Source organism: Carassius gibelio, chromosome A23 (genome assembly GCF_023724105.1).
Source record: "Carassius gibelio isolate Cgi1373 ecotype wild population from Czech Republic chromosome A23, carGib1.2-hapl.c, whole genome shotgun sequence".
In the NCBI taxonomy this organism is placed as follows: Eukaryota; Metazoa; Chordata; class Actinopteri; order Cypriniformes; family Cyprinidae; genus Carassius; species Carassius gibelio.
The window spans coordinates 18,189,422-18,250,369 of NC_068393.1; the positions used below are offsets into that span (position 1 = coordinate 18,189,422).

At 35.8% G+C, this 60,948-nt stretch overlaps 3 protein-coding genes across 6 annotated transcripts; 1 reads left to right on the forward strand and 2 right to left on the reverse strand.

The window, feature by feature from the left end:
- Positions 1 to 13,991: 13,991 nt before the first annotated feature.
- LOC127944168 (interleukin-1 receptor-associated kinase 1-binding protein 1 homolog) lies at positions 13,992 to 15,237 on the forward strand. The gene is made up of 4 exons (XM_052539981.1): positions 13,992 to 14,331; positions 14,411 to 14,476; positions 14,567 to 14,697; positions 14,832 to 15,237. Exons 1-4 carry the CDS (start codon positions 14,038 to 14,040, stop codon positions 15,088 to 15,090), a joined length of 750 nt encoding a protein of 249 aa, XP_052395941.1. The 5' UTR covers positions 13,992 to 14,037; the 3' UTR covers positions 15,091 to 15,237.
- A 736-nt stretch (positions 15,238 to 15,973) lies between these two features.
- Positions 15,974 to 19,053, reverse strand: LOC127944169 (uncharacterized). Of its 2 annotated transcripts, none has more exons than XM_052539982.1 (7): positions 18,900 to 19,053; positions 18,540 to 18,670; positions 17,722 to 17,811; positions 17,548 to 17,642; positions 17,283 to 17,437; positions 16,819 to 16,935; positions 15,974 to 16,701 (listed from the first exon to the last, which is right to left on the reverse strand). In XM_052539982.1, exons 2-7 carry the CDS (start codon positions 18,662 to 18,664, stop codon positions 16,606 to 16,608), a joined length of 678 nt encoding a protein of 225 aa, XP_052395942.1. In that variant the 5' UTR covers positions 18,665 to 18,670; positions 18,900 to 19,053; the 3' UTR covers positions 15,974 to 16,605. The 2 variants fall into 2 exon arrangements, with proteins under 2 accessions (XP_052395942.1, XP_052395943.1); XM_052539983.1 differs by having other exon boundaries at positions 18,816 to 18,964.
- Positions 19,054 to 22,526: 3,473 nt separating this feature from the next.
- On the reverse strand, positions 22,527 to 59,151 carry LOC127944546 (PH-interacting protein). Of its 3 annotated transcripts, none has more exons than XM_052540562.1 (39): positions 58,731 to 59,151; positions 58,561 to 58,619; positions 58,447 to 58,476; positions 58,236 to 58,295; positions 55,806 to 55,956; positions 55,131 to 55,229; positions 54,653 to 54,813; positions 48,718 to 48,939; positions 47,513 to 47,613; positions 47,129 to 47,199; positions 45,937 to 46,037; positions 44,884 to 44,924; positions 43,146 to 43,244; positions 42,296 to 42,452; positions 42,076 to 42,210; positions 41,828 to 41,956; positions 40,779 to 41,004; positions 40,509 to 40,628; positions 39,455 to 39,638; positions 38,635 to 38,740; positions 38,267 to 38,398; positions 37,273 to 37,364; positions 36,966 to 37,179; positions 36,013 to 36,126; positions 35,791 to 35,898; positions 35,586 to 35,710; positions 35,423 to 35,505; positions 34,800 to 34,911; positions 34,257 to 34,318; positions 30,406 to 30,558; positions 30,185 to 30,305; positions 29,927 to 30,052; positions 29,302 to 29,374; positions 29,060 to 29,116; positions 28,787 to 28,942; positions 27,829 to 27,981; positions 27,523 to 27,710; positions 27,027 to 27,421; positions 22,527 to 26,372 (listed from the first exon to the last, which is right to left on the reverse strand). In XM_052540562.1, the coding sequence occupies exons 1-39, from the start codon at positions 58,768 to 58,770 to the stop codon at positions 25,696 to 25,698; spliced, it is 5,433 nt and encodes a 1,810-aa protein (XP_052396522.1). In that variant the 5' UTR covers positions 58,771 to 59,151; the 3' UTR covers positions 22,527 to 25,695. The 3 variants fall into 3 exon arrangements, with proteins under 3 accessions (XP_052396522.1, XP_052396521.1, XP_052396523.1); XM_052540561.1 differs by having other exon boundaries at positions 30,406 to 30,561; XM_052540563.1 differs by lacking the exons at positions 58,236 to 58,295; positions 58,447 to 58,476; positions 58,561 to 58,619; positions 58,731 to 59,151 and adding an exon at positions 57,658 to 57,914 and having other exon boundaries at positions 30,406 to 30,561.
- Between the last annotated feature and the right edge of the window lie 1,797 nt (positions 59,152 to 60,948).

Consider the following 60,948-nt stretch of genomic DNA (forward strand, 5'->3'; position numbering starts at 1 on the left):
GACTGCATGAAACATAATTTATCTATTTGATCATCTGAAACTCATTGGACTTAATGTTCAGATATATTTAAAAAAAATATTAATTCAAATCAGGGTTTAAAAAAAAATAAGATGTGCTCCTTCCTTCAGATAGAACTGAATTAAAAAATAATGTGGTTTACAAGAATGCAATGAGTTTGTCCCTAGAATTTACAATCAGTAATATTTATACCAGTGTAACTCAACAGTTGTGGGAAACAGGAAGCGGCCGCAAATGTGGATGAAACACTGGTAGAAATAATCTGACAGTGTTTCCTGTAATACTTATTCAGAGGTGTTGCAACCTGCTGCTGAATCTACAGTACGGCCGATGCAGTCTGGTGACTCAGATTCCAAAAGATTCTTGAGAGCCAGTTTGTTTTAATGAATCAAAAACAAAGTGTTATCAATTAAGCCTGATTCCAGAATGTTTGACTCTGTTTGAACTGAGATACTTCATAATAAAAAATATTAATGAATGAAATACATTAGCAGTTGAGGCATGAATGAGATTGCACTTATGTCATCTGTAAAAAGCCTGTGGAAAGACATACATTTTTTTACAATAATTATTTTAAGTTAATCTATTACTGAAATTATAATTCAAATATCTATTCCTTGAAAGTATTTTAAAAAGAACTGTTAATGGAAATAAAGGTTGAAATCATTCCTAAACAAAAACTTTTTGGGAAAATTTGCCCATATAATAATAATAATACACATGAATTGATAGCCTGAATGCACTGTAAGTCGCTTTGTATAAAAGCGTCTGCTAAATGCATAAATCTAATTTTTTTTATTTAATTTTCATAATTGTAATTTGAATTATTTTACATTTTAATTTTAATAAAAATTCATCAATTTCACGTCATTGTTTATTCAATCGCAGTTCATTTCAAAACCCCTCTTTGAAAAATAAATAATTTATATATAGAGAGATCTATAATGGAAGGAAGATTTCAAATCAACTTGGCAAATAACCTAAATTTTGATCTTTTCCTAACACAAAGCTATTATGATCCCAGAAATCTTGAAATAAAGTTTTATGGTACATTTCTGTTTGGAGTTTTATAACCCTTGATGAATGTCAATCTTTGTTGCATAGACAAGAGCAGCAAGGACATTCTACTAAACATCTCTATTCAGTTCAAGAAAGAACATCATTCAGGTTTGGAATGGCATTAATGTTGGCTGAGCAATTGCTTTAAATTGACATGCTCCTTTTCAGCCTTTATTTTCCCGTAGCCTCCCTCCTCTGTGTACTTTGCTTCATTTGGTCTGCCGTTCCCTCACTCTGTAGTGAAACTGTCAGTAAGTCTCTTTCTCATAAACTTTTTGGGTGAGGGTGAGTATGTGTGGATTTTGTGTGTTCAGTGGACCTGCACCAGCCAGGGGTGAGCCCTACAGTTCTCCTGGCCTTTCTCTCTCTCTCTCTCTCTCTCTTACTCGCTCACTCACTCTCCCTCTCCAGGTGTCTTAATGGGATTTGATTTTATATCTGTAGCAGCAAAAGAGCCATATAACGGGACCCATTCTGTATCCATGGCGATCACACGGACACACTGAGGCCATATGTGAATTTGAAAGAGTGTGAGAGCATGCACATGTGTGTGCACGTATGTGCGTGTGCCCCGCTGTTCTCCGTCTCCATGAAGATACAGTGAGGCCCTCTTCTGGCGGCGTGTCAAAGCCGGCTATCACCACAGGAGCCGTGGGCATGTTTACAAGGAAGTGAGTGTAAGCTCTAAAAACATCCAACAGAATCAGATCAGAGCTGGAGTGCGAGTATGTGTGTGTGTGTGTGTGTGTGTGTGTGTGTGTGTGTGTGTGTGTGAACACTACGCTTGACTTTACCTCCCTCCGATTTCCCTGGTTTAATATATCAAAGCTACTCTTTATGTGTGTGTCTGTATGTTCATCTTTCTCTTCGGATCACCATTCACTCTTACACACCTGCCGCCGCACACACCAAAACACAACCACACAAGCTCAGACCCTCATCAGAGTCTGAACGCATAGTGGACGCACAAAAACACACGTGAACACACATTATCAGATATCGACACACACTTGATCAACTCAGCTGTAAATAAAAAAAGAATTTTCTTTGAAATAATGATTCTCCAATAAAAGCTAATTGAAAAGTAAACTGAGATTCATGTTTACTTGAGTCTTTAGTTTGTTAAAAAAGTGATCTCTGTATGAGCTCAAATATTTCTCAACTAATTCTTTCAAGACTAAACTATTTGAAGAGTTGGCCACATTTATATAATATTTCTATAATATTAATTTACATAGAGGCTGTATGATTAATGAAATAAATTAAATTAAATTAAAATCATGATAAGACAGTACAATTATTTAAAGACGATGTGTGTTTTAATGTAAAAGTTTGGTTTAACATTTGAAAATAAAGAAATGAAGACAGCCACAAATATTAGTAATGTAAATTTACACTATATACATTATAATTATATACATTTTCTTAAATACTAATTTTATTTCATAAGTAAATATTAAAATATTTATTATTTTGTTAAATCTTTTTATTGAGTAGTAATACAAAAGAAATATTTCTACTTCTAATAATAATTATTATTATTTGTTATTATTATTATTTAATATATGCCTACTTTTGCAACCCTACAAAACAAACACAGCAAACCTGGTGCTTTTTAACAACATTTTCAAATTCGATTTATTTATTTTTTTACTTGTGCTGTACCTAAACAATCACTTAATTTGTGTCTATTTTAAGAAAAACAAACTCTGATTAAACATAACTAATAATTCCCATCAAGACTCCTGAGCTATGAAATGACAATTTCCAGGAAAATACAATTGTGATTATCAATGTCTCTTGTCAAAAATATTATATTTATATGGATACATCTGTAAAATATTTTTCAAGAGACAGCCTGTGTGTGTCCAAGCATTGAGACCTCCAGTACACCAGCACCAAATGGTGTGGAGAGCTGAGGTCATAGGTCATCCAGGAGAACCTAAAGGGCACAAAGAAACAAATGGCAGCACTATTGGCAGAGTAAGAACTTGCTTAATGAAACCTGCTTTCTCAGATGCTGGATGCGTGTTAAATCAGATGTCTTAAGTTGTTCAGCATAGTTTCTTTTGAAGTATCTGAAGCAGATAACTCTAATGCTCGATAAATGTTAAAACATAATGCAAGAAACTAACAGTGACACATAAGATTCAATCGTCTACCTCCCAGAACAACAGACTATATTATAAAAAAGTCTTATGTATTTTGTTAGTTTTTCTAATATCATAATTTTATATGCAATTATTCAAATCAAATCAATTCTCCCTCCTTCAAAAGATTATTTGCATGTTTTTTTGGCCTGATGAAAAACTACATAGTCTGGTTTCAATAAAAAGAAGTCTGTGCTTAATATTAAAATAAGTAGGGTTTGAAGTCTAAAAAAAGTGTTGTGTATGAACTAACACTAAACATAAAATATAAATCAATAAAACAATACAAATTATTCAGTATGTTTCTACATTTACATTTATCACATAGACCTACCTTCATTACAATTTTATTGCAAATCCATTAAATTACACATTTTATTATGATAAGCTTCTAATATGCCAAAGATGTCTGAAGAGATTTTACAGAGCTGCACACACACACACACACACACACATCTTTATAAATAAATGAGCAAAAACCAAATCATCTCTGTTCTCCTATGTGTGATCCTGCATTAAATCTCTCACTCTTTCAGTTGTCCATAAAATAATATTATTTTTGCCGTAAGCTGATCTTCACCAGATACCTCACCGACGTGTGTCTGAGTTCATTTTTAAAGAGGTGTAGTGTGGTCAAAATCGAGAATGATAGGACAAGAGGAAACGGGGCGAGGCAACTTTACACAGAATGACAGAACCAGTCACTATCTCAGACCACACACACTCACACATGCACACACATCGATTTATCAGTTCACACACTCCTAAAATAGATGGGAATTTCCTTATTAAAAAAAGAGAGGGAAAACCACGATTAACTTAGTTTGACTTGATGTTTATAAACAAAACCTGTTATAAATTAGCCATTCATTCATTCTACCGTTCTCCATCATTTATTAAATACAGTTGGAGTCTCAATGTCCTCATTTCTTTCATTTGACCAGTCTCACCAGAGAAGCTGAGGGAAACAGATGATTTGAAGCTCAATGTTGAAAACTTGAGTGAGGTGGACCTTAACAAGAAACAGATGCTCGGGTTGCTCTCGTTCCTCCCTGTTTCTCTCTCTTTCTTTCACCACTCCCTGTCTCTGGCTGCACTACAGATTCAATTTGACTTATCTCAAAGTGTCTCATTTAACATTATTAGGTAAAAAGCTAATGTCTGAACATGTGCTACAAACCCCAGAATTAAATAAGAGAATAATGACAGTCAAAATCTGTTATGAGGATTACATATTGCAGCAAATGACTTTCGTACTGTCAGTAGTTATGCTAGCTAGTAGTTATGTTATATATATATATATATATATATAAAATGTGATTTAATTTTATATAGCCAAATGATTCTCAGATTAAACCAAATTAGCAAGAACTAAGTGACAAAATACACACGTCCGTCTGAGGGGGTTGTGTGCTGTCAGCAAGGAGTCATGAGGAATATTGCATTAAAAGAACCAGAGAGGAAAGTGAAAATTGACACATTTTATTGTTGTGAAAGAGGAGGAAGGTGCAAAAGAAACAGAGAAAGACTCCAGATCTAATCGATTCCATGCTCGCTTGTTAAGATACGCTGCTTCTCTTCTGCTGACACATAAAATAAAGAGAGCTGGTAATGCTATGTCTGAAAAATCCACTCCACCATGATCTCACTAAAACAGGCACAGCTGTTTAATGGATTTTCTCTTAATGTTAAGCCAAAGTAAGGCATCACTGTGAAAAGAGAGAGATGGAGGCAGATGATATCATCCATCTTTCAGCCCTCTCTCCTCCTCCTCCATCCCTCGTTCAGCTAATTTAATTGTCACGGTGAAAACGGGAAGTTCTTTGGTTTTGCTTCATAACCAGTGACCAGTCATCAGCTAGTGTGTCTTAGCATGGGCTTATCTCCGGCCTGTTGCGGATGATGATGAATGCATGTCTCCCTGAGGTCCCATAGAGAAAATGTGTGAGCGAGAGAGCGTGTGTGTTTTTTGTGTTTGACGGATGGTGTAACGAGTGTTTATGGTGCATGTCGTGCGGTCTTCAGTATTATGAAAAGCATTTTCAGGAGGTAGGGTCTTCTCCAGAGGCCAATCACTGCAAACCGTGCCTGTTCCGGCCAACTCATGTTAGAAGGTTCACTGGAAAACCAGAGGAGTCTAGAATATGACCTCACTTTTTTAGAAGAGAGACAAATCATTTCAAAGTAACGCATATGTAATTAGAAACAACTGAGGGCCAGAGCAGATGACGCCAAAAGCATGAACATGTAGTTAAGTAATTCATTCTCACAGTGTTTTATGAATGCAAGGGCCAATTAGAGCATTGTAAAGATGGGAGGTCTTTAATGTGCTGACCGCAGGTGTATTTGCTCAAAGTTAAACTGTTCAGATAAAGCACGCAGGGCTTTTGCACTCACTTTGCTAAAAGGGAACACATGGAGTGTGTCGGTGCACAGCTTCAAGCTTTATGATAGTTTGCATGGATCAGAGGCATCTGCTTCATTAAGTTGCATAGCAATGCTTGAAAGAATATTCTGGGTTGGTTACAAAAATAATGCAAAATTAGCTTAACTCATATTGAATCTGGAATATTCCTTTTCAGATTAAATGTGTATATTTATTTTTATTTGTCTTCTTAAAGGGGGGGTGAAATGCTCGTTTTCACTCAATATCCTGTTAATCTTGAGTACCTATAGAGTAGTACTGCATCCTTCATAACTCCAAAAAGTCTTTAGTTTTATTATATTCATAAGAGAAAGATAGTCTGTACCGATTTTTCCCGGAAAAACACGACCGGCTGGAGGCGAGACGTGTGGGCGGAGCTAAAGAATCACGAGCGCCAGTAGGCTTTTATGTTGAGAGCATGTGGAAACTGTGACATTACCGTGAGGGAAAAACCATCATCCAAAACAAACCATGGCTAACAGTCAGATTCGGCATATATTTATAATCCAGAATCAGATCCAGAGGCTGAAACTTAACAAGAGCAGCATCAGCAATGACATCTCTATGTGGTATGTACTGAAACTGTATATATTTGCTTAGCGGTTTTGGAAAGTGACTAAGTTCCACTTTGTCGTCTTTTTTTTTTTTTTTTTAAGCTGTACATGTGGAAAGTGCAGTTTGATGACAACATCGCATGTTGTTTACTTGATGTGCTTACGTGCTGATAGCTAAGTTAACAACACAGAGATATTTGAAGCAGTTTTACTCACCGCCTGCGGTTCCAACACACGATCATGACCCTTTTTCATTGGGACTGCATTATCCTTAAGAAATAAACGATGTGCAAATCCGTCGTCAAACTGGGCCTTGTTTGTAAAACAAGCATCTTCGAAATGCAAGGAACAAACAAAAACACTTGCACAACTCCGTTGATGCTCTGTAAAAATAAACTCCATCCACTGGTCCCTTAATGCGGTTTTTCTTTTGGTAATCTGTGCAGGGTTGTCTTGCACTGGCAACCAAAAACACACTCCTTTTGTGACATTTCGCGACGCTCTCGCTCTGATCAGTGAAGTCTGTTGTGCTCTCAGTGCTCTGCTATACAGGAGCGTGCGCTCTTCCGGGAGAAGTGCCCTTAGGACCCATATAAGGAAATTCCGCTCCATCTAACGTCACACAGAGCCATACTCGAAAAAAACTTTCCGAAACTTGTGACCAACCGGAAGGAGTATTTTTGGAACATAAATACTCCTCCAAAAGTACAACTTAATTTTTGAAACTTTGTCCATGGCACGGTTTGTCCCTCCTTTTGGACTACTTCTTCTCAAAACATAGATCAAGAGACATGTGTTTGTACCTTTCATCTGGATTGTTCCTTTACCATCAATAATGAGGTCTTAAAGCATTTGGTCTGTGGTGAAAACAAAACAAAGAGCCAGAGTTTCCTCTCTTTTGTCCTTTTATGCTCGCATTTTCCGACTGCATTCGGTGTTTTATCCCCCCTCTTATTGTTGCTGTAAATCCGAAAGACCTTTTTGCAGTTTTACTGGAACAGAGAGCCATTAAATGGTTGATTTCCGATGGCAGAGTGTGAATGTTTTAAATTAACTTTATTGATCTGCTAGTCTGCGAGTCAGCCAAGGAAAAACTGACACCCGCTTGGCGCATGGGCAATAGATTTGCACCTCGACCATTTAAAACTCCTGCTAAGCAAAGTTGGCCATGCTCCACGTGCTCGCACACGGTGTGCTTTGGTGAAAACATCCACACTGAGTTCAGGACATTTGAAGACCTGAGAGAACGGCATCAAATAAAAAGGGAATTGGTATAGATGTTGTTCCTTTGGGAAACAGCAGGTTAAAGGATTGTTCTCGGTTCAAAATGGATGCTTTGATAGCAACACACAGCCACAATGTTTAAAATGTATAGTAAACTCACGCTACAAATGGCTTGCTAAGAGTTGTCTTTCCATATTAAGATGGGATCGACATTTTTTTTATTTTAATCCCAAAAATATATTATACACACTTCATCTTTAAATGACTGTTACAGTAACCATCATATATCATATTTAACATATTGTTTTTCAACTTCTGTGGCCCCAATTGTTTTTAATTCAGCCCCAGCATCTAACTGTCAATCATTCTTTTGAGGGGCTGCTTCCAGGGGTCAGCGGACACTTAATGGTTCAAAGACCAGATGAAGGAGAACTCATGGTTTGGATGGGTACACTACTAGATGTGTATTGGGGGAGAAGGCATTTCTGTCAACACCTGACTAGTCTACTCACAGGAGAATATTCTTACCACACACGTGCTTCACTCTTTCATTCAGAACCAGTTACATTTTTTTGAATAACATGATGTTTGGTTTCATTAACAGTTTTCGCACTTGCATTCTTCTGCTGCTGCAGACAGTAACCTACACTAAAATACAACAAAAAATGCAGTATTTATTCAATAGAACCACAACACTGCTACTCAATCTACAATGTAAAACAGAGGGCGCAAATGTAGTCCAATTACAAGTGACTTATGAGCCAGTCCTTATTAGTGAATCCAAAACATACTGTGAAACCCGTGTAGTCCGACTCCTGAATCCCGAACACGCATATTTAACAAATCAGACTGATTGTTGATAGGGCTTAGTTTTGTTTGATAGTGATGCTTACTCTGGCTTGGGCTGGCTGCAACGTATTAACACCAAATACTGCACTAAATAACTGGAAATGTTCCACACCAAAAAAGACGTTTGTCACTTTACCAGAAGACTGAGTTATGAAAAGGAAAATTTGATTAAGAATTACTAAGTCAAAAAAAGAAACATATGCACAGATGAATTGTTCACAAGAAGACAAATAACTTGCATTTAAAAACTAGATAACATGAATTTTCATTTAATGTCAACTTTCAGTAATAAAAGAACCATTAAACTGAAGCATTAAAATTCTGGAATTGTTAAGAGGAACCTGAATCATTAAATTTTCTACAATTCCCATTATTAAACACCCAATATAATATCACCACTAACTCTCTCTTTCACATTTACAAACACACATGTAAACAGATACATTTATTCAGCATTTCTTAGGTATATTTTTACCATCCAGAAACCAACCCAAATATCTCTGCCAACCCGTCTAAAATATGCCACTTATTCCCTGCAACCTCCCCAGTCACAAAGTACAAACACACACAGGCCATTTTTCTGTCTACTTGGTCTCCAGTGTGTCCTGGATGTGAATAGGTACTTCATTAATTTCATCTGTTCGAAAGCTGAAACCCAGAGAGCGCGACTCAATCATTACACCAATAACTCTACACATTAATCTCCCTCCTAGACTCTGTTATTATACACACATTCCCATTCCACTCCCTTCAATCTGTGGGCAGAAATATCACGGCTCATCCTCTATGTTTCGCCCAGATCCATTACAAAACACTGGACCTGTTTAAATGAGACCCCAGTAGAGGCTCAGTTCTACTGCAGGGTCACCATCTTGACTCAGGGAGTCTGGGTTAAAGCCTCGCCATGTCCCAGAGCAGCACTGTGTTGGCTCGACTCAGCTGTTGAAGTTTCCTGTTGCTCACGCAGGTCTGGGTTTAAGAACAGGCATGTGCTGCCCTGTAGAGCCAGCTCAGTTAGGCTAAACCCAAAGTGTTTAAATGTGGGCGAGATAGGAGGAACTAAATGTTTTTGACTGTGCCAAGGCAAGGGGAGGAAATGCAGTGAAACTTACATTAGCTTGTGAATGAGCACAGAGGGCATCACTTTGGAGGGTTTGGCAATGAATGATCTTTAAAATGTACATTTATAGAGTTTGGAAACACTACCAGTGTTACTCTTTGAAGACACCACATAAAACTCTTACAATAACTTTATTATAATTGTAGATGGTTTAGTTTGGATGGCAAGTTACACGGCTGAAAAAAGAATCCTGCAATCTGCCAAAAATGCTGGGGGGAGGGGGTTAAATATTATAAATTAATATTTACAAACAAGATTCTTATTTCTGAATTAAATACTACTACTACTACAAATAAAACATTTAAAGAGTAACAAAAAAAGAAATGCAAGTAATAATGCAAAATGTCAAATAATGCAAAAAAACTTTTTAATTACCACAGATAGGAGATATGTATATATATATAAACAAACAAATTAGTAGGAAAAACATTTATCTATAATAACAATTAATGTAAAAATAATGATAAAAATTGTGGGGGAAAAAAAACTCTTTAAAATAAAGGGGGAAAAATCTGTAATGACCGAACCAAATCAACAAAGAACAGAGTGATCAAGACCTTGTATCATCCTAAAAGCGTTATTCTGCCATAATGACCGGCTGATTGCTTATTGTCCTCTGTATCACCTGACTGACTTCCAAAAAATAACAAAACATTAAACAAAATATTAAATATTGATTTTAATTTAAATTATTTTCCTTGTTCATTCATATCATTCAGATATTGTTTGTCAGGGACAGCAGTCACTATACAAAAACATCTGCACATAGTGCAATGAATCACCAATCCAAGATCAAGTATTTGAGTGACCAGAATGATGTGTGTGCAGTAAATCAATATAACTCCTACTGAATAGTGAAAGTGCAAATGTACCTCTCTCCTTAGTTGGTAAAATAGATTTTGACATTAAAATGGCACAGTCCATAAGAGAAGTCTAGAAGACCATTCCTCTGAGCCCAGATGACCTCACATGTGTATTTTCCCCTCTAACATGTTATTTTTATATTTAATAATAACATAAAAAAGCTTTACAGGGCCGGAGAATCTCAAAAACATCTTCTTTAATTCCATTCCTCACTGAATTGTGGCCAGCCAGTTCATATGCTTCTCATCTTATCATCCTCCAGGACCATTGCCAAATAATCACAAGGACCCTTTAAAAGTGTTAACTTGTTTGTTTGTATCATTCTTGAGTTCAGAAGAGCAATAATTCAATCTTGTTATAGATAGGTCCTGGAATAATATACTGTTAAACTATTGGTGAAACTCCTACCACAACACACACAGGATTCTGAACAGCTTCAGATTAGGGACTATAGGGGAAGAGAGAGAAGTCCTGCAAAGATTTTCCATTATCAAAAAGAACTTCAGTCTATCAGTAGGTCAGAAGAGAGACAGAGTCAGATGGAGGACATGGTGAAAGATCTATTTAAAGATTGACGGAAATAAAAAAAAATGATTAAGATCTATAAAACGGTTCCTTAATCCGCACAATAATGCACATTCAAATATAAGAGCCACAGGCCACAGGGTGGGAGGTGGTGGGTGCAGCTGGCTCTCTCTCATTAGCCGAGTGTTTGGATCAGAGTAACTCTTGTTACAGCAGTAAACTGCAGCTTTGAACTTTTAATAGAGCTCTGAAATCCAAGCAGCCTTTAAAATACACATTTCTGCATAACAGAGCGAGACTGTAAGAATAACTGAAAGATCGAGGCTGAGAGAGACAGTGAACGCACAACTAAATGTACAAGAGACAGAAAGCTGAGAGCTTACTAAAAGTGATTTCATAGATCTTAAACCACTTTAATTCTCAATATTCAGACATCCCAACAACACTTAATTTCACATCAGTGGTCTGTGTCAGCAGTGGCCCTCGATAGCAAGCCCTGTGGGTCAGAACCACAGGTGACGCTTTAACAAACCAGTTCTAATGACTGACAGTTTGACATTATTGACGTGATACTGCAAAGATGTGTCTTTCATGTTGCATAATGGCTAGCAAAACAAGTGGGGAAATAAATATAATAAAGAAATAATATTTAAGATATTATTCAAAAAAAAAAAAAAAGATAATTTCCCAGCTTTACTATGAATTATGTCACTCAAGTTGCTTCACTGTATATTCTACAAGGTGAAAACCTATAAATGAAACTTTTTTTTTTTAATGGGGGGACTCCTTTTTATAATGTGGTGTACAAACTGACAATGTTTTAATAAATTCATGTACCCTTTATGGACCTTTTGCTACAAAATGAACAAATGTTAAAAAGAATCAAATAATTTACGTCTTTGATCTGAATTTGATATCCTTAAGTTATAAGTCTATCACAAAGTTTTAATGTAAAGTGTCATTCACATTCCTGAAGATGTAAACAAGAAATGGAGTAACTGAGTGAAAACTGAGATAAAACTCAACTAAATGACAGGCTGCACTGAACAGTGCATGAGTTTGTTTATTTGAGCTAATATGTATTCACAGAAAAAAAAAACATGAGCTCCAAATGTTGCAAACTGCAGTATTTTTATTAAATTACATTTTTTTTAACTTACACGCTGTAAAAAATAAAAATAATAATCAAAGTGTATGAGTATGACTTACTAGAAAATTTCCAATTCATGAAACTTGAATTTTAAATGCAATTAATAATTGATTTTACTAGCAAATTTCTGATATAACACCAGAAATCTTGAAAATTATTGCACCAAATATTATTCACTGTAAAGTCTAAATTAAAATATCAATTTTGTTTTTGTTTTATTGGTTGAAACTTATCTGCCTAACAAAATGTGCAGAACCTACACAAAATGAGCATCTTACAGCTAACTTTAGTTTAATTTGAAACGGTCCAAACAAGTAGAATTCTAGAGCCTCCCAATGTCACTGACATATCCGATTTAAACTGGAGCACCACAGGGCACACATATGGGAAAAGACACATAAATACATATACATTCATGCCCTCAGGCAGACTCAGCGCCCCCTCTCCCCTGCTGAAGTCTCTAATCATGTCCAGGAACACGAAAGACGAGTCAAAGCACATTTTCCCAAGGTTCACAGCAAGCAGGAACTTTTGAGACCAACCACTTCAAGCCAACGGGACAGAGGTCAGGTGGATAGAGGTGTCACATGACATCACAGACAGGTGGACTACTCAGGTGATCTCTGATGTAAATTAAATTATTGAAACTATTTGTTGGTGAATTTATGTAGCTTTGTAGTATTAAAAATGAGTGAAATAAAGACCAGCAATGCAGTAAAATAAAGTTAAATAAAATCCAAATGTTAATATGGTAAATTAATTTAATTTATCAAAATATTAAAGCCCTTGAATAGAACAGATTCACTGCGACTGACACAGTCTGGGCCACAGAGACAGAGGGATAAAGAGTTAATGTTATTTTTCATTTCCTGGGAATGGGGCTTGTTTCTTTGTTTCCACAGCTCGACTGCTGCGCTTCCGTACGCAACTTATCGGATCACTTATCAACCCTTTTGAAGTGCTCAGTGTCTCCAAACCCCACTCCTGCACCCACAATCCCAGCTTGAACATTAAATATTCCTTCCTTCAACAGAATGGCAGTGGTCCAGAGTCAGGGCCCACACGGCTAAACAAATAAAAGAAGCCATTGCATGGATCTTGGCAAACACACATCATCAGATAAACAGTTTCAAAAAGCTAACACAGAACTATGCACAACCCGAGACAATATCAACAAATACGTCCTGTGCTTTTTCAGAGCTATATTAGACAGAGGGCTTTACGGTTTAATACAAACAGACTGCTTTCAGTGGCCATGCATGAACCTTGTTCTGCCTTTAATTATTTCTAATACATACAATAATAATCAGAGGAGCATAACAATAATAATATTCTATTATTTTTGATGTAACATCTTTTTGTGCTCAATAATACAAACATTTATTAAATATCGTAAGTTATCAATTGACAAACTATTAAAGGTCTGATTTGGAAATCAGTAAATAAGTTTGGTTATAAAACAAACAAGATTTATAAGCAATTACAATGTTTTAAAATAACATGACACACATGTGTGTATGTATATATATATATATATATATATAACTATAATATATATACTTGATCCTTAAAAAAAAAGGATAATGAAATAAATATGCATTAAGAGATACACTGCCATTTCTGCTATTAATCACTGTTGTTTTTAATACTGATATTTTTCATACAATTACTACAATTGTATAGTTTTTTTATAGCGGAATAATAATAGTAATAATGTTTCTGATTTAGGAATTTAGTAATAGGTAAGTTTTTTTTATGTTTTTTTGTTTTGTTTTTGTTTTTGTTTTGTTTTCCAGGCTTTCGGTCTTCAGCTCTTTCAATCACTTTGTAGATCTCTGCTGCCCTCTCCTGGTCAGTTCTCAAAAATAATTTGCCTTCAAAGTCTATGAGAATAAAATAAAGCACATCTTTGAACGATTCTAACTATTTGAAGCGTACAGGCTTAAACACGTTCGACTACACAAGAGCTCGTCGCATTTCAGATCACTGATCTCTGTTACAGTGTATATTGTGACGTAACGTACAACAACAAAGGAGACGACTTTCCCGCCATGCGCTGGACACGTTGCCATAGCGCCACGTTGGTTTACCAACAAGCATGGCGCACAGTCCGTCTCGTGTCTTTGCTGCAGTTTCACCGAGTGCTGGAGATGTTTACCAAGACGAAAACGAAACGGTGTTTAACAGGGGTCGCAAGCAAACACCTTTACACACTCTAAACAACACAAGAGTGGTTCAGATGACTGGCTGTGCGGAGTTATCGTATCCTCCGGACCGAGCCACCGTCACCATCAGCGTCAAAAACAGTAAAGAACATGTAAACGACGTGACCAATAGCGTTACCCGAAGACTGGAATACATACTACAGACCGCGAGACAGCATGACGTCAAGGTGCTAAATAATTAAAATCTGTGTAACGTTATTTATAAAGAAAGAGTACAAAAAGTTATAATAGTTTATTTCCAAACAGGAAGAAAGTATCTCTGTGACAAAGCACTTACAAAGAGAGGAAGAGCTCTTCCACATGCGAGCTGAGGTAAAATGGAAAACGTTAGTTGTTGCATGTGTCCTATTTGACCTATTTTATAATATATTTGCTCTTTAATTATCCCTTTTGTCTGTGCAGGTGCTTGTGGTGTTTTCAGACTTTGAGAAGATGCAACAAGCACGCTCAGTTTTGATTGAAAAACTTGACAAAAGCGTGTGCGTGGGTGACCCCTACTACAGTCACAGCGCTGAAAGTCTCAGTTTGTTGAGGTAAACAAAGCTTGAACAATCTCAGTCCTCATATAAACCGCCACTGTTTGCCTGAACACAGCTTTGTAACATGAAATTAATTTAATAAGCCTGTTTGAAAGCATGTCAAAACATTTTTATGGTCTTCTCTGCAGACGCAGAGTATGTTTGGAAGCTGTGGACAATGCCCGGCTAAAAGCCAGTGAGGCATGTTGCATTCTGGGACAAGCTCTGGGACGGCCGCTGCTTGTACGTGAGGAAGAATCACGAGAGTGGACCAGCGGCCAGCATGAAGTGACTGACTCTCCTCTAACACTACATCAGAAGACTGGGGTTACATTAGTCACTGCCTCTTCGCGTGTATTTGTGGCCTTTGAATTGCGACCAAAGGACAGCAACAGGAGGAAATTTTGAAGTTTCTGTTTAGCAATAATAATAGTACATGTTATTTCATTTATTTGCTGTTATAACCTGTAAACACATAGTCTTGTGAAGTGAGCACAATAGATGACCTCAGATACTCACAAAAGGAGCTAGAAATAAAGATACCACTTGTTTCTACTGGTGTCACTTAATTAAGTCTCCAAATTCCAGAATATATTGAATAGCACTGTGTGCAACTCAAAATATACTTGTAAAATATGTTCTAAACATTGACAGAAAACAATGTTAAAGTTTAACAAATGAGTTAGATGTGACTGTGTTTGAATAGGGATTACATGTACTATATATTGTTGCATGACTGTGTCTTGACTTGCACACATAAAGAAACTCTGCAAGCTTGTTATACGTACTGACACCCAAAAATCCAATCAAATTCCCCAATCTTGTAAAACCACTGGCAGTGTTTACAGGTGTTTTACTGTGTTTACTTCTTGTTGACAATGTGTGTTTTGGTAAGGTTTCGAAATTTGCTTGCACAGTTGCACTTGCTATGAACATTTTAATAAGAGTTTGATAACAAAACATGACCATAACGACTACCATACTATTTTCATGATGGATGTGGTCCATCACTCCAAAAAACCTCATGCTTGAAGGAAAAAAAACGCCACATACCTGCATCTGCCAAACACATGATGATGGCGTGCAACAGATCTCATCTTCCTGCGACATGTTCATTCACTTTATAGTTCCCAAACTAATTTAATGTGACTAAACATGTCAGGTTTTTTTTTTTTTTATTAAGATGTGTTTTTGGAGGACCAACGTGTACTCACCGGCCCCCAATGCATTATGGGAATGGCACATAGACTGATGGCTTTTAAGAAGTAAAGACACAACTTTTCTAGTAGGCCTATTTTAAATAAATTAAACTTTAATAAGAAATCATGTTTGTATCAATGGCTTACTTTGAACACTGTTTACCACATTCTCAATATTGTTTTAAACAACAAATCCTTCCATTTTTCTCATGTGAATAAATATACTATATGGTATTAACAGAAAGTAATTAATTTTCTGGAACCCATCTGAGTCCAATTAACGTGTATATTGACTTAAGGGCATTTAAAAACATTTCATTTCATCTTTAATTGACCTTTATCACAGTAGTTTCCTTCATAACTTTACCTATACTATGCAAAGTCTGCAAGTAATTAATCATTTTAAGAATATAAAAAAGCAATACTAAAAATTGCTTTTTGTGGAATATATATATATATATATATATATATATATATATATTGCCCTGAGAAAGCCACTTAACATATATTTATATATATTCCACAAGTATAAGTTTAATAACTGAAATTACTCAGTCTATGGGGTAACTAAACAAGATATATCTCGCACATTTTCTTACTTCATTTTGTCTTTGTTTTTCAATTGCTTTAAAAGAATCAATACTGTCAATGAAGGGTAGCAGACATAATGTCTGTGTTCTCAACATTTCAAAGTGTTTTTAAAACCTCACAGGTTTTCACTCCTTCAGTCGTGAGGGTAGATTTCTTGCAACCATTCCTCCAAAACAAACTTTTCGCCATCAAAGTGTGAAAAATAGTGCTGTAGAGTAGGAATGTCTGGCTGTAGCACAAGACAGACACAAACACTGATTAATACGGAATCTAAACAACCTTAAGAAACTACCAAGAAAACACAAACGTTTTAAGAAGTAAATAAAGGTAAAAGATTTCTCTGCACCTGAAAGCCTTGAAATAGCTTGATGTTATTCTGGGGAATGTATCCAATCAGTATTGATGAGGAATCGGGTCCACTGAACATTATTCTGTAATGAGGAGTATCCTTGACTCTCTCCAGCTATACACAAATACATCTTTTAATGGACTACTGTTATATTTCTGTGGTTTCAGGTTATTATACAGGTTATTACAGGTTATTCAGGTTATTATATATACGACATTAATAAATGTGTTTCATTCAAACTCAATTGGTTAAAGACAAGGACTCAGACCAAAGGTGGACTCAGATCACACACTGGCACAAAAGGTTCTTTATAGTGGTTACTGAAAGGTTTTTTGGGGAACCCAAAACTGGTTCTTCTATGGCTTCCTATAACTTTGAAAATCCACGTTTGGAACCTTTATTTGTAAGAGTGTGTGATTTATTTAATTTAAATGAAAATAGTGTTTATGTACTTAACAAACCTCTGAGTATTTCTTTCTCTTGATCCACTCTGGTGGGGCTCTGAGTCCTGCGTCCCATCCTATGATCACCCCCACCATATTATTCTGTGTCATCACAACTTGACCTACACGGTGTAGCACGTATGCCGGCCTGGGGCTTCGCACCTCCTTTGACACTGAACAACAATAATCTGTCATGTTCTGTTGCTTTTAAGGTAATTAAATACAGTAAATATATACAGTATCTAAATGACCACTTTCATTTGAGATCATTCAGACGAATTACCTGCAAAGTACCCGTGCTCATTATCATGCATCATCAGCTCGATTGCAAGCGCTTCTTCCAGAGTTTGATACTCGTCCTCTTCCTCAGCGAAGGTCCTGTAACATGACATGACATCCCACTTCAGCATCTGAGTGAATTTAAATGAATTAAAAAAGATAATTAGCATAGACTTACGGTAGTTTGGGAATCCATGTATTTAGCCAGTCAACCCAAGCAGCTGTGTTCAAGTAGGATGTTCTTATGGAGTCCCATGTGTCAAGGATTCTGAATATGAAAGATGTAATGGAATATTTCAAGCAGTGACAAGTTTTATATATATATATATATATATATATATATATATATATATATATATATATATATATATATATTTCAACTTCCTAATTGAGAAGCACAGTACCAGAATGCTAAAGAAGCTGATTAAAAATGCCTAATCACCAAACCTGAAATTGGTTGGGTCAGAAGATTTTTTGGAATGTTTTTGACAGAAGTCTTTATGCTCACCAATGCTGCATTTAAAATACTGTTAAATAGTAATACTGTGAATTAAAATTTAAAATGCTTGGTTTCCATTTGAAAACATTTGAAAATGTAAGTAATTACTGTGGTGCCAAAGCTAAATTTTCAGCAGTCTTTTTCTCCATTTTAGTGTCACACGATCATTCAGAAATCATTGACGATTTGATACTCAAGAAACATTTTCTAACTATTATTTTCAAAGTTGAAACAGTTATGTTGATTAATATTTTGTGTAAACTAGGAAACATTTTTACAGGATTCTTTGATGAACAGAAAGTTTAAAATAAATAAAATTATTGTATACTTTTGATTTGTCTCATTGCAACCTTGTTGAATAAAAGTATAAATAAATAAATAAACACCGACCCAAATTCTCAGTTGTAGTGATGCAATGCAGTTTTTTTAAAACACCTTCTTACTTTTAAAGTCCCATAGTGTGACACACACACACACACACACACACAGGTGTTTACCTCTGAGTGGCGATGTGTCGTTGTGTCGCGGTGCCGCTTGTCCATTTGGAGATGAGATACTGCGCAGGTAGAGCTGACAGCAGGAGCGTCAGCTGTATGATCACACCTAACGTGATTTGAGGCATCACTGCCTGTGCATTCAGTATGACAAAAATTTCACAACAGCACTCAGATTCTTAGCCTACTGTTGTATTTTTAAATTTGAAATATAAAATATTTGTACAGTAGCCTAAATGTTTTCTGCACTGTTTATTGAACAAATTGCATGTATCTTACCTTATGCAAGAACTTAAATGAATAAACACAGAATTCACTATCGTCAGAAAGACTATTTTTAACTTGATAACAGGAAGAACTCACCGACACACGTAGTTTGTAATGCGTTGTGTATGCATTGCCTTGAAAACAATAAAATATTTACATGCGGGTAGTTTCGGTTTGACACCTGCGCGTCTAAGTTCAGCTTTATTAGACAGCGCGCGTCCAATGGCTGCGGCCCACGAGAGGAGGTGTGTACGCGTCTCGCGCCGCCACGTAAGGAACGGATGCCGCGTGCGCATGATTAATTTAGTTCTGTTAGTTTTCTTCCTTAAGTGCTAGACACTATAACAGTTTTTTAAGCCAAATATCCTGAATCATAACCCAACACCCCGCCAAAAATACTTCTTCTTTTTCACAACAACACACACGGTTTGTAGTTTTACACCATGCGCTCATGCACACATCTTGCAGACTCACGTTCATGCTTGTGGTTTGTACAGTTGATTCAGTAATTATTATTCTGTGGTGATAGTTTTGAGAAATGTAACTGAGATAACGTCTTTAATAAAATATACATTAATGTATTTAATATAAATCACCAGGAATAGTCATAAATGTCAAGCATATTATAAAAAATATTTTTGAAATGAAAACAGCTAGTGAGATTAAGCGAGACAAGTGTTATTTTCATGTACTTTATATGCATTCAAATTTGATACCTTATATTTATATCGTTGTATTATACTATTCGTATATATATAAATCGGACTTGTGGTACATTTTCCTACCAATAAAAGGGTCATTCTACAGAAACGTCCACATTTGGTATGGCAAGATCTCTTAAAATTGATTTCTTTTTCTAACATTTAAACTTAGACCACATTATTAGATTACCCTTTGACTTTATGAGTACACATAAATTACAGCTTAATGATTTTTTATTTTTTGTGTTTATGTATTTAAAGACCGCATACACCATTTTCTTGTCACTGGTGTTACCTTACTTCTTTAGCAATATTAAAGGTGTTATGAATTTTTTTAAATTTTTTTTTTCAGCACATGCAGTCAGAGGTACAGAAAATTTATGGTGATCTAACTAATACGGTGATTATGTTTTATTTATTTTAATCAGGTTTGTTAAAAGTGTGACTGAATGATGTTAGTTCAATTGCACAACCATGTATTTGCTATAACAATGAAAATATTTGAAAAAAAGGTTTTAAACAAGCAATAATACAATCATTTAAAGCTTAACTCTTAAGTGCAGCAGAATTCAATGAATTTAAAATGATCATTATGCCACATATGACAGATTTTATTTAATGTGAAAGAAAAAAAAACAGTAACACCAGTGACACAACAAATCACCAGTGACATACATAACATATACAAATGACTCATTTCATAAGAACTGAAATCAGAGTTAGAAAAATATTATAGACAACATTTTAACTTATCATTTTAACTTCATTTCTTCACCATTTTATATCTTCGTTTCTAACCGATGATCTTGTCTTTCAGTTTCTCTATTTCCCTTTGTTTCCTTTGTGCATCTCTCCTACGTTGTCGAGTGAGTGAGAGAGAGTGTGTGTGTGTGTGTGTGTGTGTGAGAGTGAGCGAGAGAGAGTGCTCTTGTTTCTGTGTCATATCAGGACACAACTCTGTATAATGACATGGGTATGACACAGGTATTACAAGGAGAGGGTGACTTATGAGGACATAACCCTTGTCCCTATTTTTCAAAATGCATATAAATCATACAGAATGAGTTTTTTTGAGAAAGTAAAAATGCACAAAGTTTCCTGTGAGGGTTAGGGTTAGGTGTAGGGTTGGTGAAGGGCCATAGAATATACAGTTTCTACAGTATAAAAACCATTACACCTATGGGATGAACATACTTTTCAAAAAAACAAACGTGTGTGTGTTTGTGTGTGTGTGAGAGAGAGAGAGAGAGAGAGAGAGAGAGAGAGTGTTTGTGAGTGAGTGTGAGTGTGTATGTGGAGGTACTGAATGATATGCACTTTTATATCTCTTTCACCATTTATTTCTGTATTTGTAACAGTTCAGTTTGTACCTTGAAATGCTGGGTGATCTATCTGGTGATGATGGGGGGGGGGGGTGGTCAATGCTTCTGCTCTGACTCTTTGCCTGCATCTTTGCTGACGGACCCTCCATGCCTTTCGCTCATATCTCTTCTCCCTTTCACTCAAATCACTTACTCTCTTTCTTTTTTGTGTGTCAATGTCACGGACATAGCTCTGTTTCCTTTTCTGCAAATACTCTGCTCTGCGTTCAGGATCAGCATCCCTACGCTTTCTGTATAGTCGCTGTTTCTCAGCTGCGCTCAGTTTAGCCATACCCTCAATTTAGAAATACCTGACCAAAGGAGGATTAACAATGACAAAGAAAAGTTAGAATCACAATTTTAGTGCTATTTTATGCAAAATAACTAAATGAATAGCTTTGAACAAAGTTTATCTATAAAAGGGAGTCACTGGTGTTACTGATCTTCACTGGTGTTACCCATAAGGAAGGTGACACCAGTGACAGTAACACCAGTGACAATTTTCATGAAAACTGCATTTTACAAAATGGCTGCTGCAAGGTATCAAACCACATGTTGTCAATCATGGTGTACTCACTAAATTAAGTAGTTTAATCCATTTGTATTCTAGTTTTTTACAATGCCCAAACAATAAAAGAGGTCATACCAGTGACTTCAACTAAAAGCTTCATATGAAATCATGAGATAAATGAGAAGATTTCAGATAATTGAAAAGAGACAGTGGACTTACCATGGGCTTCTCTTCATAGATCTCCAGAAAATTGGAAGAAGGAAGTCGAGTGATGTCATCAGCGTGATTGTTATTTCAAAATAAGAGCTTTTTTGTTAAACGGTAACACCAGTGACACAACTCCAGGGGACCACTACTTTCTTTATATATTTTATAATATTTATTTAGCATTTTGTTTTTTAATGTAATTTACATCATATATTTGATAGTTATGGACACATGGTTGTATTTTAAATGGAAGAAAACACTGTTTTTGACCTCAAAATAAAGCATTTTCCCTCTGTACATGACTGTGGGGACGAGCACTTCTGTGGTGCTTGGAATTCTAATTAATTAATAAAAATCAAATATTGCCACATTGATGGCTCAAGAAAGTGTAATTGTTCAAATAACATATTGTTTCATTTTAAAATATAAAAAAATTGTAAACCTAAAGTGTTTTTCAAGTGTAATATTTCTGTAAAGGCTAGGGACAGAAAAATGGACATTTCCGTAGAATGACCCAAAAACAAGTGGATTACTGCATGTGCAATTCCAACTAATGCACGAAAGAGGGCACTGTTCTCCATGAAATGGCTTATTATTAACTGTTTAATGGTTTTAAATCTTATCTTGAATCTCATAAAGTTACATTTAGTGTATTATTATTATGTGTAATAATAAAAAAGATATAAAATAATATCAGTCTGATACATTTTAGGTACCAGTCCTTTAAATTGTAAGAGCAAAATTTACAAAAATTCTTTAGCTATAAAAACACTGACGAGTTTAGTTAAGTTTTAAATTCACAACAGAAATGCCCTTAACTTTAAAGATTTTATTTCTGTGACTATTTTCATGGCCCAGAAATCACAGTTTTAGTTTTCCCTACTAGTAAAGCAGGTTTCCCATGACTGAAATAAAAGAACAAATATGGAAGAACAAGACAGTATGTGGAAACACAAATGTTTTATTTCCTTAAAATATCAGTATGAACTAATGTGACAGCAGTACACCCTACACATACATTCTATTTAACATCTTTATTTACACTTTTTCCTTTATATAAAAGTATACAAACTAACATAGAAAGACCTCTCAGTCTGAGGATATAAGACCAGAGAGGGGGAAAAAAAAGACCCTGACCCCACAAACATGACTGTACCTTCAGATTTAAAAGCCCGGAGAATATACTAACATGCATCCATCTTTGATCTTCACTCTAAAACCTGTCAATCAGTTCGTGAGATGTCACTTCCTGTGCAGTATGGTGGCAATAGAGGGGTCGTGAGTCAGATATAATACAGTTTTCATGTAGCAACAGATTATAAACACCAGCTCAATAAAACACGGGGCTTGTACATAAACACACACACAGAAATGGCCATCACATACACTCGAGAGTCTCAGACATGCATCATCTGGATATAAAACAGCCACATACATTCCCATCCAACAGTCTCATACATACACTTCCACAACCACAAACTCATTCAAAGGCTTTGGTTCATCAAACCAGTTTTAAAGCTATGGGCTGGATTAGCTCTGTTGTAATGGGTGACCCAGACCACAACTGCTGAAAAGTAAGCAAGAACCGACAAAATCACGTCCAGCTCTTATAAAAGAGACTATGCTGCATATGTGAGTCCAGACTTCAAGGTGGGATACAATACCTTAATTCTTCAGTTTTACAACACAGACACGTACTTACAAACAAAAAGTCAAGGCACATTCAAAACACAGAACACAACATGCACACTGCCTCTCGTGTGATTCGCTGCCCTGCAGTTTCTACTCAAGCCGAGTCGATGCATCAGAACGGGAAATATCAAACACAGTGTTTCAATGTGATTGGGCAAAAACAAAGTCCTCTCTGCTAATGAAATGAGCAGTTCCACAGAAACTGAACGAGTTTAGCTAATACAGAGAAAGAGTCCTGCTCACCGAGCTACATGAATCAACAGGTACAGTGCTGAGACAGTGAGGCAGTGAACTTGACTACACAAACACACAATCACTGTCAAAAGTGGTTTGAAGGAGCATCAAACAGTGGCATCAAAAGTAATTGAATACATGAGAAAAATGCCTTAAAATATGAATGTCATTGCATTAAATATCAAAATATCAAACTAAGAGGCACTATAGAAAAAAGCAACCGTAAAAGCAAAATACTTCACAGAAATTGGCGGGGTTAATTACTGTGATACTGCGATTAATTACTGTGTTTGCTCTGTTAGGACACCTGCATAAACTTATGGAGAATGTCCCAAAAAATTAAAATAACAAAGAATAATCACCTTTTGACCACTTGATTCAAAGTTAAACAAAATGTTTTTAATAAATTAATCAAAGTAGTTACAATCAATTGTATACTATCTTTCAAAATGTTATATTTAAAATAATATATTTTTCAAGACACTAATACTTCTGTTCAGTAAATGGATCAAAAGTGACAGCAAAGAAATTTCGTTACATTAGATTTCTATTTCAAGTAAATGCTGTTTATTTAACTTTCTATTCATCAAACAATCCCGAAATTTTAAAACTGTATCACAGCTTCCACAAAAATACTAAGCAGCACAACAGTTATCAATGATTAATAATAATAATAAGAAATGTTTCTTGAACACAAATTAGCCAATTTCAATGATTTCCGAAGGATAACTGAATTAATAGTTGCTGAAATTCACCTTTGCCATCACAGGAATAAATGTGTTTTTAAATATATATTCAAATCGAAAACAGTTATTAATTTTTTATTTTTTTTTACATTTCAAAATATTTCTGTTTTTACTGTATTTTTAATCATAAAAACAGCCTTGGTAAGAAGAAAAAGACCCAAATGAAAATGCTGCTTGTTTGACGACAGTCATGTTAAAATCAGTTCAAATGTTTTGCATTCACTTGCATACATTTTTAGATAAAAAAAAAACAAAAAAAACATGAATAATTTGAAATGACTAATTATTCATCATTAATATAATGTCACATAATTTCCAAATGTATATATATATTTTCAGCCATATATATAAAAAAAAGCTATTTCTGAGAAAATCTCTACCATCATTTGTTTGCAAAAATAAAAAACATTTGTTATTCTCTAGTCTAATGCAATGACATTCACACATTTTAACTGGTTTAAGTGTCCAAACACTTTTTTTGTGGCCACTGTTTATAAGTCATGGTTCTAGTTGGGGATCACAGTGCATTGGGATCATAGGGAGCCAAATAAACAGGCATGGAGTGATGATGTCACTATCACACCTCAACAACTGCATGAACTCAACACACACGCGAGTGCGCGCACACACACACACACACACACACACAAACACACAGTGGTCATGGCTAGATATGCTGCTCACTAACCTCTATCCCAGCAACAGATCAATAACACACATTTGTACTGGATATATCAATGCAATAAAGCATCGAACACACTCTCTCTCATAACTTGGGAACCAGAATGTACTGAATGTATGAAAAGGCACAAGGTATTGCTAATTATATAAAAACATACGTGAATTACCACTGCCACTGATGTTGACTTGCAGAGAAAGACGTTAAAAAGACAACACGTGATTTATGAGGTCCTTTTCTGCACTCCACTACTGCTTTACTGCCACTTCCACAATGATCTGTTAAAAATAGATTTTCTTTTCTGAACAAGTGTTTGATTTGTTGCCCTTAGCAACAGCCGTGTAAAAACAATGCATAAAATTAACACTTTAAAGAAACAAGACAGAGTAAAAGCTTAAGTTATTTCACACTCGCACACTCTCAAACAAGTGCTTTCTTGAGAGATGAAATCAGGTATTTGGATTCATAAGACTGTATAAGTACCTTTTTTCACTGGCATTGAAATAGTGCATATGAAAATCAGTATTTAACTGCATCTGTGATTTTTCAGTGGAAGAAAATGTATCAGGGGATTTTATCAAGGGGCTGTGACTCTTGAAGTCACCAAAAGAGTCAAAGATTCAAACCGTAAGAATCTATTTAGAGAGTCCGAAAGAAAGATTCAGATAATCATGAATCTGATAGCAGCAGGAATGGTTTCCCCTCTCCAGTGGGGCGAGGATAAGGGGTTGTGTCGCATAGGACATGCAAAGTTGGCATTGTTACCAGCCAATAAGGTTGGCTTTGGCCTTCTCTGTGAGCTTGCGGACTCTCCCTTTGCTGGACGTGCCGAATGTAATCGAGGCATCCTCAAACAAAAGCTGTCTTTGCTCTTCCTCAGAGTCTTCTTCGTTATAGAAAGCTGTCCTTCGACCCTGGTTACGCGTTCTCATCTGTCCTTTTGAGCTCTCATCCTCTCCCATATAAATGTCAGGCTCCTCCCTTAGGGCGGGGCCTGGTGTCGGGGGTGTGGTTTCTTCGTTGCCACGCCGACTGCTCCTTCTGAGTGCTTTGGGGCTTGAAGGAGCTGGGGTATCTGGCGTCCTGATGACTCGTGGTCTACCTCGTGGTTTTGAACACTCTGGAGTCACTATGCCAGAATCTGAAAGACTACTGTCCTGGGCTGTAGAAGAAGCCCCGCCCTCATCACCGGTAGACAGAAGAATCTCCTCCTCGTGGGAGGAGCTTCTTCGTAGGGACTCCAGCTCTTTCTTGCTTTTCCTCCCTCTCTTTTTTCCAGAGGCCTGGGACAGTGGGGGCGGCGGTACCACTACTGGCGTTTGTATTTGTGCGTCTAATCTGGGTCTGCCCCGACCTCTTCGTACCACTCCCAGAGTCACTTGACTATGACCATTCAAATGCAAACTATTTTGAGGAGAAGAGTTGGGATCGACTGGACCTAAGAGAGATTAAGAATATAAGTAGACATCAAACATTCGTACATTCAGGCAACAGATGCCTTTTTTTCAACATGGCTAACAATACATTGCATTTTCATTCATTTCATGTACATTTCCTGGTAATTAAACACATGACACATGGAAAGATCCATGGATTTCCACTTCACACGGCTGTCATTCACAACATTCTACACATCACATCATGTTTATTAAATTGAAATCTAATTTTAGTTTGCTTTAAGCTATGATTATGTGTGTAACAATCTTACTCTTATTATATAATATTTTTATATAATATATATTTTTATATAACTTTAAATATAAAAATACACACAAAGAAAATAGAAAAAAAAGAAGGAAGAAAAAAGTTACAATCATTAAAAACATTTAAATCTGCAGAGGTAAATTTCAGGGGAAAAAAAAGTTCAAAATCACTGCAGAAAATTAAAAAGAAAAAGTTTCAGGAAAAAAAATGACATTTGCAGAAGTATTCTAAGCATTTCACCAATATTTACTGCTGAAATTAGCAGTATTACACAGTTTTCCTACAAAATCAGTGCAAAAGAAAGTTTTAAATCAAATAAGGATAACATTTTAATGAGCAGAAAAAAGGTGATTGATATCAACTAATGCTTAAATCATCTGTTACCGACCTAGTGTGAGTTTTACAGGTGTCCGAAGTTTCCTGCGAGACTCTCTGGCCCCGCCCTCGTTTGTGTGGGGAACTGCAGAGCTCTTGGTTTCTCTGGAGACACCGATGGAGTGAGAGTTTTGGGTGCGTAGGACTCTAGAGGAGGGCTCTGCTGTCTTACTGTGGATGGGTGGAGTGGGAGGAGCTGACTGTGTAGAAGCTGCATCTGCAGGCTGGGTTCCAAAGCGGGCCGAGCTACGTGTCCGACCTGGGACAACAGGAGGCTCAGCCTTGCCGTTGATTTGTGGATGTGTTTGCCTTAAAGAAGGAGCCCGGGAAGGTCCAGCAGGAGTGGGCGGAGCTGCACTGTTCGATCGAGGAGGAGCGCGAGACGAAACCCGTCGCTTCCTCTCTGGACTGCAAATCAGGAAAGTAGATAATGTGTATGCAACGTTTAGAAACAGTGATCAATTCTAGAACATAATATTTAGCAATGACCAATCAGATGCTGTGTGTACCTAGAGGCGGAGCTTGAAGGTGAAGAGCTCTTCCTCCTCTTCACAGACTGTCTGGTCAATCGCTCAGTGTGCAGCCGCTGACGGGTGAATCGCTCACTGTGCAGACTTTGAGCAGCTTTAAAATCGGTCAGAATCGAACTGATATGCTCTTCAAACAGAGCGGACAATCGCAGACTCATGCTATAGATCTGCATACACAAAAACACTCATGTGTTAAAATAAACTAGATGAACTGGTTTGGCTATAACATTGCAACATGTCAGTTTTGAAAATCAAAGATTAATAATTTGCTTGTTGATCTCATACCCTGGACTTTTTGCTGGGTGTATAGGCTTTGGAGTTACTGAAGATGAGACGTACATCTTTACAAAGATCCATGGGAGTGTCATACTCTCCTTCTAGCAGGCGGTTCAAGACAGTCCCAAAGTCCATAGGAGTGTCCACAATGTCCAAGTAGTCCTGAGAGAGGTATTTTTGATGAACAGGGCATACAAGTAGACAGTGCACTGCAAAAAATTATTTTCTTTATCAGTATTTTGGTTTTGTTTTCCAGTACAAATTACCTAAACATCCTTCAAACAAGATGTATTCATTTTACACTACTGGTAGAAAATGTTGGGGTCTCTTTTGCTCACCAAGGTTGCATTTATTTGGCAAAAATAAGTGATATTGTGTAAAAGTATTACAATTTAAAATAACTGCTTTCCATTTTTGAAATATTTTAAATTTAATTTATTCCTGTGATGACAAAGCTACATTTTCAGCATCATTACTCCAGTCTTCAGTGTCACATGATCCTTCAGAAATCATTCTAATATGCTGATTTGGTGCTCAAGAAACATCACAGCAAGAAGAACAGACAGCAAGAGCAGCTTTTATTTGAAATATAAATCTTTTGAAACACTATAAATGTCTTTCCTGTCACTTTTGATCAATTTAATATATCCTTTTATAATATATAATTTGCCAATCATCTTTTTTATTCATTTACCTTGCTTCAAGCAAGTTTAGGTATTTTTACTGGAAAACAAGCAAAGGTACTATTTTAAAATATTTCTGCAGTGTGTTTGTAAATACGCTGTGTATATGTGTAGATGGAAAAGAGTTTTTGAATTTTTGCTTGTCCAAATATTATAAAAATGTATAATATTAACAAACAGCAAGTGGTCTGAGGCTGAGACTATGGCACCCCTCATAATTCCCACAAGTATCTATAGGTATGAACTAGAGTTTTGTGTGTTTTCTACATGTGTCAGTGTGTTACCGGATACTCCTCCAGATCCACAGGCTGTCTAAAAGGCTCTGAATCTTCACACTGAAAGATAAGCTCCAGCAGCTCTCTGCAGCGCCCCTTCCAGCTCTGAGGGTCTGATGATGGTTTACTGCGCAGACTCCTCAGGATTGGCTGCTGCTGCCGCCTCTGAAACAGAAACACAATCTCAATTAGTCAGGATTACCAGGTGTAAACAATCTCCATGTATAATCAACTCTTATCTCTCTGGTCCTGTTAAGATTGTATAATATCAGTTAAAGTTACCTTCTTATTGTGGCTAGATGTACAAGGTGCCTCTTGTTCTTCATCCTCATCTTCATCCTAAATTGGAAAAAAGGTATAAATCAAGTCATGTTAGGCACTGACATAAAATACGCACATTTACATTTCATGAATTCCAAGTGCTTGTAAGGCAGCAAAAGAACAGTGTTAAAGGCACAGAAGTAATGTATTAAATCTCTTTCACATATGAGTGGTTTACGCGTGTGTGTTTTAATGGCACTTACATCGCTTGAATCTGAGAAAGTGTTTTTCTTCATACTGTTATACAGTGGAATAATATCTGTACAGCTTTGGTCCCTAAAGAACACAGACGTAGAGACAGCAGTCAAAAAGCAGCCCCATGCATGGGTAAAAGCACTGGCAATAATCAATTTCATGTTTTTCCATTAACTAATATATGGATGATATTAAAATGTATACTATTTTGTCTAAATTAATTAAAAACAAAACACTATAATAAAAAAAAACTAACATCTGAATCTTTTTTTTTTTCAACTATTTAATTTAATTTAAATGGTAAAAGTGAATTTATGCATCACAGCATTATAACAATGTATGTAAATAATGGAAATTAATTTTGAGATTTGCTAAATATTAATTTAAGAGTGTTAAATCATTAGTGTTTTTTAAATATTAACTTTAAGTGTGTAGTAGATGATTGCAAAAGCATTATAAAAATAAAAGTACAGAGAATTAGCATGCGTAACTGAATATACAACGTTGGACAATACGAATAAAATAAAATGATAATGACTGATAATCAATTTGTTTTCGATATAGTGTGCATCCCAATTCAACACCACTAGTTCATTTTTAGTTGTCATTTTTTTATATTTGTGACTGACTTACTTGATAAATTGTAGCATGAGGTCAGATACGAATTTGGCAGTTTTAACAATGAATGCGCCTGGTTCATTGAAGGTTTGAGCGTTGTGTTCGATGTAGCGAACCTCCCACATCAACGATGACATTCGCCTGACGAAGGCAAGCAAATAACAGATGCGAATATAATTTGATATAATCTACTTTAGAAGTACACACTCATTTTTGGCATATATCATATACGTAGGTATTTGATTGTCATGTCCATTCAGAGATTGTGCTGACCTATAGAAACGGTTCTGTAGTCTTTGTCGGATGGTACTCAGATCTGTGACGTAAGCAACTACGGTGCAATATGTTGGATATGCCTGCAAGTCCACTGGCAGTTCAAATGGTACGGCCACATCTGGAGGAGAGAAAGAACTACTGTTATATTCCATCCGTTTTGGACATAACCATAGTAATAAAAATGAGCTATTGTATAATGCTAAATGAAAACGTCATACCCAAAGTGCAAAGCTGGTCGATGCCCCTGATGATGCGTTCACACTCTTGGTCACGTGTGCGTGAGCCCCACTCTCCTTCTAGGGGCTTGTACAATAAGGCCTTCTGCTCCTCCTCAGTCAGAGGCACACTCAGACCTAACTCGTCAGGAAAAGCTGCTGCAGACAGACAGAGAAAATGAGATGGAGGAAAACAAGAGACAGACAATCACAACTCATTTTGGGTTGGATATATACCTAAAGTCACCACAAGGACAGTGACATCATGAAATCAGTAACATTTTGAGTGCCTGGCAACAGTTCCCAATAGGAAAAGTTTGCTCAGTAAACATGCTCAAACATGTTTTAATGGAAATTTAAAACATAAAATACCAAAAAATAAAGGTTACAAAGCTTGTCACCTAAGGAACGGCACTCAAGGTATTTTATCAGAGCTGGAAATATTTTATATTATGGGAGTGTGGTACCCTCTATGAAATCAGAGCAGTGTTATATTTCTCAACATGTGCTTATGTGCTGTGAAAATGAATGTGCTATGATATTAATTAAATAAGTTTAGCAGCATTCAATTAACCACAGTTAATGCATTTATCTAATGTGATCTTACAACAGTTTAATTGTGTTTTGAGAGATTACTGCAGACTAGTTGTATCAGCACAGGTGGTTCAATACACAACCAAAACAATCTTAGATATGACCCAGGACCACAAAACCAGTCTTAAGTCACTGAGGTATATTTTCAGCAATACAGGAAAAAAAAAACACTGTTTGGGTCAAAATGATCCATTTTTCTTTTATGCCAAAAATCATTAGGATATTAAGTAACGATCATGTTCCATGAAGATATTTTGTAAATATCCTTCCTGTAAACGTAATTTTTGATGAGTAATATGCATTCCTAAAAATTAATTTGGACAACTTTAAAGGCGATTTTCTCAGTATTTCAGGTTTTTTTGCACCCTCAGATTCCAAATTTTCAAATGGCTGTTATCTCAGCCAAATATTGTCCGATCCTAATAAACCATACATCAGTGGAAAGCATAATTATACAGCTTTCAGATGATGTATCAATTAATATTGAAGAATTAACACTTAAGGCTGTTTTTGTGGTACAGGGGCACATATCTAAAAAATAATGGGGGGGGGGGACTTTTAATTACATTTTTAATCGATCCAGGTGAAATATACAAATCATAATTCATATAAAAGTTTTGGATCAGTAAGATTTGTAGAAGTTTTGAAAGATGCCTCTTATGCTCACCAGGACTGCATTTATTTGATCAGACATACAGTAAAAATAGTAATATTGTAAATTATATTCTTCAGGATTTTTTGACAAATACAAAGTTAAAAAGATTAGCACTAAAAGTCACTATTGATAAATTTAACGCATTCTTGTATTATAAGTAAAATATTACATTATTTAAAAAACAGTTAAGTAGAAGTATAGCTAGAAAAAAGTACATTAATTTGCTACCTTGTACGCAAGTGTGTTTGCTACTTTCAATCCGGCGCCGTTCGCATTTTCCCATCCATTGCCACATTGTTTAATTAGCAAATGCATTTGTGCACCCATGGACGTGCTGGTCTAAAAAAGGAGGTGTGTTCGGGGCAGTGTTGGCGCATTGCTATTTTAAGGAGCTGGAAATAGCCATAGATCAACTCAAACCTGGTCTAAAGTCTAAAGTCAATGGCGCAATATTTTTTTGTTATTTAAAGAGTGCTACATAAATATAAAAATGTAATAATTGATAGTCATTGCATGAATTAAAATTAAGCTACCTATCTGCAATTCAGCCTATTACTACTTATAATGATGAATGAAATTGGCGAATTAATTGAACAACCGTGCCAATACACACACATATACAGTATTGTTCAAAATAATAGCAGTACAATGTGACTAACCAGAATAATCAAGGTTTTTAGTATATTTTTTTATTGCTACGTGGCAAACAAGTTACCAGTAGGTTCAGTAGATTGTCAGAAAACAAACAAGACCCAGCATTCATGATATGCACGCTCTTAAGGCTGTGCAATTGGGCAATTAGTTGAAAGGGGTGTGTTCAAAAAAATAGCAGTGTCTACCTTTGACTGTACAAACTCAAAACTATTTTGTACAAACATTTTTTTTTCTGGGATTTAGCAATCCTGTGAATCACTAAACTAATATTTAGTTGTATGACCACAGTTTTTTAAAACTGCTTGACATCTGTGTGGCATGGAGTCAACCAACTTGTGGCACCTCTCAGCTGTTATTCCACTCCATGATTCTTTAACAACATTCCACAATTCATTCACATTTCTTGGTTTTGCTTCAGAAACAGCATTTTTGATATCACCCCACAAGTTCTCAATTAGATTAAGGTCTGGAGATTGGGCTGGCCACTCAATAACATTAATTTTGTTGGTTTGGAACCAAGACTTTGCCCGTTTACTAGTGTGTTTTGGGTCATTGTCTTGTTGAAACAACCATTCAAGGGCATGTCCTCTTCAGCATAGGGCAACATGACCTCTTCAAGTATTTTAACATATGCAAACTGATCCATGATCCCTGGTATGCGATAAATAGGCCCAACACCATAGTAGGAGAAACATGCCCATATCATGATGCTTGCACCTCCATGCTTCACTGTCTTCACTGTGTACTGTGGCTTGAATTCAGAGTTTGGGGGTCGTCTCACAAACTGCCTGTGGCCCTTGGACCCAAAAAGAACAATTTTACTCTCATCAGTCCACAAAATGTTCCTCCATTTCTCTTTAGGCCAGTTGATGTGTTCTTTGGCAAATTGTAACCTCTTCTGCATATGCCTTTTTTTTAACAGAGGGACTTTGCAGGGATTCTTGAAAATAGATTAGCTTCACACAGACGTCTTCTAACTGTCACAGTACTTACAGGTAACTCCAGACTGTCTTTGATCATCCTGGAGGTGATCATTGGCTGAGCCTTTGCAATTCTGGTTATTCTTCTATCCATTTTGATGGTTGTCTTCCGTTTTCTTCCACGTCTCTCTGGTTTTGCTCTCCATTTTAAGGCATTGGAGATCATTTTAGCTGAACAGCCTATCATTTTTTGCACCTCTTTATAGGTTTTCCCCTCTCTAATCAACTTTTTAATCAAAGTACGCTGTTCTTCTGAACAATGTCTTGAACGACCCATTTTCCTCAGCTTTCAAATGCATGTTCAACAAGTGTTGGCTTCATCCTTAAATAGGGGCCACCTGATTCACACCTGTTTCTTCACAAAATTGATGACCTCAGTGATTGAATGCCACACTGCTATTTTTTTGAACACACCCCTTTCAACTAATTCAACTAATTGCCCAATTGCACAGCCTTAAGAGCGTGCATATCATGAATGCTGGGTCTCATTTGTTTTCTGAGAATCTACTGAACCTACTGGTAACTTGTTTGCCACGTAGCAATAAAAAAATATACGAAAAACCTTGATTATTCTGGTTAGTCACATTGTACTGCTATTATTTTGAACAATACTGTATATTAACTGACTCGATGCGCATAGCTTTGGTGGACACTCTGATTGGTTTATTGAACGCTATGCCCGTTAAGAGAATAGGGACAACCCATTCCAAAAATGTGTCATTTTTCTATCTTTAAAATAGCAAAAGTGGATTTGGCCTTGAGTGCACCTGCGCTGTGCGCTTTACACTTTGCATTTAGATCGTCAAATAGGGCCCATAATCTCTAGAGGTTTATTTCTAGTCAAATTAATCCAAGTTTAAATTAACTGTGCTCAAAGCAAAAAATATTATAATTAGATATTAATTAATTGGTCAAATCAAAGTTATTTTATTCTAATGAAAGCTTTAGTGATTGCGAAGGACACGTTATACCTTCATTGGGAATCTCCTCCATGTCCCATGGGCTCATCTTTTCTGTATCTCCATTATCCCAGCTGCATCACACAATAACACAAAGCTGTCAATATTGTCATTTACTATTACACACACACACACACACACACAAAAAAAGTGTACAACACCACACTTAGCTCACTATAGATTAATTTCTAAGCCTCCATATAAACCATGTCTAGTCATAAATTTAAGAGTCAAATAGGTGGTGAAGTTATGAAACAATAAGCCGTATCTTAATTCTTGTTTTTCCGTCCCCAAATTCGAGACCTTTTGAAAATATAATTAAATTTGCTAAATTTAAGACTTTATATATATAAATGGAAGCAGACAATATTACCAACAGGGAACAACAATATATATCAATATACTGTATATATGGCAATATATATGTTGACCACTATTAGGCCACAATGATTATAACGGCCTCATGGCTTCATGCCTGGTTAAGAAACAATGTAACAACAATTGAACTACTATATAACACATGTAAAGATGTGTAGATGGACACAGAGAACTGACCAGACATTGTAGCACTGGAACAGAGAGTCTGGATATTCGGCCTGGTAAGGCTCCTGACTCTCAATCGTACCAAACCACCAGGCATCGTCTATCACTGCCCGGAAACGATCACCTGACAAAATAAACCCATCTCAAATCAGACACAATTACACATGCACATCAACTCTGTATCAGGAACAAGCAATCATTAACTGAAAGCAACAAAGTAAAAAAAAAAAAGTGTTACAAATACAATACTACAGTGCCAGAGAGGTGACATGTTCAGTTCACTTAGTTAGTGCCATGACATAATAACTTATGGGGACGTGATAATATGACATGGCCACGAGATCATTTTGTCGAGGTAACGACATCCTTATGTCTTGGCCTCAAGATGCTCTGTTGAGGGAACGACATTCATTTCTCGTCGCCGCGACATCTTATGTTGAAGGAACTACATATGTTTCTGGTGGCCACAAGTTTTTTGTGTGAACAAACCTGTGTGACCATAGCATTTTGAACTAGATTGGATTTTTGTTTTTTATCTTTTTCACCATCTCGAGCATCCCTGTGTCTCACTGACCCATTTAATCCTGTAAAAATTAACATCTGTAAAAAAAACGTACTCATTTTCCCACACTAACCTATCATCCAGTTCCTCTGTCTTGCATTATCAAACTGCTGCCGAAGTACCAGGAAGTCGATGACATCAGGCATGTCGTGGTATCTAAGACAACAATAGAAATGCGAGTCACAGGTTAAAGGTCACTCACTGAAGATCGCTGTGAATAAGTCACTGTGACTCACTTCATGGAGAACGAGCCGCCTGTCAGTTTGCCAGTGTCTGGGTCCAGGAAGGCCAGCTTCAGACAGCACAGAGTAGGCAAACCCACCTCGTACTTAATGCCCACGATCTTCAACAGCTCCTGCTCCTGTAGGCGCACAGTCACAAACCATTTTCATTCCTATAAAAATACTGTCAGGTTAAAAGGTCGTTTTATTGAAGACTTACCCTGAGCTCTAACTTCTGCCAGGGCTGTTTTTTAGGATTTATACTGAAGATCTTGTTTTTTTTGGCCATCTCCACATAAGCTTCATGGCCTTGGCGAAAATAATATACCTGTTTGCATACGTAACAAGCAGCTTAATGTTACAAGCATGTCTCCACATACCATATAAATAATGGTATTTCACATTTGAATTGTTATGTTGTACTGAGAAATGTGGTTTTTACCTCATCACCCATCTGTGGGGTGAAGGGGCATCTCCGTGGCATGGTGTCAGTGATCCAGGCAGAAGGCAGCCATTCCTCTAATGTCAAACCCTTGTTCTGCAGTTCAGGCATTCTCTGAACATATAAATACACACACACACATATATATATATATATATGATAAGTTCTGATTACACAGAGCATGACTTTCATGCAAATCTGAAAGTTCACTGAAACAGTGTCAATGGAATTTAAACAGAGCTATCTTAATGTCCCAGGAGTTATTCTGTTGTAATTAAATTATAAAACCGATTTCAACATCAATTAATTAACTGTCTGTGGATTTTCTCGTCTTAGATGTAGATTTTTAGAACCATGATGACCTCATCAAGAAGTAAAATAAACAAAATATTTGAACTTATTACATAAAATTTTTTACTCAAATAAATACTGATGACTCCGCTATGGTGTCATTTTTACCACAACCAAATATTTCCCATTAATAAAGTTATTTAAAAAGTTTGGTTACCAATGGGACAAGTGTTACTGTAGAACTTGAGATGAAACATGAGACGTGATACGTGAATAATTCAAATAGAGAAATTCAAAGAAAAATCTTTTAAAAAGTTTAAAAACTAATATTATTCATATATATTATTGAACTATTATCCATTTGTGTGTATTTAGGATACTTAAAATGCTAGCTATGAAATTAGCCTTATTAAGAGAAAAGAATCTGTTATTTTATTCCAATGTCATTTTCATCTTAAAAATTAATGGTGATATGGTGGAAATTACATCTGTTCATAACGATTTATGGAAAATAAAAATAAAAACATAAAAACAGAAGTCTCCTTTGACCCATAATTACAGTATTGAACATTTTCACTGGACAAATTAAATAAAAGTGAGCTTGATCAGCATGGTTTAAGGAAGGTGTCCATTGCTGAATTAACACACAAAGGACCACTGACCTTCCGTTTCTCCTTTGGCTTCTTCTTCTTTGGTAGTGCTCCATCTTTGTCTTGCTTTTCTTTTCTCCTCTCCTTCTTGGAGTCTTTTTTCTTCTCTCCATCTTCTTCTGAGCTGCTGGCATTCTTCTTCTTTTTCTTCATGCTGGTCTTCTTGGGCGGTTCGAGGTTTATTCCAGCATCTGCTGTCCAGTCTGAGTAATCGCTGGAGTAATCGCTGTAATTATAAACAAACCCAGCATATATGTGTATGTGTATGTCAGATATATGGCAGTGTGGCTTATGAAGTCTGAGGGTAATTAATATTGACCTGGAGCTGCTGTTATCATCAGGCCAGGGTTCTTTTTCCTCTCTCTCCTCATCTGATGATTCTCTGCTCGGAGGTCTTGCTTCGGTTTCACCCTAAAAACAACAACAACAGATACATAGAGAATGAAGATTATCACTCTTTTTATGCCATTTTCAAAACACACCAATGGTTTCAACATAAGATTTCAATATATTTCAAATTGGAAATTTGGTTTTCAAGTTAATACATCAAGTCTGATATCACTACTCCAGAAAATTCATTTTATAATTCTGCATTTTTGTCTTGATATATTTATTGGTTAAGAAAAAAAGCCTGTTAAAAAAAGTGAATTGGTTATTATTGGTTTTATAAATTGAGAAACTTGCTAAGGATGCAACACTGACACCATGAATGGATCACTCACACTTCTAAACAGAGATTTTAACACTACAGATGGAAAAACACCACAACAAATCAAACCATTTCAGTTTTCCAAGCCAACATGAATTGAAATCTGACCCTATGTTCTTCCGTAATACACATTCCTATATAGTTAATGATTAATCTATGACAGTCTTTTAACAAAAGCTAATAACATGCCACGCCACTGAAATGAAACTTGTCTTTTTGATTGGTGCCACTAGGAACCTTTTACATTTCAACCATCTGTCATACAGAAACATTTTTTCCTGATTCAATCAATTCCTGATGGAAGTTTCATATTTCCTCTTAAATCATCCTCATGTGCACTACCTGTAAAAGTCTGCAAGGATGCATTAAATATATCAAAAATGACAGTGAAGCCTTTCATATTGTTACAAAAGATTTATATTTCAAATAAATGCTTCATATTCGTCAGCTTTGCCCTAACAGGAATCAACTACATTTGAAAATATATTCAAATAGAAAAGAGTTATTGTAAACTGTATTGTAAAGTGGTAGTGTAAGTCCATTACATGAGCAGTTACATTGACTTTACTATTCCACAAAGGGACACTGCGTCTTTTGACAGTACCTCAGAGGCACTGTGCTCTTCCTCGTTGGGTTCACTCTGACGACTCGTTTCCTCCACGGCCAATCGTGTATGGTAGTTATGCTGGTTACCCTGGTAACGACGCCCCTCCTCTACAGAATTTTCTATAGCATGCTGATATGAGAAATACACACTTCAGTAAATATACTGCATTTAATTTGCATGTTAATCAGCAACAATTCCTTTAGCAATATGTTATTAGATACATTCAGTTATATATAAAAGTTTGGTTGTGTACAAAGCTGATGAGGCAAACAGTACATTTCCTCCAATCAAATAGTGAGGCAGACTTGTTTATCTAGATTCTTTTGTATATATTTTCAAATTGATGATCAGATGTGATAATTCACCCGGTTTTCTCTGTGGTACTGGCTGTGTATGCTGCGTCTCCTCCTTTCTGATCTGTAGATGCTGATTTCCTCCTCTCCTTTAGCTGTACGCCAGATCTCCTGCTTACTGCATTCACAAACAGACACACAACAGCATCAGCAAAGCTGTCTAACTGGAGCAAACTGCATTACACTGTAAAAAACAAAAGAACATTAAGACAAGGGAAGGTCTTGTTTGAGTAGCAGGTGCCTGTGAAAATATTACACATAATAGATGGAAGAGACAAAAAAAGTATTTTTTACAATCTTACAATCAAAGTGATATAAAGAGAAAAACTATTATGACTCTGTTTTACAAATCTTATACTGAGTCTGTCTTAACATTTGCTATTCTGATTTTCAGTTTTTACCCTCAGGATCTAGGTTTAGATTTCCTTCTGTTAGGAGTAACAGATACAAACATTAATTTATTCCTAAATTCTTTTGCTAAATTCAGGCATGTGGGGACAGGTAGTTGTTTGTTCTTTTGATGTCATGTTTTTTATGTAATTTTTTATCTATAGTAAATTGTCTTTTTTGTATGCTGGCCTTGCTGTAAAAACAATTGCCCTTGGGGGACATAAATAAACGAAGAAAGAAAATAAAAAGAAAATAAATGTTTCAACTTCATTCCACATCTAAGGTGTGTTTGTTTTGCATGGGTTCCGAGCATGGGTTACCATACTTGGCAAATGTCAGGACGTTCATTTTTACTTTCAATCTTGTGGCGATATTTAAGCCCTGAGATTAGCAGTGCAGTCTCACACTTTTGGTGTCAACTCTATTTCTGTGTGTGTTTTACCATGCTTCAGCTGGTGATAATTCAGGAACAAGAACCCGTCGACTCCAGGCTACCAGGTCTCTCTCAGTGGCGATCTCACTGCGTGGAGCATTACTGTGCATCTGGCGAACACCTTCGATCTGTCCACTGCGTCTCAGACCCACATTGGGTGGAGAAGTGACTTCTGTGGGAGAACTGACAGATCCTACACACACAAACCAGACATGCAATCAGCATAAACACTACTGTCAACAGTATTACAATCACCCCTCACTGGTTAATAGAGGTCATCTTATGACATTTTTATACATAAAGTCGCTTTGAATTTTTTTTTAAAATGCGTTCTTTTTTTAAATGAGATGTTTGTTGTTTTATTGTGTTTGTTTTGTTTTTATAATATTCTGCAACAGTTTTTTGTTTACATTTGATTACTCTTGGTATTTTTTAATTTACTTGAATAATTGATATGGCTGAAAAACATCAAGTGCTGTTTGCTATTTTAATTAGTCTTATTCAGTGTTATTGTTGACTTATACTAAAATATATTACAAAAGAGAAATTTACATAAAACTTTAAATGAAATATTAATATCAGATGAAAAACAAAAATAGCATATATAAATAATCCTATTATCATTTAAAAAATTATTGTTTTATTATAAATATATATATATTGTATAAAATACTTTTAACTATGTAAGTTATTTAATAAATGTGGAAAATAAATTGGCATCAAGAAACATGAAATTTCACCGTTATTGATTTGATATCCAACATTTTAGGATTGTATCACTACACTACTTTACAAAAATATTTTGCAAGATATTTTGCACATTTAAAACATAATTTGCAAAAATAATTTAATAACTAAATCTATTAAATAAACATAAAATTAATAATGCTTCAAGAGTCAGTGATTCCCAACTCAATTAATTCCCAATATATAATGTTTAATAGTAATAGCATTTTCTTTTAATTACCTGTAGTCAAAAAAAAAAAAAAAAAAAATATATATATATATATATATATATATATATATATATATATATATATATATACACACACAAATATTTTACCTCTGTTTGCTCTGCTGTCAGAACCCAGCCTCTGGTCCTGCTCTTGCTGTAGTCTCTGGATCATACTATCAAGAGGACTAGAGCCTTCTGGAGCCTGCTGACTAACCACCTGATTCAGCCCTGGGTGAGGATATAAGACATTTGAACACTTTATTAGTGTTCAGTGACAGACTGCAGGTGTATATTTGTATACACAAATAGCCAATAATTACTCAAGTAATAAAAACACAGAAAGGGAACAAAGAGACACTGTCTGTTTGTGTTTCTTACCTGATGATGTGAGCCCCATCTGGGGTATGAGCTGTTCCTCTCTACAGTTCTCTCTGCCTGGAACCAGTCTCTGGTAGCGTGGAGGGTGAGGATTCCCATCCACATCCACCAGGAAAGGCGGTGGCATTAGGTGAGGTGCCTGCTGGGTCTGTTCGTCCAGCACGAAGTTATGGGCGTCACGAATAAGCGGCCGATAATCAGTGTGGAAGAACATCTGATCTGCTATCTACAGAACAGAACAATGGATGCATTCACATCAAATACACATATACTAACTGAATAAGACAAACAGAGAGAGGCAGTACTGAACACAGAACAATGTTATTCTTATAACTTCTTCTACAGATGCACTACATATTAGTTATATTAACAGTTATTGACTGGTTTTTAAAAATACTGTTTCCCATTTCTGTCACTTACCACTCAATAATAGTTTATTAACATTGTTAAATACAATCTTTAGCAAATATCACAATGAACATCCATTTTCATAATGTACATTATAACATTGTGATGCCTAAACTTACATGCAACATTTAAAAAAAATAATTTGAGCTTTTAGTTGTTGTTTTTTTTTTTTTTGTATTCCGATACAGGATACCAACACTGTCAAGTAATCAGGACCATTTTGGGGAGTTATCGGCTTATTTGTTGTTATTGTTAAGTAAAATGAAAACTATTAAATGTCCTTTTTAGTATTTGAAATAAAGTTAAAATAAAAATAAAACATATTCTATGAAAAAACTGTTGCCTTGAAAACTAATTCAAATATAAACGGTTAAGTTGAAGTATTACAATTTCTACAATTAAAACTGAATTAAAGCTAAACAGAAATATTAAATAGTACATAAAAAACATGACAAAATTGCTAAAACTTAAACTAGATTTAAAATGAAACCACGGACTGAATTAAACATGCAATGTGATTAGGTCATGTGACAACAACGTGACAATATATTATTCAAATCAGAGTGAGCAAAATGCAGCAAATAGTATGCTAATATTTCATTCTGAAAATAGGATCTGAGACAGATATAAACATTCATTACTTTGTCGTATCTGCTGCTAGAGCCGAAACCAAAGATGAGCAGGTGACCGTGGGAGTCTGTGCAAGCGAAATGCTGCCCATCTGGGGAGCACTTACAGTCAAAGACCGCACCGTGGCCCTGACCCTCGATCTATACACAAACACACATGTAGAGAAAGAATGTTGTGAGACACAGTAATCACCAATAAATCAAAAGATTTGCATAGATTTGTGATGCAAACTGAAATGAAGTGTTGCCAGTTAGTTTACCATGTTAAAGTAAGAGCGTATTTTGACTCCTCTTGCCAGATCCCAGACGATTGCGTTCCCATCATGCCCAGCAGAGAAAAGCACTCTAGAGTCAAACGGATGTGGCTCCAACACAAACACCTCATCCTCATGGCCCTGTGGGTGAAGGGCCAGAACGACAACATCATTCATCACATATTGCCTCCTTTCAGTCATTCTGGAGAGATCTTTACACTCTTACCATCAACACATGAATAAGGTTCCCTGTGTAAGAGTTCCACACTTTCAATGTCAAGTTGTTCGCAGCGGTAATGACTGTGCTGTCACTGCAGTCCCAGGCCACCATAGTCACCTTCAGTTTGGTAACTTTGTCCTCTAAAGGTGGAGGATTGTACTTGCTAAAAAGACGGAAAATATTTTTTTTTTCTTTTTTTTCAAAATAGTGTGCCATTTCTAACGTTGCTCTACAGTTGGGTCTACTTTTGAAGAGAAAGAGCAATGAGAGACAAACCAGCATAGAGAAAGACATAAACATGCATTCAAATTATATTAGCAGATTAACAATTTTGAATTAAAATTTTACATGAATTACTAGAATGTCTAAAATTCTTTACAAGTAATCATTTTTCTTTTTTATGTCAAGGTTTATTTGTTTAAAAACGTCCTACTTATATTTTTGAATTCCAGACTTTCACATTTCAGTGTGACTCCCCCACGGTGGAGGTTAACATGTGTACATGCAGATAACTGAATGTTTATGTTTCTACAGACTGATGGGAACTTTATCAGTAAATGAGAAAAGTGTACCTGAAGACTAATTTATCACAAAAAAACAAAAACTGATAATAATAAATCAAACCCAAATGGGATTTGTTTGCTTATAGTTTTACATTGTTTTATTTGGTTAAGATGATCCATTGTTGGAGTTGCATGGCGAATCTGTTCTGATCTGTGCGGTCAGAATCAATTGCCCTCAGGAGACTTCAAAGTAATTATGTTGCTAATGGTCATTTGTTTAGCAAACAAAATGTCACTTTAATGCACAATTAATTGAGCCATACTTTAGAAACAGTGATTAACATTTTTCATACCCAGGTAGTTTAGTGGCCATGTCCAGGAGAATGCTTCGCCAGTCCTGTTGCTGCAGCTGCCATACCCGCGCTGTGCCGTCTCTACTGCCACTCACAAACCTACACACGCGGAGGTTTATACTCAAAAATGTCATCTATACCAATATTCATGAAAAGGAATGAGGCACACTGATAAACATTTAATCCACTAAAATGTAAAACTTCATTGCTGCCCTAAAATGTTTAGTAAAATGTGGTATAACAATAATAAATTCCACTTGTAATATTTTGAATTAACTTGCAGAAGAAGAGGAAATTAGCTGAAACTCACAAAAGTTTGTAAACATAACAGGTTAATTAAGTTAACTGGATAATGAAGAGTTTTTGTTTTAAAGTGTACTAAATGTGGCTTTTGTATTGTTGACTGTGCATTACACTACAATGTATGTGATGTGCTCATACAGAACACAGTATTTTATCAGCTTCCTTGAGATAAAATACAATTACTCAGTGTTTGATTTTGCACTAAAACCATTCATAATTTAGTTATTACAATATTTTCTTCTTTCTGACCCTTAAAATTGTATGGTCGGTTTTTGCTACTGTACCTTTAAGACTGTGTTTACATTTGCTTAAATTGTGTATGTGCACCACTCTATAAAACAGTGATGAACGCAGTATGTGAACAGCAAAAACAGTAATGGATTGTCTTACAGTAACAATATCTAAACAATGGGAAGTAAAATTATATAATTTCATTTTCAGAGAATGCATACTGAATTATACCCCCCCCCCCCCCCAAAAAAAACAAACAAACAAACAAACAAATAAATGAATGTCTTAGTCTGTTTGATTTATTAATTTTTTGTTTGTTTTTAACCGTTTTATCTTCACAAAATTCGGTTAAGACATTTTTTTTTTTAATCTTAACATCTTAACCAATCGTCCTTCTCAAGTAAATTTACTTGGGGCTGTTTAGATATTTGTACAAAAAAAAGTCAAAAACACTGATTAAGAAAATCATTTTGCAGTCTATAAAGCGGTGACATACAATTTTACTCTATACACTGCAAGGTAGTGACGTTGTGACTCAATGTAATTTTCCAAGAGCTGATAAGTTTGTAACAACGTAGGAGTGTATTACTCTGAGGTAGCGTGGATCTATAAATGAGTCAGACCGTATTACTCCGCTAAATAAGATGTGCATTGTCTGTTACTGTGTGCAATCTACTCATCTTCTTTTTGACAGTGCACTCTGCAGTTCTATTGATTGGTGAGATTTCTTCCCTTACATATGTAACACTGGATGCTGTGTCCTTGGGTGCAAAAAATCTGTTCATGTGAACATCCATCTTTTTAATTCCTTTGGGACCTGTTACTCTCCTTCTCTCTCTTACTCTCCCTCTTCTCCTCTGTCACACTCTCTATTTCCACCCTCCCCAATGCAAAAACACTTGCTCATTAAAGTAGTGCGAGTGAGGAACATAAAAGAGGGGCAACTCACATGCCTGTTGTTTAAGTAGAAAGACCTTTCATGCACCTAAATTCTTGTATGATGTGTATCTAAAATGCATGTTTGTGTGTTAGGAACAAGGCTGTTTTTTTTCTGCTGACAACATCAGCTTGTAATAATAAGAAGAACCTCCAGGTTCCATTAATCCAACAAACCTGACATATAAACACACACACACACACACACACACACACGTTCTCTCACAATCGCTCATGTACACAGTTAAATGGAGCCAGTGTTGCTCACCGATCACCACCATGGGAGAACTGGATGCTGTCGACTTTATCCTGAGGAAAAAAGATGAAGTCATTAAAAAACATGAGGGGAACCTCAAAATAATAATGAATTCCTGCAACATTGAATCCAGTAAAGAATGAAATTAGGTGCTTTAAAACAATACGTTGATACACAATTTTAAAATAACTTTTTTTTTTAGATTGAAGCTATTATATACCTTAGTGCTTTCGATCAATCAAAGAAAATAATTTATGTTACAATTAACTAACTGCACATTCTTCTATAATTAAACATCATTTAAAACTTTGTAATCACAAATATATCTTCACACTAAATTGCCAAATGAGAGTTGAAACAACATAAAAAGGTATAAATTAAATATTTGTTTAATGGTATCTTTTTTTTTACTAAGTACTGTGAATGAAGGCAAGCATCACATATACCACAACTAATACTGATACTGATGCCTCTGTTAAATGCATTTATTTTCATTTATTTATGGGAATAAAATGACTAAATATAGGCAATGAACAAGAAAAATCTGTTCCATAATTTTTTTACTAATATTACAGCTTTTATTTGAAGTGAACTATAAACGATCTTCACATGAAACCCTAATAATTAATTTTATTTGTGCATTGATTTTACAATAAATAAGAAAATTACCAGGTAAAACATTTGGCATCAATATTTTTATGTGAGTACGGATCCTCGCGATGCCACAAATAATTACACTAATTTCCAAAATTATACCTGCATGCTTTTATCATTGATGACAGGAACAAACACAGGCAGCAAGAAAATACTGAATATACAAAATATACATAAACATGCTGAATGTGGGAAAAATATTAACTAGCATAGCTACTTCAGGAAAGGAAAAAATGAATGTTATATTAATTATTTTTAATGTGATATTAAAAATATTAATTGAAGAAATATGCCATTTTTTTATATTACTGTTATATATGTAACATTTTTATAGTATTACTAACTAATATTATTGAAGTGTAAACAGCCTCAAACACACACACACACACACACACAAAAAGCATTACGTACAGTGTGTGACTCCAGCTCAGATATCTTCTCTGGTTGTCCATCTCCAAAGTAATAAACCCTAATGATGTGATCAGTGCTGCCTGTCGCCAGGAACATGCCACCTGAAATATCATCAAATATCATTAAACATTACATAAATTACATCATCATCATTAAATAACACAACACTAATGAGCATATAAACCAGAAAAATCTTTCATTAACAAACATATTGTCAATTTTCAAGTATCGGCAATAAACAATATATTGCATTCATGAACAAGAAACTCAAATAGCTCAAATGAATTCAGAACGTGTATATCCAAAGACATACACATAGAACTAGAATCTGTTTCTATCTTTGTGTAATCTGGGTAAAAGCCAGTTGAGTGTTTCCTTTCTTCAGTAATGTGTATTTGAAGAGCTCCTGCAGTGCTGAACACTCTCTTTTGAAAAAGTCTGTCATATCTGTCTGACAACAGGATATTTATAGCCTCACTTGCAGAAAAATGTAAGCCAAAACGATCCGCAGCCACTCTATAATCTGCTATCAGCTTTCAGAACAATCAAAACATGGGAATGAATAATCACTTAATATCATGTTTCTATGGGACCACATGCATTCATATAATCATGGGCATGAGTCTTAAATATCACGGCTGATAGCCGATTACAATTTGAAGCTGAATTACAAAATTTGTAATATAAATATTAGATTAGAACAGCCCCAAAATTAAGGTAATGTGGCAAACTAAATCATTGACAAAGTGAGATAGAGTCTATATTGTTTGTTTTATTTCCATACAATTTAATTTTATCCTATCACTGATCTACAGTCCACAGCAATCCATTTAATTAAATTTGTCAATCTGTTCACACAGAACTGTGCATTACGTTGACAGCTCTAATAAATATAGATTCCCTCACACGTTTTATTCCATTTGCTATCTCATATGATTTATAAGATCACAAATGAATCATGTGTTATATTTTAAGCAGTTATACAAACTGGCAGATACCACTGATCAGTGTCTCAAAACTACAAAAAGACTCTGTCCCATTTCTGAACACACCAGGCTTTACTACAAGCTCAGTGTTGTAACAGCAGCATTTTATCACATGGGTTCCTGTGACAGGGTGTGAATGATTAAATATTACTGATAAAATGAGAACAGGTAGAGGTTAGAAAAGAGCTTTGACACTTCTGGCCTACCGGCACTAAAAGAGGAACAGATCATCTGCACGCCTGGTCTGGGCCGCTCGATGAATTTGCTGGGTCGCTGCCTGCACACACATGTACAACACACAGAAACATGATGAGTGCCAAAATATAGTCTCTTAGTAGTCTTTTTATGACTTTTATTAAAGCTGAAAGGTGTAATATCTGCAATAAAATGGAACTGCAAAAATAATAAATGAAAAATGAAAACACTGAAACATATATTTTAGTTTGGTTCAAAAGAAAACTGCATGCTATAATTCATCGTTTCACCTTTGCATTAACTAAACTGATCAAAAAGAGCTTTAAATACTTGCTCTGAATGGCAAAGAAAACTAAAAAACCCTGCAGATGTGTGTAAAAATAAAGGAAACTCACCCGAATTTGAGCGTGCGTGCGTCCCACTGCCAGAAACAGATGGTGCCATCAGCTCCAGTGGAGGACAGGAACCTCCTATTACCACTGCACAGAGGAGAAAACTACACACACACACACACACACATACACACACTCGTTCGTCAAATAATCCTGACGAAACATTGTTTCCACAAATATATTAAGCAGCACAGCAGCTTTATTTAGCATATTAGAATGATTTCTATCATTTCATAATATTAATTAATATTAACAATGTTTTTACTGTTAAAAAAAATGCTGTCTTGGTGAGCATAAGAGACTCAGAAAAAACAAAAAACATTAAAATATCTTACAGACCAAAAACCTTTGAACAGTAGTGTATATTGGTGAATGTGTTGGTGTAGATCACAACTATATATAAATATTAGTGTATATCTGGCTACTACAAGTTTACGGTCATTTTAACAGTAGTTCTGTAGTTTATTATAATTAACTCTCTATTTTGACTTCACAGTGAACAGAATCAGGAAGTGACTAATGTAGCAGCGTTGTGCTGCACACACAATAATTAGCTGTGTCTGCATTACAATAATCTCTGTATACTGTGCCATGCTGGCACTTAGGTTCCTAGCATGCACTGCAAATTGCATAAATTATGCTGTTGAGTTGTTTTAGTACTTTTTATTTTACTACTAATTGCAACGATGAAACAAGCATTTTCTGTAATGCTGCTTTGAAGCAACAAGTATTATGATAAGCACAAATAAAATAAACTTGAATTGCTGGCCTGGTTTACAATGCATAATAAAAGTTAGCCTTCTTACAGCAGCACTATTTCAACCAGGGTACAATTAAGGTTAATTGTTTATAAAAAGAGTATATTTTTGTATTATAACATAAAACAATCAATCACAACGCTTAGTATATTTTTTTTTCATGCACAAACAATTGAGTTCTGTAACACTGGCTGGCAGAAAATCCATTAAAAGGTCCAAGTTCCCAGCCAAATGGAACATTAATCACCATTAATCACTACATCATTATCTTACAATGATGTGCAATTTGGTCATCTTTTGCAGTATTTTAAACACAAAAAAAAAGACCTAAAAAACACTTTTATTGTAAGAAACTACTGTTAAATCTTAAACAGAATCCTTTGCACTGGTGAATTTCTAATGCACTGAATTTCACATGATAAAATGTGACTGTAAACGTGTGTCGCACACCTGTAATGATGTGATGGATGCCGCGTGGCCCTCCAGTACTGCCAGCGGGGCACAGGTCTGCAGGCACCACACTCTGATCATTTTATCACAGCTGCCGGCTGCCAGCAGGGTGTTCTCATAATTCACAGCCATGTCCGAAATCTCTGCCGCATGACCTCTCAGTGTCGCCAGCAAACGCCCATTATCCGTCGCCCAGATCTTCACCAAACAGTCGTCCGAACCCTGAGGATACACACCACACACGGTAACCCCTCAGATCCTGCCAGTGTTGTACGTCAGAATGATTTTCAGACTCAGTCTTCCTTCAGGAGTTCTCTTTAGAAAGTTTGGTCTCCGTGCAGCCAAATAAAATCCACTAGAATTTAGTCAAGTGTTTTGCAAATTAATTAACTCAAGCAGAGATATAAGCCAAACATCTAAAGTTAAAATTATCCTCCCAGGTCCTCTAAAGATGAGCATATTAAGTCATTTAAATTTACTTAATACAATTACATAGCTTCAGATAAAAAGTTTGGTCTGTGCCAAGAGAAACACATTACATAAGTGAGTGGCAATAACCAAAAACGAAAATAATTTCACCCTAAAACAACCTTATTGTTTTATGTATCCAAAACCACTTTGGAACTTTAACTTGCTCATAAAGTCAGCATGAAATCTAAATGCACTCAAGTTACTTAATTGCTTTACTTCAAATTGCTTTACTCCTGGTCTTATTGTAACAACTTATCCATGCATGTTAAAGGAAAAAAAAAACTTCCCTTTTCCTCTGAAATAACTTTCCTTTTTTACTTTAGATCTTTTAGAATTCTACTAGTGCCCAACCGATATGTTATTTATTTATTTTTTTTGCTACTGATACCGATATATCGGGTGATATTCTTTGTGTAGGATATGTTTAAAAAAAAAAAGTCCAGTACAGTATATTCAAAAGTTTGGACACACTTCCCATTCATTTGTCCAAACTTTTGACTGGTACTGTGTATAGAATACAGTATATAGCCTACATAAACAGTATATATAAATAAATATAAATATAAATATCACTGACAGCACGTGCTATTTGTTTAGACACGTGATAGTGCACGCTGAAGTGGTTGCAAGTTCTGTTGAATGGAACTTACAACCATAGTAAGCTAACAGTGCTTTTGGGAAATGCACCCCAAAGCAGGAAACTACAGATGCAGATTTAAATTCAGCCGACCGAAAATCCTGCCACACTATTCACATAGTTTTCCATTAAATTACATTATATTTGTCGTTGTTAATCGTTGATGATGAAATGTTAATCGTTGTTAATGTACATAATGAATTGTGTATTGTGCATTTTCAGCTAAATTTTGTCTTTCTGTGGCTCTAATAAAGTCTGTATGCTTCATGTATAGAGCTATAATATAGATTGCGCTTTCTTTTTCTGTTTGCTCCATTTTTTAAACACCGAACTTCAAACTCTTCTATGCCTCATTGTTCATTCTTAAAGTAATCCTTTGTCCGTTTGGTGATTGCTCGAGTTGGTGATTGCTTCCAGAGTGTAATATTTCATGTTCATTTCTTGTTTATTTTTCTTTTGTTTATTGTTTATACAGATTTGACAGTAAGGCACTAAGCTTGAGTTAAGATGCATACAAAATTAACTTTTATTAACAACAGAAACAGGTGCAAAATCTACTTTTTATATAGAGAAAATGTATATCTTCCACTGTTATTAAATGTAACATTATTTTTTAGCATATGGAACTGACCAATTTCAGTGATTATGTGTGATTTACTGGTAAATTGAAGAAAAGTTTGTGACTTTTATTACTTCAAACACACAAAAAAAACAACTGTAAAGTTCTGAAAAAATCTGATTTCTTGATGACTTGATATTTTATAATAGAGATTTTATAATTTGGAGCGGGTAAAGAAATTTTACTTTATTTGCTATGTGGGCTGGGGTGGGCCAAGTAATTTCATAAAAACGGGACCAGCGGGTTGGAAAAAAATCTGACCCGTGCATCACTAATCTGCATTAAATGTTCATATGGGCGGCATATCTGGCTCATATCGGCCGTTAATATCAGCTAAACGATATATAGGTTGGCTTCTAATTTCTAATTACAAAGGGCAATTGGATGATACTTATCAATATACAAATAGCTATTCAGGAACTGTTTTCATTTGTTAAGTCTTACTTAAAATCTATCTTACATGCAATTTTACTAATAAATATCTAACACTATTTATGTTTTTTGTTAAGTTTAAAATGAAAAATATATTGATTATTATTTCAAAATGAATGTTTTTATGCATCATCCTAAACAGTAATTGCAGTAATTGCAAAATATGTCGCGGGACAAATGTAACAGTATCATTCTGATCTCAGTAAGATCTGTTTTTTTTTTTAGAATTTTTTTTTTTCAACAAGTCTACATTAAATATATAAAAATTACAGTAAAAACATTTACAATGTAGCAAATAAAATTTAAATAAATTCAACTTTTCAAAATTCCTGTTTATCCAAGAATCCTCAAAAAATTAACAAAATTATGATTAGTAGAACTGTTTCTTGATGTCACCAAATCAGCAGTAATGACTGCTGAAAATTCAGGTTTGCAGGAATAAATGGCATTACCATATAAATTATATATATATTATTTCTGACCCCAAACTTGTATATAATCTCTTTGTTTTCTGCATAAACTTTATGTCTTCCAACACAAATGTTACTATTTGTTACTAATACTACATTTAGGGAGTCCAATGTGAATTTACTGCAAGGAGAATCAAAAATGCTTTTCTTAAAAATTCAGCACTGTGGCATTGCATTTCCATGACAACAGGCAGAGAACCATAAAAAAGCAAGCGCTACCTACAACTTGAACCCCATATATCATTCACAGCTTTATTGAAAGATGCTTTTTTTCCCTTAGATAATCAGCTTGCCATTGCCTCATTTCATTAACATGATTTTAACAACATGAAAATATCACTGTTCTTTCCAGACACACTGGAATTAACTGTGATAATAACATTGATTTTAGCAGGCCATGCATGCACATCGAATTGAGCAAAGAAAAATGATCCCCAAGCCACACACTGAGATGAACATTCCCGAAGATCTGTTAAACACAGACGGAATGCCAATGACACACTGGCTAATGGCTCAGGAATATGAAAGAGATGATTTTATTCGTGGCTCGCAGCCAATTCCATAAAAGAAACACTTTTTTCAACATGCGTGAACAGACACTCCCCCTACGCTGGGAGAAGAGGAAAAAAGAGGAGGAGAGCGAAGGAGAAAACAGAGGGACCAAGATCGAAAGAGGAAAAGACAAAGAGAACAAGAGTAGGAGAGAGAAATAGAGGAAAAAGGGAGGGAGAGCCAGAAAGAGGGGGAGTAATCCTTGCTGTTCAGCCATTTTTGAAGCATTAAAAACTTGCAGAGTAAAATGGAACCCAAGATTGCCCACTCAAAAACACACATCAGCAAAACACAAGCACAATCCTACAGAGCTCTGACAAATGTTAACTACAGCTCACGCCAAAGGCTGACGGTCAGATAATGTCAGAAAAATGCCTGAATCAAAACACTTGCACATGTGCACACACACACACACAATCTTTGAGAAGTTTGTGGACAAGATGATGTCACTGAGCAACAGTATGCTTACCCAGACGGAACATATAAACGACCTTTGACCTCTATACTTATCCCAGAGTCAAAGCATTATCTGTCCCTGTGAGATCAGAAGGCTCATTGTCTAAAAATACCCTTTTAGTCACTAGGAAATTAAGACAGAGTTTCCAGTGTAGCACAACATTGAATGAAGGAAAATAACTACTCAGTGAAAATCCAACAAAAGCCCATAGACTCTGATTTACTAAGGACACGCACTACGGTTCAAATGTTAGGGGTCAGTAAGATTTTATTTATTTTTGAAAGAAGTGTCTTATGCTCAAAGTAAAAACAAAATACTATTAGAATTTAAACTTTTAAACTTTGTTAAACCTTTCTATTTTTAATATTAAAATTGTATTGTTGTGACGGCAATGCTTATTTTTTTAGCAGCTATTACTCCAGTCCTCAGAAATCATTCTAATATGCTGATTTGGTGCTAAAGAAACATTTATTATTATCACTGCTTAAAAAAAAAACATATAATTTATAACAGTCCGATATTTATAGCAGCAATATTTTTGCGGAAACATTATACATTTTATCAGCATTCTTTTTTTTTTTTATAACATCAAGTCTGTCCTGTCACTTTCGATCAGTTAAATGCATCTTTGCTTAACAAAATCTTACTGACTCCAAACTTTTGAATGGTAGTGTACAGTCTTTAAAATGTCCAATTGTTGTTGTTTTTTATTCAAACCTGTAAATAGGTTTCAAGATTTTGAAAATGTAAAACAATGTAAAATGTACATTAAATATTAAAATTTCTTCACTATTCCTAGGTCACTAATCAAATAAATACATTTCTGACACTGATCATGTGTACTACAGACACTTTCAGATGTTCTTGTTTCCACCGAAGCACAATACGCTCTCAGGAAGTTGGGATCATCATCAAATCATGCAAGAGAACATGATCATCAGGTTTTACACAAACTTATGGAGTTTGCAGCTCAAGTACTGCTTTCACTGATGTAAAAAGAGGACAAACAGAATACTAAGAGACTCATACTGTTACGCTTATAATATAAGCTGTAATTAACAACTGTTTTCAACTAGAAAAACCTTTTTACTAGTGGTCACAAACTTCTGAATCAAAATGCAAGCAGCACTTCCTGTACATGATGAATGACTCAGACATATCAAAACAGGCCAGAAATCGATACTGTGACACTTCAAAATATGATAAGAGCAATCCACATTCACAATTATTTATTTATGCTTTTAGCCAAATCATCTTGCCGTGTAAAATAAACACAAGCTAAGTCAATGGCTGTGTTAATGGTACTCCATGATAAACTATGGAACAGCACTTCTGAACCACAGTAACTACATACAGTGTGAACATATAACTCAGAACCACAGCTGCTTTCAAAAGCCTTGAAATCCCAAACCTAGTCAGACATCTGGACCAAACAGAGACCAGATTCCTCAATTCAATAGGCCATTTGAGACCATTATGTTCATTGGGGCTTTTTCAATGTTTTAGCTCTTGACCAGAAGTGCTTTATTATTATGACAAATTAACAGCACCCTAAAAATTGTGTCATCCCTTTAAATTCCATAATGTATAGACATACAGTTGTATGTATACAGTTTAATGAGGCATACAGACTAATTAAAGCCACACTGGCTTCAACACAAAGCTATTTAAATCTGCTACATTGTACTTTGTGCTTATTCAGTACATTTATGTGAAACACATAGATTATGATCAAATTCAATCAAATCCAGGCCTGGAAATCCAAAATGTGAAATTCCCTGATTTTTCACTTGTCCTTGAGCCCGTATAAATAAAAACAGCACTTAATATTCCAAAGTGTTAAAATGTTCTCTGAATGTTTTATTATTTAAATAAATAGTATATAGACTTTTTTGAAATCTCTTTTGAAAAACCAACTCTTCAATCCATCCTAACACCTCAATGTACAAAACATTTTCACCCTGTGGTCAAGCGATTCAAATATGTTCCCAGATACTCATGCAAGCACATATATACAAAAACTAAATCAATGAAAGCACAAGAACCGACAAACAAATTACAATACCATAACCTGATTTAATGCTGCACTCCAGAATACTGTACTCAAAAAGGAAGCAAAGGGAGGGCTTACAATTCAACTAGTAATAATAACATTTCAGAAACATACCGTTTTAAAAACCTGTACAATTCCGTTCATACACAGTACTTTACATTTTGTCCATATCCTCAATTTCAGAAAAAAAAGGAAAGCACATTAAAAAAAAATTCCCAGTCTGTCATAAAACCAGATGTCTTACTGTGAAGATGCGCCGACCGGTGCGGTCGAAGGTGACACAGTACACAGATGACAGGTGTCCCAGAATTCTCTTGTGCATCTTCATATGTTGGTAAACAGCTGTAGGTACCAGCTGACCCAACCGATATGAGCCATTCAGTCTCCGACTGTATACTGTTTCCACTATAGCACACAAGACCAAACAAAATGAAAGCAAATACACTTGAATCTTCAGCTTCCTAAGTAAATTCTAAATATAACCATTTAATTTACAACAAACAAAAAAAAAACAATATTAATGTTTGGTCCACACTTTTTAAAAAAAAATTTTTAAACATATAAAGCAAAATATTCTACTTTCTTTATTTTAAAATGTACTGTATATTCTATTTCAATAATCAAATTAATAAATAAAAAAATTTTTTAAAGGTGTAAGGATGTGGAGGAATGTTTCTTCCACTGGAATACACCCACACAACAACCAATAAGAGGTGACTTACCAATATTGGGCGGGCTTCCATAGATGACTGGCGGCTCGGGTGGCCTGCCACAGTGCAGGGCTGCGAGGGCGGACCCCTTCCATACCACGTGCTTACAACCTGGCAACAAACACGTGGGTCTGTCACTAAATATACATGATATGATGGATTCCCTAGACACACTTACACAAACTGGTATTGACACACACATCCACTGCAAGGCAATATGTAAATATATGATTTTGTGTTATTTCTATGAAGGCCAAGCACAGTATTTTTGATAATGTTTACAGAAATGCAAACATTTTAATTGCTATGAAATTTGTTTTAACCTGAAGGCAGCATTATAATAAATTCCATCACAACTGATAAATTATAATTCTTCTTTCCTTTGCATGCTTCCTTAGATATCAGACTCAGTGGAGAAATGCCATTTGTAAATGTTAAAAAGATTAATTAAGTTAAATCCTTTAATGAATTTTCCACATGTGAAGGTTTTTCCTTATCTTCTATTTTATACATCAACATGCAGTGGCACTCCAAATACACATCTGATGTATCCATTATTAAATCATTTTACAGCAGTTACAGTGTTAATACATTAAAAACATATCTTTTGCTTAACCTGGCTGCAAACTGGTTAATTTGCTTGTTATAAAATGGATGATGAATATTTAATCTGCAATAGAAACTCACTCTTGTTGGTGCGTAGCGCTGACTGGCGTCCAGCTCCCAGCAGTGAATTGACTCCAGGTACGCTGGCTGGCACTTCTCTCTCTAAAAGAGGACTCACTCGCTCACACACCTGCAACAGGTGATCTGGAGAAATGTGCCTGTATAATTTGACCTATACACAATCACAAACACGTATTAGGCAAACTGATGCATTTTATATTACTATTTGTAATTAAATATATGTGTACATTTGTAAATCACTTATTTAATATAATATTCAATATGTTCGATTATTGTTTTGTAATAAGGCATGCATAGAAATTAGATATTTAAATGCCAGAGCAGTATAATGCAAACATTTTGCAACCTTGCAGTTCATTTACAATCTTAACACTAAATACATAAATATCTACATAAATAACTTTTTTAAATATAATTACAATTGCATAACACAATAATTACATTTTCTACTATTACACTCAAATTAAATCAAATCGTGTATTGCGAATGCTTTCATTACAAATGACCAGTATCACCATTAAAATATTTTATTGAACGTGTTTTTAAAAAAATAATTAGATAACAAAATAAGGGTATCGGCATTTACCAGACATTGACAATACACACATTAATACCGTTCGCATAATGGCAATCTTATAGAGGATTCTATTCGAGACTTCGTTTAAAAATAATACGGTGTTACTGCTGTATTGCAAAGATCTTTGAATCTTTCCATATTTTTCCTAGATTAATCTAATCTACAGTGTAAAATGTTCCCCCCATCCTGCGCAACGCGTCAGTCCGGGTGTCTTTTATCTAGCCTGTTCAGCAGATCCAGCTTCCAGCGGCAGACCAGTAATTAATGTGGTTTTAATTGCATTTAGCGTCATCCTATTGGTCTGCACGCGCGCGCGCACACGCACTCTACATCTATCCACATATATAGACAAATACGCGCGCACAACGCTTAGTTAATGACTAGGCTATTTGAGTAAAACGATGTTTAACACTGAGTGAATCATGGTATCTGAACTGAAATTAAATATAGGCTAACTATATCTAAATATACACGTAGGAATCATCATCCCTAATTATACTATACTGTTTTGCTTTTAATGTATTACATATTAATTATTTTGCTGACAATATAATTATTTTAAAATGCGTATATTTTAAAAACCTGAAAATGTTTTTTTTATATAATTACAGCTTTAAAGCCATATTGTTATCATCATTAATTAATCTTATGGAAAAAAAGATAATTAATGCAGATTGCATAGCTCATTAACATATTAATCGAGGGAATCTAGACTGGACAAAAAATAATTGACAGCGCCAACATCAGGCGGTGAAGTCTCGTGCGCGTTATTCCTACCCACCGTCTGCAGACACGGGCTTTAACATATTCACACACGGCTGTGAAATCATCCACGAACGGTCACATTCGAACACACACACACACACACACACGCATTCACTCGGTATAACATACCGAGATATAGCGGCGCGCAAGATCAGCCGCGAGACAATCGTGAATACAAAATAACAGATTATCGCTACAATGTGTGTGAATTTCACCGTGCAGAAGAGACAACGGAGATACAGCAGGAACAGCGTGTGATTAACAGACAGTTACAGAGTCTATTAGTTACGCAACTGATTGGGGGCTGGCCGTAACAGGGGCTGGATCAAAACACACTAAGTTTTAAAATCAAGATATTCGGCTATCTTTCACTTCGAAAGCGAAATCAAACGTTCTCCCCCGAGTGATATTCCTACGTGAAACAGCGAGCTACTGAAAAATGCAAATAATCCGATTAATCATTTATTTAGCTTTCTAAATATCGTAATTAATAAATTAATCAATACGTACTCATTCCGATGTACCTCTCATTTGTGTTTTCTGCCTCAAGACTCTCAGCACTGTCGGTTCAAAATAATTTCCTCCAAAGAAAAAAATATTATCAGGGCCACTTAAAATAATCCCGATACTAATGCTAAAATCCTCTACGTCTCCGGCTTTGTTGTCTCCCGCTCCAAAATCTTAGATTAAGTGTGATAAACTAAGGTAAAAGGAGTGTTTTACCCTGACTATGGTTGTATTACATGGAGCAGAGCGCCTTCATCCCGCCCCGCTTTCAGTCTCTGGCGCACTGGTCCCTCCTCCCTCCGCTCCCTTCCCCTTATAGCACCACATTCATGACGTCTCTTTATTTCTACATCAATTTTAACATCTATTTACACCTTGTGGACGGGACCGTGACCAAACTCACATCCCCGAGGTCAGGCCAGGCTCTGGGTTCACCCGTTGACGGTCCTGTCTAACCCCGAGGTTGGTGTTTCCCCGTGTGCTCGGGTTGAGTTTTTTTTCCCTGATTTAAAAATTGCGGGAAATTCAATTTCTTATTTTGCTCTCTAAAAAGTTTTCTCTCGGTTATAGGGATCCCTTACCAAATTTTCGTAACTCCCTGGGTGTTCTTTGCCAGTCCAGTCAACCCTTTTAGGTAACAGCTGTAATTGAAAAACAGTGTTAAATAGGTTTAGGTTAATTCTAGGTGGTCAATTTTCTGTTTTTAAACCATAAATACGAAATCTGCGTGAAATTAGCAGCCTAAAGTGCAGCGCAGTGAGATGCGACGCTAGTAGAGCTCGCGCTGCTTACCTCCTTCTCCTGAACCTCCCGTATCAAGGTCTGAAAAAAGCACAAAAATGGCAAATTACGGCTCAAGCTTCTCCAGAAATGTCGTTTACAGTCCTAAATTACAAAATCACCCACCTCTGCCGCGTCCTGACAAGGTCCAGCTTCTAAAAACCGGGCTATTAGGAAGTACAGTTCTGCGAGATGGGGGAGAATGAGCTACATTAGCTTTCAAGAAGGACGTGGTGGGAAAGGCAGATGTATATAATAATATTCCAACGTCACCTTTCTGAATCCCTTTTACTCACCGGATTTCAACTGCGCGATGTGTTTACGCTCAGCAGCCATGTTTAGGGTTGTTTTGGGGGTGAAGGAGAAGGAGTGTGTGGCCGTTCTGGGAAGCGGGTATCGCTAGGCTGCCCTACAGTTGTTAGCGTTTGTTCACCAGGAAGAGCTGCGCCTCCATTCACCCAACACACACGGAAAGCAGATCCGGCACATCGCGCGAGGCTTCCGCGCTCTCGCAAAATAGTCCCCTCTTAGGCACAACGTGCCACGAGTCGATGCAGACAAACGTCCCGAGCACCCGGGCGTTTGGGGTTGACAAGAAACGATGTTTCTAAAACATGCAGTCTAATGCCCCTTAAGGTGTTCGTGAATATTTTGGGTTTCAGTTTACGCTCCGCACCCCTCCTCCCTCCAAAAAGCACAATCCCTCTGCGCAGGAATACACGAGTAGAGTCTAGTACGTACACGCAGGACTGTGCTGTCAGGCAGGCTGCGATGCTAACGCTGAAGGGAAAAAACAAGGCAATGATGGCTCGTTTTATGCAATGATTTAACTATTTATTCAGGCAAATGTTGTTTGTCTGCTAAGTCCCAGACCCTGAGCTATAATGGCGCCTTGTTTCTTGGTCTATCGACCTTGTAGGCAGCGGAGCTCGGATATCGCACCACCATGTTTCTCTCACAACTGCATTTTGACGCTTAGCCTACTATTAGACGCCTGAATACAACACCCGTTATAGTGTGGTTGTAAAGTGCCTAAAAGTCCATTTATTTTAACCTTAAACCAGACTCATTCCAAGGAACCCACCCCCTCTCACGGTTGTGACTTGGATTGGGAAGTCCTCCATTTCTTTCCCAAAAGCGAGCGGGCAGTAAAATGGGGGAAGGGTTGTAAACAGGGAGAATGTCATGAATTAACTAAACCTTGTAATTTACAGGAATCCAGTGACTAATGGGAAATAGTAGATGATCCTTTTTATATATTTATGTCACACAGTCTTATCTATTTTAAAGAAATGACATACAGAATGTGTACATTATATCTAGTTAAAGGTTGTGTAAAACAGTTAGGCTATATAAATTGGACAAAGTATTTTAATACTTCTGTCTACAACACCATATTCATTACATATAATAATTTTTTTTCTTATCTAAATAATAAGCAAACAAAGACAAAAGCAGTGAGACTGTTTGCTTTAACTAGTTGAAGTGGTGCCTTATGTAGTCTCATCCTACGGCCTCAAATGAAGTAAACTCTTTTTATGTGTCAGTCATGCAACATTAAAAAGGCCTGTTGAGTTTTAACCATCTGCAACAATAGTGCTGGAGTACAGTAGTTGTGTAGTTTATGGTCTAACCCAGGGGTCTCCAAACTCAGTCCTGGAGGGCCGGTGACCTGCAGAGTTTAACTCCGACCCTAATTAAACACACCTGAACCAACTAATTAAGGTCTTAGGAATACTAGAAACCTCCATCCAGATGTATTGAGGCAAGTTGGAGCTAACCTCTAAAGAACACCGGCCCTCCAGGACCGAGTTTGGAGACCCCTGGTCTAACTAATCTAATTCCTATGTTCCATAATTAGTTATCCATGTTAAATAAACACCACCAGCTGTTTTATAGTCAATGCTTGTTAAGTTCAAGGCTAAACCTACTTTTTACTTAGACTGTATTTCGCAAGTGATGCTAATTAGAGTTAAATATGAGGCTTAATAACCCAGCAGCCATTAAAGAATATAATAACAGTTTTATAGACTGTTTTTAAATAGATTTTGTGTATTTTAAACACATTTGTATGTGCATATAATGCACATTTTTATAGTGTTACATTTGTGTTTGTACCAATATAATCCCTGAAATGGAGTTAAATCTTAAAAAAAAACTTTCTTTAAGGATATTCAGGATGACCCTATCTGAAAAAAGAAAATGTAGGGTTAGTTCGCTTTACTAATTATCTAAGTAAACTTATTTATGTATGGCTGCACAGATTGACATTACCATTGCAATCACAAATTCAGATAGACTCTTGTTTTAAGCCATTAGACAAAGAAAGTGTTTGGATTTTCCTTTGCTTTTTTTTTCTCTGAGCTAAAAGGGTGACTTTGATACAATTGGTGTCTTTTTGTTTTCCCTTGCTAGGAAAATCCTTGGTTCAATAGTTAGTTTTAACTGCATTTGGTGATGTAACACTTGTTAAACTACTGACACAAAGTATATGTGAAGGAGAAAAGCAGTCAT

Coding starts and splice junctions, on each gene's coding strand:
- LOC127944168 (XM_052539981.1), top strand. CDS start 14,038: ATGGCGCACAGTCCGTCTCGTGTCTTTGCTGCAGTTTCACCGAGTGCT. Junction 14,332..14,410: donor CGAGACAGCATGACGTCAAG/GTGCTAAATAAT, acceptor ATTTCCAAACAG/GAAGAAAGTATCTCTGTGAC. Junction 14,477..14,566: donor TCTTCCACATGCGAGCTGAG/GTAAAATGGAAA, acceptor TTGTCTGTGCAG/GTGCTTGTGGTGTTTTCAGA.
- LOC127944169 (XM_052539982.1), bottom strand. CDS start 18,664: ATGCCTCAAATCACGTTAGGTGTGATCATACAGCTGACGCTCCTGCTG. Junction 17,438..17,547: donor TGAGCACGGGTACTTTGCAG/GTAATTCGTCTG, acceptor ATTGTTGTTCAG/TGTCAAAGGAGGTGCGAAGC. Junction 16,702..16,818: donor AGCTATTTCAAGGCTTTCAG/GTGCAGAGAAAT, acceptor CTTGTGCTACAG/CCAGACATTCCTACTCTACA.
- LOC127944546 (XM_052540561.1), bottom strand. CDS start 58,770: ATGGCTGCTGAGCGTAAACACATCGCGCAGTTGAAATCCG. Junction 47,200..47,512: donor GCACGCACGCTCAAATTCGG/GTGAGTTTCCTT, acceptor ATGTGTGTGCAG/GCAGCGACCCAGCAAATTCA. Junction 43,245..44,883: donor TTCTCCCATGGTGGTGATCG/GTGAGCAACACT, acceptor CCGCGTGTGTAG/GTTTGTGAGTGGCAGTAGAG.